Source organism: Ornithorhynchus anatinus, chromosome 9 (genome assembly GCF_004115215.2).
Source record: "Ornithorhynchus anatinus isolate Pmale09 chromosome 9, mOrnAna1.pri.v4, whole genome shotgun sequence".
Lineage (NCBI taxonomy): Eukaryota > Metazoa > Chordata > Mammalia > Monotremata > Ornithorhynchidae > Ornithorhynchus > Ornithorhynchus anatinus.
Window position 1 is genome coordinate 18213523 of NC_041736.1, and position 72089 is coordinate 18285611.

A 72089-nucleotide genomic window follows, 5' to 3' on the forward strand; every position below is an offset into this window, starting at 1 on the left:
TACCTCAACTGCCACTGCAGACAAGTAGCCCTCTGGGTTAACAAAGAGCCCCAAACACCAGGGCTTATTTGGGGCTAGGAAATTCCACAAGAGCTGCTGGTTCTCCTCCTCCGAGATGAAATGATGCCACATCTCCGCAGTCAGCCTGAGGGATGTGCAGGCTCGCTCTTGGATATAGTTGATGCGAACATCCCCGGCCACAAAGGGAGCATCAGCTGCAGGTTCAGTGGCAGTCTCCGGAGCTGCAGGGGTCCCAGGGTCTAAGCTGCTGCACATCCCAGGGCTCAGCCCTCTTCCAGGCTACGGAGAGCAGTGGTCAGACACAAACGTGTGGCTTACAAAACTGGGAAAACCTACCCGCTCGGATCTGCCAGAGCAACCAGTGCCTGCACTGGGAGCAGAAAGCAAGAGATACCACCTGGCAGAGCTTCACTGCACCTTCCACGGCTTCCTATAAAGGGGCAGCAGGTTAGTTAATACCACAGTTTGCTGGCACCGACGCAAGTGGCACAAAGCCCTCTGGACCCCTGGGACTAGAGGCAGCAGCAACCTGAGCCCTTCTGCAGCCTGACACCTTCCCTCAGCACAACCTTAAACGCCTCATTAGGAATCTGATTTATAGGAGCATTTCTGTACTCTAGCACACTTTAGCACCCAGAACCTCCAAGAGACCCCAGCCAAGAGCCAGAGGGGAGCTTCAATTAAGGAGTATGCAAGTCCCCAGTGCCAGTGGAGATGGAAGGTTTGAGCCAAAAGGAAACAACTCCCCCAGTTAATGCTGGAGGCTTATAAAGAGTTTGTGGACTCTGACCCTTCTGACTTTCCATTAGAGTGACTGCCATCACCCTGGCTAACTCCATAATCTCTGCCACTCCCAGTGGCACCTGAGCAAGGTTGTTATTGGGCTTTCTCCCATTCTTTCATTCAATAGTACTTATTGAGCACTTACTATGTGCAGAGCACTGTACTAAGCGCTTGGAATGTACAAATCGGTAACTGATAGAGACAGTCCCTGCCCTTTCACAGGCTTCTCCCACAGTGACCTTCTTTCTCCTGCCCTCTTATCCTTCAGGCAACCACTGATGATGGTATTTGTTATTTACTTACTATGTGCCAGGCACTGCACTCGGCACTGGGATGGATACAAGCAAATTGATTTGGATAGGCCCTGTCACCATGGAGCTCACAGTTTCAAGTCCCATTTTACAGATAACTGAGGCACAGAGTAGTGAAGTGACTTGCCCAAGGTCACACAGCAAATGGCAGAGATGGGATTAGAACCCATGACCTTCAGACTCCCAGGCCTGTGCTCTATCCACTAGGCCAGGTTGCTTCCCCTCCCCAAACCATACTTCATTCAGCTGGCTACGTTTCTAAAAAATTGTTCTGTGCATGTCTCCCCACTCCTCAAAGATAACCATTAGTTGTCCGTCCATCTCCACACAAGCAGAACTTCCTTACCGTTGGCTATTGAGGCCTTTTATCAGCTCCCTCTGCACTATAACATAGCTGCACATTTTGCTCCTGCAATACTTGAGAAGCAGCATGGCTCAGTGGAAAGAGCACGGGCTTGGGAGTCAGGGGTCATGGGTTCGAATTCCTGCTCTGCCACTTGTCAGCTGGGTGACTGTGGGCAAGTCACTTAACTGCTCTCTGCCTCAGTTAGCTCATCTGTAAAATGGGGATTAAGACTGGGAGCCTCACGTGGACAACCTGATTACCCTGAATCTACCCCAGCGCTTAGAACGGTGCACTGCACAAAGTAAATGATTAACAAATACCAACATTATTATTATTACTAACCTATTCACTGTGTCTCACTATTCTCTTTATCACCCCTGATCCCTTGCTCATTTTCAAAGCCCTGCTAAACTCATAGCTCCTCCAGGGACCCTTCCCTCAACTCTCATCTTCCCAACGTATTTCCTTCCCTAAATCAACTTTGGACTTGAGTCCATACTCAATCTGCACACTTAGATCAGTCCCAGGCTCCACCCACAGAGCACTCAATGTAAATATCTTTATATTTGGTTGCTGCTACCTGTAATTTATTTTAATGTCTATCTCCCCCTCCTAGATTTTAAGCTGCTTGAGTGCTGGGGGGATGTCTACATATCCTACAGTGCCACCCCTGACACCAAGCATTTAGCACGGTGCTCTGACAGAGTAAGCACTCAATACCACTGACCGGATGGATTGAGGCCTTCTCCAATTAATTTCTAATTTTCCCAGTTTATATCTCCCGCCTGCCACTTTCATACTACCTACACACTTTAAGGACTCACAGCCCTGTAGGCAGTGAGGCCCAGTGCCAAGAGCATGAGAAAGAGATTCTGAAGACCAAGGTTTTATTCCCACTGGATTGTGTGACCATGGTCACTTACCTTCTCTATGGCTTGGTCTCCTCAGCTCCTAAAATGTGGATATGATACCTGCCCTCCCTACCCCTGGTATTACAAGCCCCATGTGGAACAGGGTATGTAGCCTATTTGATTGCCTTATAGGCAGTTAGCCTAGAGATCAAGATATCAGTAAAATGGTGAAGGAGGGGCACTGAGAAGTGTGGTCAAGCTGGAGACAAGTGTGTGGACTTGAAGTGGAAGGAACATACACATACTCAAAGGATAAGCCTAACCCTATTAGGTGAAAAATGAAAAATGAATAAACAATAGAAAACTTTTCCTGAAACTGTGGTTTTACAGATTCCCCAAATATAAATTCCTTACAACACTTCCAATTCCCCAATTTTTTTAATTCCTGTTAAAAAAATCAAAAATGAAAATCACATTATGAAACCTGAAGAAAAAAACACCCTTAAACATATTATACCATTGCTATATTTAAAGAGCAGGAATACAGCAAACTCAAAAGAAAAAAAATAGTGTTTTATTAACTACCACACTGTTATAATACACTTTGAACGTACAATAAGGTAGCCTTTAAATTTGAGGTGGTTTTAAGAATAACATATGAACAGAATTCCAAATGGTTGTCAATAGGTGAACTGCTGCAGTTATTTTGTACATTTTAGGAAAATGGTAGAGCTCTTACAGATCAGCAATGTTTATTTTGTACATTTTTCTAACTGAAAATATAAACATTAAAAAATAAAAAGAAAATACAGCATAATAAAAAACATATATGTTTTTCAGTTAAGTGTACTGGATACATACAAATTTTAAGGGAAAAAGCAAAAGAGGAAAATGGTTGATATTTAAACGCAGACTGACTACCTAGCCAAAAGAACTTAAAAAAAAAAACACCTTGTAAAATCCCTAGTTTTCTATGACTAATAACCATGTGGTTGGAGTATTGTCACTATGGAAGTGATTTTCTGTTATGTTTGCATATGTTATACTTTTCTGGTAATTTACATGATGGCTTTTAAGGCCCTGGCAGACAGATGGGTTTTGGAAACAAGATTGATAAAAATCACTGCTGAGACACAATACACCTTATTTTTTTGGTCCTCCAATGTTCAAGAAAAGGGATAATTCACTATACATTCTTCTTACCACCCAAATGCCTCAACCTATACACTTGAAACTTTTTTTAAACATTGGTTATATTGCCCAACTTTGTTACTGAAAGAATATTAACAAGACATTTTGGCAAATTAAATCTTAAACATGGCTTTTCAATAGGATTTAAAAGGTGACTATACCTAGAGTTCCATGTTAAAATGTAGTTTTCAAAATCTTACAAGAGTAATGCTTAAAATATTGTACATAGTTAACCTAATTAAAATAATTAGCTTCAAAATGACAAATTGATGAGCTAAGTAAAGCCTACACTATGTAACATTTGCTTGGAAACTTGATTTGTCAGTTATGCATAATAAAAATTCCAGTCATCAAGAAAATTACAAAACTTTTTTTATCATAACATGATTTCTTTCACCCACCAACTTCTTTATCTTACAATAGATAAATACCAACATGTTCTCATTTTTACACTAAACCACACAGGATTGATGCATTTGGTTAGACTACCTTTCCCATGGTTAAATTCATTTTTTTCTTTATATAACTTGGTAAAATTTCATCTCTTCTAGATTCCAAAAGTACCTACAAAACCCATGCAATTTTACCATTTTTATATACTATGGAATATCATACAAAGTAAGGCATTTCAGTGTCATGTATAACCAAGTTACTGTCAATCCAAAAATTTTTGCACATCAATAAAAAGATATCTAAGAACTTAGGAACAATATTCTTCTCACTACTGTATAAAAATAACCACAATGAATAGGTATTTGTGTAATATTTACTCCATTGTCTCATTTCCAGAAACTGTGACAAGTTGTAAAGGTATTTCAGTGTTGGTGAGGATGTCTTGATTGCTGGTGGTGGAAGTATTAACAGTTCCTATCCCTGAAACAGACCCTTGTTGAATATTTGCAAGGATAAGTGTCGTTCCTCCTGCAGTAATCAAAGTATCATCTCGGGAAGCTTCTACGGATGCCAGCACTGTACTGCTAGAGTGAATACCTTTTTTATTCTGATGTGTTTTAATGTGTTTGGCAAGATGGTCACTTCTCATAAAGCGTTTTGAACATTCTGGACAGACAAACTTCTTTTCTCCTGTCAAGAAAAAAAAAGGTAGAAAGCACAGCTTTAAAAGCAGATTCAATCAGGAATCCATTTGCTGCTTACTCTGATTCTTCTACAACTGATCTACCCCCTTTCTATTCTCTAATGCAAAATGCTAAACTGATTACACCAATAGTGTTGATTTCTAGTTAGCGTTTTGGAAAAACTAAAGCTTAAACACTACTGTACCGCATAATCCAAAAAAGGTACAATTTTTTTTCAACTTAGAAAACCACTAGAACTAATAATAGCTTTGCACAGGTTTTTGGTTCTCTGAAGTTCAGGACTGGATCGAGGCAAGTCCATCATCAGGCCAACTCACTTGCCCAAATCCTTCAATCATAGGACTAACAAACTTGGTATTGGTCAAAAGCATTAATAACCTGTATGTGTTCTTCTATGCCGCTGTAACTCATCGCTGCGAGTAAATCTTTTACCACAAAACATCCAAGTACAAACAAAGGGACGTTCTCCTGAATGCCAACGAAGATGTGCCCTTAGATGTGAGGTCTTTCCATAAACTTTACCACATCCTGGTATATGACAAATGTGCTGTTTCTTCTTCCCAAGATTGGCACCTCTAGAAAAAAAAAAAAAGTGCAGCCGTTCATTATTTTAGACTCTCAGAATTTCAAAGTTCTCCCAATAAACACAGTAACATTATTCACTCTTTATATGCAATTTATGTACAAGCTTGATGAGTAACTAGAGAGGGTAAATCCAAAATTCAGTTATTCTTAACAATATATTAGCTATCAAAAAACCTCAAAATGAGTTTTATGCCATCAAAAAATATTTCTTATTTCAAATTAAACAATCGAAACTAGGCTGGTTTAATGTTACAAAACCAAAATTATGGTAACTGCTGAAACCATAAACATTCCACCTAGTGAATAAATTATACAATGCCTCTATTACTCTACAGTATTTACTGGGCATTTACTATATGCAGAGCACTGTACAAAGCATTTAAGAAGGTAAAGGGAGTTAGACGTGATTCTATATTATTAATATGCTTAAAAACTTCAGGCCTTATTATTTACTGACTTTTAAGTTCTTACTATACATCAAGCACTGTTGCACATCTATTAGACTGCACGTATGCTTTCTGTGGTACTTTTCCATATGCACTGCACTGAAGTGGTCAATAAATACTACTACTAATTGGTGCTCCAATCATATATAGTAACCTACCTCTTTTTAGTGGACATAGTTAAAAGTGACTGAGAAATGTTATCACCAGCTAGTATAGGAGAGGAATCATGAAGGTCTCTAAAAAGCAGCATTCAACACACAGGTGTATAAAATCGGGACTTCAACATACTTTTCAAACTGAAAAGCATGAAGGAGTAGTAAACTACTTCTTTGTAATTTAAGCTTTTTGAGAAGGTTCCTTACTGATCTTGATGTGCTTTCTTCCCTGACAGATGCTAGTATTGCCTTCTCATAAAGCAACTTACTATAGGACATATACCCCCACACACAATATTTCATGCTTTTTAGTAAAAACCTCCTCCTTCAAAGCTCATCATTCAAAATAAAGACCTTTTTCCTTTGTAAAGTATGTTTACCTTCATCTCTTTTTAAACTTTACTGAAAATGAGTGGATTCCTTTATCAATAGTATCTACTAAGTACTTATTGTATTTGAACGCTAGTGTATGTGGGGTGTGGATGGGGTAAGATAAGTTAGTAGACATGTTCCCTGTACTCAAGAAGCTACAATATATCATGGTAGAAAGATATAAAGAAAGGGGGACAGAGGAAAGTGAAATGTATATGAATTAGTACTTAATAGTATATAAAATAGTGCTACGACTGAATGTGAATGCACAAGTGTACAACTGGAACAGAAGTGCTGTGGCTGTAGTTGGGGGAAACAACTTGAGGGAGCAGAGAAATTATTCCTGCAAGACTTCTTGAAGGAGATGTGATTTCATAAGGGCTAGGAAGACGGGGAGAGCTAGTGGATATGGAGGTAGGTTGTGTTCACCCTGGTGTCGAAGGATTTGGTGAAGACTAATTTGTGTCTGAAATCTAAATAGCTTTTGATAAGACAATCATGTCATCCACTCAGCCTTCACCTTTTTTTGGGAGTGGGTTTTTTTTGGAGTTTTTTGAGGAGCAGGGTGACAAGTCCTAACGTTTTTGTTCCGGACATATTTTCTTCAGCTTTACATCCCTCCTAAAATGTGGCAGTTTTGAAAGCAGCTTTCAAGGTGAGAGTGTACCATGGTTTAATATGGCTTTTGTTTTTAATTCTCGACTTTAAAAACAGAGCTAGGTAGATGTACATCCTTAACTTCCAGATTTCATAAACTGGGATATAACAGACTGGCTGCATATATTTAGAGCATTCTACTTTTGTGAAACAGTGAGACAAACAAAAACAAAATCAATGTAGTCCCACAGTTATGGCCTTATGAAATAAAGGCTATAAAAGAAAAGCTGCATGGTCTAGTGGACAGAGGATTGGCCTTGGAATCAGAAGGACCTGGGCTCTAATCCCAGGTCTGCCACATGTCCGCTGTGGGACCCTGGGCAAGTCATTTCTCTTCTCTTTGCCTAAATTATCTCATCTGTAAAAGGGGGATAAGTCCTATGTGGGACAGGGACTGTGTCCAACCTGATTAACTTGTATTTATCCAAGCACTTAAACAGTGCTTGGCACATAGTAAGGGTTTAACAAATACCATTATTATTATTAATAATTAAAAAAAGACTTTCCAGTAAGGGATTTTTCCTTGCTGATTGTTTTGAATGCCTGGAGTAACAAGGTTACTTCCAAAAGGCTATATTCATCACCATTTCTACCTCCTCAAAATCCAAACTGCTGTGTTTCTACCTGGGGAGGAGAAGGCAGGGAGGATAATGCTTTTTAGACCCTGGATGGTTAGTTTCAATCTACTGAGAAGAGACTCCTGAGTCACCCTGAATGAGGGACTCCGAAGATCAAGACAAGTTTGCCTGAGGGACACTGCAGGAGTTGGTGAGAGACACTGAGAGCCAGTGATCAGCTGATTGTAAAGGTAATTGTGCCTTTGCACGCTCAATAGGAAACTGAACAGAACACTGGCACCTTGTGATTGGCCCCTGGGACAAAGAGGTCAGAGTGGGAGTTCTCCATCATGTGAACAGACAGTAACAAATACACTGAGACAACCTTATGCGTACTGATTGTCTGCTCAGAGAACCACACCTCTGTTTTCCTAAGTATGATGCTGACAACTAAACCCAGTCGATAAAGGGCTATTCACATCCTGATTCTTTGCCAAGAGACCTCAACTGGATCCCTCCCTGTTTATCGAGAAAAACCGCTGGTTGATATCTGCATGCCAGTCTACAGTCTTGTAGTCTGTAGGCTCCTTGTGGACAGGGATAATGGCTGTTGGTTGTGCTTTCCCAAGTGCTAGGTACAATGCTTTACTCCAGGGAGTGTTCAATAACTACCATTCATTCATTCAATTGTATTTATTGAGCGCTTACTGTGTGCACAGCACTGTACTAAGAGCTTGGGAAATACAATTCAGCAACAGAGAGAGACAATCCCTACCCAACAATGGGCTCATATATCAAAATGGATAGGTGGCCAACAGACCACCAGGTTGAGAGATTCCTAACAGCCTAATTATTACAAAGCTCACTTTTAAATACATAGGAATAGCTAGCCATTTTCTATATGCATACCTCCCACCACCTTCTTTACAGTTGGGACAGGTGCAAGCTACCCGTCGCAGCCTTTTTCCTTCTTGATGTGGTTGGTCCCCTTCTTCATCTACCACCTGTACTCTTAAATGTGTTAGATCATTCGTATTCAATGTAGAATCGCCACTGAGCTGCCAGTCTTCTGGATCAGGCTCCTCCTCTTTAATCCGAATATCTAAAGGAAAGAATAAACAGGTCATAAACAGCCCATTGGATTGGAAAAATAATCTAGAGACATAATATAATGGTCAATCCTATATATTACTATATAGAGTACTATCAATGAAAAGGCAAGCTCAAAGGACACTGCTGCTCTAACTCAATAACCTATTCCTTAGTTCAAGAAGGTTACTGGTCTCTAAATTTCCAAGACAAAATTAGAACCCAAATTACATTTCTGTGTTAAAAACTCAATTAAACATGGCAGTTTTCTTTTGAGCCAGGATGAACAGTGAGGGGCAGGGTGGAAGAGAGTTTGAGCCAAGGAGTTGGGCTACAATTTTGTGAAATTTTAATCGGCTCATCTAATCAAAATGTTAATGCTATGTATGGCCTATCTTCATCTTCCACAAATTCTGCAGATATATGGATAAAGAGGACTACATACAATTTAATGTGAATTTAGCAAAAGACAGCTGGGTTTCTGGATGAAATGCAACAACACTCTTCTGTCACCATAATTTAAATTACACATGTAAATAATTTTTCATAATATCCTTTTTATTTAAAAACCAGTTTTAAAATATACTTGCTCCTTATTACTACTTCCCAAAGAATTTGGTGACTGACTAGATTAAAGATTTGGTTAACAAGAGAAACTGTGTTTTTCCCCCTTATCCCTCCAGCATGTCTCCATAATTTTTTGACCCATAATTCCATTGTCCTCCTAAAACTGTCAAGTTCTATATTTCCCTGCAGCCAAAAATAATAAATTTGTTCAATTTTATCAGAGTAAAGTGAAGAGGTTGCATAGGAAGCCTGAGCAGGAATCAAAGAAGTTGATTAAAGGTCCAACCTATGAGTTTCAACAAGAATGCCCAGCTAGCTCCGACTCCCACTTATCCTAGTAAAGGGAGAACAGGAAGCATATGGGTGGGGGTGTCTGGTTTGTTTCAAAAGTCTAAATGAAACACAAGAGTGAATACAACAGATTATTCAACTTTACAAAATATAAAAATATAAAAAGAATCCAAAAACTATTTAAGAATGTAGAAAGAAAATTAGTTAAGAATAATTTAAATAGTGTAGTTGTTGATAAAACACATATAACTGAACAGTCCTGAATATATACTGATGACTACATTAGATCCTAGAGCTCCAAGATACAATACTTGTTTATTTAAGCAAATCACTAAATACCTGCTAAACTGCAGTATAGTTATAACCTAAAATTAAGATCCGGGTTTATTAACACCAACTCAATATATTTCAGGGTAGACAATATATTTCTTGTACCTTTAAATGTCCACAGTGACAAGATCACAAAATAGGTAATTAAAAACAAAACATCACATACAAGAATGCATTCCCAGAGAGTTCAGTCTGATTTTCTCAGATTGTGGACGCAAATCCTAGAACGAAGGAGTCGACATATTCAGAGTAGAGATTTTCACCTCAGGGAAAGATACAATTTACTATTTCCATTCACGCCAACAGACTAGGAATTGACAGTTCCCCGGAGTAGGGACCTGCATTAGTGCAGGTACTCAAAAGAACAAAAAATGTTTTGGTACTAGACATACAAAATGCAGGAAGGGAATTTTATTAAGTGTCAGTTTTAAAAGGTCATTTGGCCCATACCTTTACTTTTTGCACTATTTCATTGTGACTTAGAGGAAAGGGCACAGGCATGGGAGTCAGCGGACCTAGGTTCTATTCCAAGCTCTGCCATTTACCTGCCATTTAGACATCAGACCTGTTTCCTCCTCTGTAAAATGGAAATGAAATGCCTGTCTCCCCACCCAACCCCTGCGCAACACACATTCACACCTAGATTTGGGCTCTGTCAGACAGGGACTGCATTTGGCTAGATTATCTTTTATCTACACCAGTGCTTAATACAGTGCTTGGCACATTGTAAGTGCATAACAAATACCACAATTATTACTAAGAGGGAATTTTAAAAATAGGAGGAAAGAGCAGGAAGAAAAAATCAAGGAACAGAAGGAAAGTGAAGGAAGACAAAAGTAAACAAAAGGGACAAGGAAGAGCATCCCAGCTCATGCAAATACTAAATCAACAGATGTAGGGAGGAGGGAATTGTGTTAACAGGAATGCAAATAGAATGCCTGCTTCAGATGAGACCAATAAAATAATTTTTTTGTTTATCTTGGCAGGGCCCTATCACTACAATGATCATCAATGTATGTCCTACCTACCCTTTGATACTGGTACTATACAAACAACCCCAGCCAAAAGTATAAGCAGAGCCAAAAGACAATTCTGTGAAAAACTGACTTCCGGGCAACATCGAGGCTCTGGGTTCACTCATGAGGACACCATCAAAACTGGTTTGATTAAAACAATCTATAGATGGTATAAGTCCTCACAGCTAATCTAGAAACCTATCAACATCTTGCATCTCCCTTCACAAGCTTTCCAACTCCATCTACTACACCCTAATCCTCCTTGACCTCTCCAGCTGCCTTTGATATTGTGGTGCTCATCTCGTGGGAACTCTATCTAACCTTGGTTTTACCCACACACTTTATACTAACTCATTTTTGGTTCACCTACCTCTGTAGCTGCTCCTCAATCTTTCTTCCCTTGCCCCCTTAACTGTGTATGTCCCTCAAAGCTTTGATCTCTTCTTCTTACTCCACTGGCAGGCTTATCTACTCATAAGGCCTGAACTATCACCATGTAGACCAAGTAATCAATGATATATATTGAGCAATTACCGTGAGCACGCACTGTACTAATGCTTGAGAGAGGCCAAATGACCTTGCTATTCCCTCTCTCTTCTTTCCAATTTCATATTTCCTCCTGCCTCCAGGACATTTCTATATTAATGTCCTTCTGGAACCTCAGGATAAATGTGTGAAATTTAATTATCTTCCTTCCAAAATCCTTTCCTTCACTTAACTACACCAAGAAGCAGCATGGCTCAGTGGAAAGAGCACGGGCTTGGGAGTCAGAGGTCATGGGTTCAAAGCCCGACTCTGCCACTTGTCAGCTGTGACTGTGGGCAAGTCACTTCACTTCTGTGCCTCAGTTACCTCATCTGTACAATGGGGATTAAGACTGTGAGCCTTACGTGGGACAACCTGATTACCCTGTATCTACCCCAGTGCTTAGAACAGTGCTCTGCACATAGTAAGCTCTTAACAAATACCAACATTATTATCTCTGAAGCTCACAACTATGGCATTATCATCCTCCTCTTATGACACCTCCCTCTAACTCATTCCATATGTTACTAATTCCTGTTTTAGTCTTTCCTAAGATTTACCCCTTCCTCCCCATCAAAATGACCATCTTGCTTGCCCCCCTCACCTCCCACTAGATTGTACAATCCCTGAGAACAATGACAACTGACTCTGCTGTACTCCACCATGTGCTTAGTTAATACTCAGCACAGAGTATGTGCTCAAATACTATTATTAAAAAAAGGTGGGCTACAAGAACCTGATCTATAGGCTGATGAAGCTAAGGGGCATTAATAACCAGAGGTGAATGCCAAGGCTAAAGAGACCCAGACCGAGGTTTTCAGTCACTAAACCAATAGCTCTGATTCATCACTAAAGAAAAAAAATGTAATTGTCCCCATTCACGTTACCACCGTACTACTGAAGAATAAAGATAGCTTCATTCTAATCACAGTCAAGGAAGGAATTCTGTGGAGATGCAGCAGTTCAATAATCTTCTGAACAAACCTTGGATCATTAAGGATAAGGTTCCGTGAAGCAGAAAGAAGGGCCTAAATGTAATAATATGGCCTTAGTGACTTCCTCCAAAGTTGAAACTGAGTTCAAGTCAAGAAAACTGACATTTGATGATATTTCTGCAGGAAATCTACAAGCCTCTTTCCCTTCTCCTACCTCACAACTTCCTGGGAAACCCTCACCCCTCAGCTTCACTATATGGTAGTCCTTCCCTCCTTTCAAGGCCTTCTCTAAAAAGCCACTTCCTCCAGGAGGTTACAACCTCAGCCCTCCACATTTTTATTTGATTTGACTTATTTTTCCAGCTGTGTTTAGATGGCAATTAGACTGTAAACACCACCGTGAATTGTGAACTCAGGAGCACAGTTCATATACTATTTCTGTATTATTCCTAATACAGTGTTCTAGTCATGAGTGCACACATTACTGAAGACAAAAATTAATTTTTCCTTAACATATGGATGTTATGTCACAAGACTTCAAGACACTACCAAATCTTCAACTTTGAAAGGTAAAGAGCTGCAGAAATTATTTGCATCACTTTACCCACTTACAGCAAGATTCCAACCAGTCTTCTGGACAAATTAGTGACCCTGCACTCCTTAAACTTCAATGTGGCCTCACGCCAAAAGGCGGAACAGGCATGATTCTTGCAGCAAGAGATTCCTGAAATAAACACCAAGACGTCAAAATATATGCCTCAACTAATTTTTGCCTCAATTAAGCCTATCCATCCACTGTCACGGGCCTTACCTATCCGCTCTCTTCCCTGCTACAACCCAGCTTGCACTCTTTGCTTCTCCCAAGTAAACAATACCTAACTGTGCCTCACTAGCCAATTCTCCCACTTCCAAACTAGTACTCATACTTTTCCCTTTGTGTAGAGCTCCCTATCCCACCAAATCCATAAAACCCATTCCTATGTGCCAACCAATGTACTAAGCACTGGGTTAAATACAATATAAGTAGATCAGACCAAGTACTTGACCCACATAGGGCTCACAGTCTAAAGGGGAGGGAGAACAGGTACTGAATCCCCATTACAGATGAGAAAACTGAGGCAGAGAAAGGTTATGGGACATTCCCAAGGCCACACTACAGGCAAGTGGTAGAGCCAGGATTAGAACTCAGGTCTCCTGATTCCTAGGCCCATGCTCTTTCCTGAGCTTTGCTGCCTTTAAGAGGGATTCCATGACTGATTTCCCCACCTTTTTGCCTATCACCCTCGTGCTGTAACTCTACTGCTTGTTGTCTATTCATTGCTTACTTTTGTTTCTAATCAATTGACTCTCTGCTCTCTTATACCTATTGTATATTTGGCAAACTATGCTCTTCAGTCTCCCCTGCTAGACTGTGAATTCCTCAAGGCCAGAAACTATGTCCCCTATAGACTTCCTAAGCAAGCAGTAGTGCTCTACACACAATGATGCTCAACAAATGCAACTGTTAATGATTGTGAGGGGCAATCCCAGCCCTTGGCAACTACTAAACAAATTTTGCAGCTCTGAGAAGTTCAAGATTCCAAGGTGACTCCACAATGATATGACACAGTGGGTCAGCATTAAAGAAGCCTCATCTGACCCTCTCCCTATTACCTTTGCAGTAAACCAGGGCTTTGAAATAGATTCAAAACAATTCAACTTATTTTATGCCACCTGCCAGAAGGTGTGAAGTAGGCCCTGGAATTTGTGTCAGAACATGCTTCTGATCCACCATATAATAATTTCCAATTGAGGGTGTCAACTCCAAGGCTTTGGAACATCCTTTCAGGAATGACCACATGCTGATAACTGTGCTCTTGAGGCAAACACATCAAAAAACAATCTTTTGATTAGGAATTACTCTGCAGACTCAACACAATGCTACAGACTGACAATAAGCTATGTAAAAGCCTGTACTGAGAAATGATACAATGAAAGATTTAAAAGTTCAATTGCAATTAAAATTTTGTTTTTTATACAATACAGTGAAGCAGGAAAGGATTCTAAATTAGTGTAATGTCTGAATTATGTAATTTCTAAGTGCACTTTAATTACTGAACATCCCTCTCACTCGTATTAGATAAGTTGCCACCCTCTGCCCTCTAGAAAAGATGTCTCATAGCCAAAAAGGACTTGGTTTAAAATGTTATTTTAGTTTTAATGCTTGATCAATTTACCTAAATACATAGGCCCCGACTAGTTAACTGATAATTCCTAATACTCGTATGGAGATGGAAGACAGTTCACCTAATAGGCTATATCCAACTCTAGGCTGTCATGCTCCGACATTTTCTCCTACTCCTCCCCTTCTTTGTTCTGCTCCCTACCCCACAATTCTTTCCCCTGCCCATTTTTGTGTAGCAAACCCTCTTTCATGAAAATCACTGCAAATTAATCAATGTTTTACTACATATATCACAACTTGCATGACAAATATAATTCTCTTTTAAACGACATGTTAGTCACTAGATTGTAAACTTCTTCAGGTCAGGGATTGTCTTCCAACTCTACTGTAATCCCCCAGGAGTTTACTGTAATAATAATAATGATCTCATTTGTTAAGTGCCTACTTACTATGTGCCAAGCACCATTTTAAGCACAGGGGGAGGGGGGGAGGATGCAAAGTAATCAGGTTGTCCCACGTGGGGCTCACAGTCAATCCCCATTTTACAGGTGAGGTAACTGAGGACCAGATAAATTAAGTGACTTGCCCAAAGTCATACAGCTGACAAGTGGCAGAGTCAGGATTAGAACCTATGACCTATGACTCTCAAGCCTGGGCTCTTTCCACTGAGCCACACTGCTTCTCATAAGCGTAAGTGTAATGCTCTGTACACGGTAAGGTGCAGCATGGTCTAGTGAAAAGGGCACAGGCCTGGGAGCCTGAGGACCTAGGATCTAATCCCAGCTCCACCGTTTGCTGTGTGACCTTGGCAAGTCACTTCAATTTTCTATACCTCGGTTACCTCATCTGTAAAATGGGGATTAAGACTATGAGCCCCATATGGGACAGGGACTATGTCCAACCCTATTATCTTAATATCTACCCAAGTGCTTAATTCATGCCTGGCACACAGTTAGCACTGAACAAATACCATATAAAAACAATAAATGTCACTGATTGATGTTACTCATATCACAAAAAATTCTACTGATGAAAATTAGGCATTATGCCACCCATATCTAGATGCTCAAATAAAGCAAATTTAGTTTACCCTGAGTTGAAATAAGCGGAACCTCAACTCATGTTTAAAAAATTGGAGTATGAAAGGGAAAATGTTCCAGGTCTTCCTATCACTTTTATTGCTGGTTAAATAACTGTCAGAGCTAATACTGTATTTAATAAAAAAACTCTTTCTTGATTTAATCACCACGATTTGTGACCTGCATATTAAGTCTAAATAATTCTTGCTGGATAAATACAGATTATAATGTATTTGATAAAATGAGACATTCTCCTTTTATCAACAGCGGATCATTTAGATTTTGTTGTACTTAAAATCTTTGATTTTCTCTGCTTTCAAGTATTTTTAAAGCATTGATGAGATTACTTCATGATTATAAAAGTTCATTTTATTTACATTTTCTGTTTCACAGGTCTTCACTGCAAACAATCATCTAAAGAGAACTACAAAAGAGGATTTTTAAAACAAGATTTATATTCACCTATCATATTAAAATGATTCTCTGTTAATGATTTTTAAGCTTCCTGTTTATATTTTAAAACCACTCAATTCAACCTTTTCTATTGGCCTTTTAAGAGAGGGACTTATATTTTTGCTGATCCAAGTTAGTTTCTAAGCATCTAAGGAGTAAACTTTCTAAGACTAGGGACTTCTCTGCTCAGTCAACCTAATTAATTACCATCAAAATAAAATGTTCATATTAATTCCATTCATTCTCCCTCCTATCTTGAAAAAGTATCTGCCATGACTAACCTTGTGTCCCTTTATTTGTGCTGACCCTTAATTTTGTTTTCATCTACTGTAGTAAAACTTGGCTTCAGTGCCTGGTCAAAGGTTTAGTTCAGTTTGAGCTCCACTTCTTTGAAGTCCCAGGTGCACCTAGATTTATAGTTCGAGGGCTTGGAACAAGCACAGTGGGAACTTCTAGTGCTTCCAATGCACATACGCTGAGCCACAAACCTGGAAGTGCAGCCATTTGGGGATCATTTAGAAAAAATGGGCAAAGGTCCCCAGATGGGGCCCACAGGAACTCCTGAAGATTATAGCTCACTGACCTATTCCCTGGTTTCCTGGGTCACCCAAGGTATCTATGATCACCATTCCTTTCTTCCATGGCTTCCTCCAGACACTCCCCAGGCCCAGCTCAACACATTTCCCCACTTCCTTTGTTCAAAACTCAGCACTACCTACTCCAGGTAAGTCGACCCTCTGCACTTTCCAACACAGCCCTGTACTTTAACTTTTCAAGCAATATTTGTATAATTGGGTTGGTCAAAGTGCCTTTTAATATTCCTGTATTAATATATGCCAGAGTGCTTAATTGATACAATTCAGCACCCAGCACACACAAAAAAAATTAGGTGCTCAAGATAACATTTTAGTGAACAGATGCTGATGAGACTGTGATGGACAGTGGACATTCTCCAAACAGTTCTAAGGTTCCTAAATCATGCATTTCATGTAATGCTGGATAACAAAAGCATATAAAATAATACTCCCCGGAGCCAAGGAAGAGCATTTCTCTATTTTTTTTCTTCAAAAAATATACCATCAACTAAATTTTACTTTGGACTGGAAGATTCACCATCACAATTCTTATTCATATTCTTTATACCCTCATGACCCAACATGGTTACATGCAGAACTAAATACCCTCCTGAGAATTAGGAAGACAATGGTTGATGACTAACAGTGAGTGAAAGAACTTTGGACTTTGAGATTTAGCCACTTTCAAACTTCATATTATATTAAATAATAAATGTTAATCCGGACTCCAGATCACAGATGAGACCCAAATTATTAATCACCATATGCCCATAAATCTATTACAACTTATCCCACACCACCATTTTCCAGGGCACTCAATGGAACAAATTCCCAATAACCAGTTGCTGCGATATTTTTTACAAATTCATGTTTTTCACTCACATCTAATTTTGAAAGCAATAAAAATGTTTTATCACAGAGAGTTGGAAACCAATTCCCCACACACCTATGCACCTAGAAAACGTCACTAGGTCCATATTTATCAACTTCATAAATTGATCTTTTCTGGTATTATGAGTATAATTATATTTTAAAATTAATACACAATAAGTGTATAGCCAATTTTCCACTGAAAGGAACAGTCGGTACCATTAAAATGTTTTTTGGGGCAATAGTAGAGGTAGGCATCATACTCAGATGACTAGATGATGAATTGTGCAAAAGTAAATTTATTTTGCTCATAGCTGATTATAGTTACTTTAGGAAATATAGTATGCAGGCTAAATATTAATAATGATGGCATTTAAGTGCTTACTATGTGCCAAGCATCGTTCTAAACACTGGAGACAAAAGGTAAAATAATTTTTGATGAAACCTGGCTACCATTGTTATTTGTCCCCAAAGGGTCATACTGCTTTTGACATTGCCTGCTGCTGTTAGTGAATGGGCTTCTAAGACACTGTCATTTCGTTTACATTACTAGGTTCAACTCTAGAGAACCTCCTTAAAACCAAACAGATTAATCCAGATGACTATCATCTTCCTTCATGCCCTATAAATTGTGGCAGACTCAAAATGAACAGAGTAGAGAGCATCACCACCCTCTTCTGTTGTCCTGGGGGTGGGTATCCAATACCTATTTGACCTGCTGATGTTGAGGAGAAATTTTTGGAAAGTTTTCAGTTTCTGGAGAGTTGAATCTGGCCACTCCTGAAATAAAAGATTATCCCATCTATCCATTCATACTAAAGCTAAAAAAGCATGGGGGGGGGGGGGTGCAAAAAACAGAAGTACTTTAATCTTTCTTTTCCCCCATCAGAGCCCCTCACTTCTACATTCAAGGCACTCCAATTCAGTTGTATTAAGTGCTTACTGTGTGCAGATCACTGTATTAAGCGCTCTACAGTCAAAAGTCATACCCATTTTTGTAAATTATTGATGTAGAAGTGGCAATAATCAACCAATAGCTACAGTAGAATTTTATATTCGTGGATTTCACCTATCTGCTATGGATAACTGAGTTTTAAGCGTAATTGTCTAAAGCAGGTACAGGAAAATAAGAAACAGCATTGACTTGTATATTTAAGAAAAAAAAGTTTTCTAAATTGAATCAAGGAAGATTATTTCATCAACATACTAGATCAAAAACAGATGAAAAATTCTAAACTGTAGAACTGTTCTTACTAAGAAGTTATGCTTGAAATAGTGAATTGACAATAAATTAAGACAAATACTCAAAAGTGAAAAAGGGCATATACTGCTACCCTATCAAAATTCATGATATATGGGGTAAATGCAGAAGAGTAGCTAATTCCCTAATTCACTGCAGTAAACCTACCTCATTTATCCAGATTTTGGTGCATTTCATAGTAATGTACTGTTAGTTTGCTCGTTGTTTCCTGAACTGGGATGTGGTCCAAGGTTACTGGAAGTTATCTGCTGCTAGCAACAAGCCATTAGTCTGTGTTGCTCTGAATTTTAAGTAAGCCATTTGCCATTTTAAGAACCCATTTAATTTATCTCCACCGACTACCCAGATTTTCACATACCCATACCATGTCTGGTTCCAATCAATCTTAATAAATGATGTTACAGTACAGATATTAGTTGCAGCAGCCCTACAAATAAGGAATTGCTACTTTTCATAGCCACCCAGCCCTACCTTCCACTTCAACTGTAGCTATCGTTTACATGCTAGTCACAGGCTGATTTTCCAAACTTTGGAAATCCAGAATTTTAACTCTCTCGTTAAACATCCAATATTCCCAACCCACCTCGTTCCTGATGTGCTTGCCTTTGTAGACACAATCGAAACCATCAGGCATGACCTCCCTAGCTCCTACCCATCCCTACGTCTGCTCATCCTCTCTGCCCCCTCCCTTTCATCTACTTGCTTTCAAAATCTACTTCCCACACAAGCTCCCAATCCATGCATTCTCACTTTCTAAACAGCCTTGACTCCCCACACTTCGTTATCAGACTGCTGCCTCCTATAGCTCACTCTGTGGGGTCCTTCGCTCTGCCTTTAAAATCATATCCACAACCCACCTGTCTTTGAAAAAAAAACAAAACAAAAAACCCTCTGGACCCCATTGTACTATCTAGCTACCACCCCACTGCCCTTCAATTAATCAATGGTATTGGAGCACTTTCCATGTGTACAGCACTGTATTAAGTGCTTGGAGGAATGCAACAGTCCTGTCCAAATATGTCAAATAGGCCAATTCCCTCCCTGACCCTCTTCAATCTCGTTCCATCCCCTTCGCCCCATTAAAACTACTCAGTTACAGGTCACCAATGACCTTCTCTGAAATCTCCCATTTCTACCTTCCTCATGGCACCTCTACACTGATGTCACACCAGCACCTCAAGTTCCTCATCTTAACTCCCATATCCTCTCCTCCTCCTTATTTTCCCATCACAATTTATCAACTGTTTATCACCATCTTGACCTTTGAGGCTTGCACCTTTGGTGTTAACCTTGACTCCTCCATCTTTCCACTCATCACTGATTTGAGTCTGCCAAAGGCACTCCACCAGCTCTCTCCCTGACTTTCTGATTCTCTTCTCCCCTACATCCTCAGTGGCACTCTTTGTTCAAACTAACCTACTCACTGTGTCCCGTTCTCATACCTCCAGATTCCAACCCCTTGCTCAAGCTGTCCCCCATAAATTTAGAACTCCCCAGCTCTATCCACAATTAAAGCCTTCCCCAATTATTTTCTAATCTCCCCACCCTTCTGGATCCCCTACTGCCACTTCAGCATTTCCATACCACTTAAGTACTCTCATCCTCCCAGTAGGATTTATCTACTTATCTAATATACTCTAATACTAATATACTCTACTACTTCCTCCTATTTGTAATGTATTTTAGTGTCTGACCCCTAGATTGTAAACATCTTCAGGGCAAGGATCATGTATGTTAATTATCTTGTACTCTGCCCCAAGTAGACACTCAGTATGGCCTAGTGGAAAGAGCACAAGCCCGGGAGTAGGAGGGTCTGGGATCTAATCCCAGCTCTGCTTCATCCGCTGTATGACCTTGGGCAAATCCCTTAAATTCCCTGTGCCTCAATTATTTCATCTATAAAATGGGGATTAAGACTGGGAGCCTCACATGGGACATGGACTGGGTCCAACCTGATTAGTTTGTATCTACCCCAGAACTCAGTACAGTGCCTGGCATTATAATAAGAATTTAACAAATACCATTCTCCAAAAAATAAAAAAAAAAATACAACTGATTGGTTGCTAGAGGCAAAAGTTAAAAAGTGATCACAGTACCTGAATGAAGGCATCTGCAGGGTTCAATTACTAGGTTTCTTCTATTACCTACTGACTACTCTAACCTATTTATCTACTCTCAAAAACCCAAGAAAATATTCCAGGAAACTCTTGCCAAAACCTAAACTGTTGGCAACTATAGGCCAACACTTAGAAAATGAAACAAGATTAGAGGAAAGTGGACAGTAGGTAGGCAGCAGACAATTACCCAGCAACAACTCTTATGAAGGGAACAATTTAAAAGACCTATTGGGTCCCAGGTCCTCTTCACAGCTTATATGTAAACACTGTCCCTAATTCCTCTGACCTTCCAATCTGGCAGAAGGGGGCCTAGAGAGGAGAAAATATGGGAGGAATGAAAGGGGTCCAAGAGAGTATAGAGAGAGAGCAACAGTACTGTGGAAAGAAAAGCTAAAGACACTCCTGCAACAAACTGGGGCTCCCTGCAAGATTTACCTTTCACTAATTTGGGTTAACACTTGAGGATTTACATTTTAGAATAAGACTATAGAAAACATCTAAACAGAAGCAGGTACCATATTTCTCAGACTCCAGACTAAAAAAATTTACTACGGCAGGGATGCAGGACCTATGGCTCAAGAGGCAGAGCTGACTCTTCTTGATACTGGATGTGGCTCTCGCGTCGAGTGGCCCACTCCAAAGGGGTCATCACCTCCACAAATTCGGCACCATGAGGCTGACACACTGTCTTTGCCCTCTGGCAACAGAGAAGCAGTGTGGCTTAGTGGATAGAATATGGGCCTGGGAGTCAGAAAGACCTGGGTTCTAATCCCAGCTCTGCCACGTCTGCTGTTGACCTCGAGCTAGCCACTTAACCTCTCTGGGCCTCAGTAACTTCATTTGTAAAATGGGGACTGAAAGCCCCCATGTGGGGCAGGGACTGTGTCCAACCAGATTAATGTATGCCTACTCCAGCACTTAGAACAGTGTTTGGCACAGAGTAAGCCCTTAACAAGTACCACAATTATTAATTATCATTATTAACCCACCTCCCCAAGATGAAAAGCAGTGAAGAGGGGGTCAAGTTCAACTCCTTGCCTCCTTTCATCAGGATGGAGCCTTCCCTGACCTGGGTTACCATTGGAGTTTACAATATCCTCCCCAGAAAGCAGGAAGAACTGGAGCTGCTCGTAACTGTGGGCAAGTCACTTAACTTCTCTGTGCATGTTACCTCATCTGTAAAATGGGATTAACTGTGAGCCTCACATGGGACAACCCAATTACCCTGTATCGACCCCAGCGTTTACAACAGTGCTCTGCACTTATTAAGTGCTTAACAAATACCAACATTATTATTATTCCATTGGGGCATCCTGTCCTCTTCCTCAACAATCAGCTGCATGTGCCACCCACCTACTAACTCCAGCAGGTAACAGCAGTGATGTTGAAGTGAGGCAGACAAACTGGGCAGGAAAAAGAAAAACACAAACCCCAGAGGTACCAGGGATGGGGGACAAGAACAGTCCTGAGCCAGGTCACCCCCAGGCCCTGGAAAGGAGGGTTTGGCCTCCAACACAGGCCAGGTCCAGAAGTGTTGAGTTAAGCAGCAGGAGGTTGAACGAGAACTGCTTAATTGCTTAATGTACACTAGGCCACCAAGACTGGTTTGACAGAGCAGGTGGTTGTCAGCAGTGGCAAGAATTGAGCAGTCCCTTTCTCTTCTCTGCTAAGGGGAAGGAAGCAATCTACTCCAAGCTCTTACCTCCTTCCTTCCCTCATCCATATCCAATTGGACCTGCTTTGATTTTTTTTAGACCCTGGAAATCTACTCTGCTTGGCCCAGTCCCTGCATGTCTCCTTCCCCAAAGCCCCTCTAATATCTCTTCCCCTTCAGGTGAGTGTCATCAAAGGTGTTATCTCTACAACTTGAATCAAGCCTAACACCACCTTACACATTTTGATAAGTCTATTTAATGTGTAAACATGGTGCTTTGCAACATGGCACCCGACCTTAACCCTTCCTAAAGGGAGAACTGTTTTTCTCTCTTTCTCTTTCCCTTTCCTCTCTTCTTCCCTCCTTACTTCACAATTAGACCTCCACAATGAAGTTATGTTAGAGTCAATTTATTGTGTTTAATTTCTATGACTGACCCTTGGCTTACCAACTTTTTTTTTTTCAGGGGAAACCTGTTCTGCATCAAAAGGATGCACACTTCTGCACTGGTCTTGTAATGAAAAATTAGGAAAAAAATTTTAACGCTTTTACTTCTACCTAAATTTTTTAATTTGAAACCTCAGTATATTACATGCACACGATGCCTAGCTCCCATTCTAAATAAGACTGGGGGAAAGTCAAGTAAAGCAGATCTATGTATTTTACAAGACCTTAAAAAGAAAAAAAAAAGCCTCTTTAGAATCACGAATTAGCAAAGCTGATTAAAATTTAATTCTTCTGATATGTTTTAATGAACTGTTGAAAGGCAGAACAAAGTAGTTATGGTTACAAATGATCCATTATAAGGATCAGTTAGAGTGATTGAGTGCTTACTATGTGCACAATACTGTACTAAGGGCTTGGGAAAGTACACTAAAACAGAGTTGACAGTTGAAAGCCCACAAAAGGCTTTCAGCCTTAAAGACATACCTTAATAGCTAAGTTTAGTTTGTAAGAATAAAGTATGATATGCCTCTGAAAGGGAACCTATCATTACCACACATTAAAAACTAAATCACCTTCAAAGTTTTAAAACAGTCCAATCAACTTTTAAGGTGAGTATACAGTACTGAAAGACTATACATTAAATGGTAACTGCCTCGCTAGTAAAAATATTGCTTTGCACTTTGTTCAAAGCAGTGAAACCCATTACTGATTAGGCATAAAAACCATTCATCCTGTACACATTTTAATTAATACCCACCCATACTGCCACGTGCCACAAAACAAGTGTTGTGTGCACTGCAGTTTCCCCGCATTAATTCTGGTCCTAATGCGCCCCTAAAAGAGGAGGCCAATGGGACCCAGTCCCACAATGTGCGACTTAATAGCCAACCACTATTTCAAAAAAGACTTCTAGAAATTAAAATTAGTCATTTGAAAAATGTAATAGAACCTGGGCAGTACTCAGCACTTAGTACCATGCTCAGCACGTAGTAAGTGCTTAATAAATACCATTATAATAAATTTGGTATTTGGGTTTTTTCATGGAATACTGGATCATAAATTCAGCTATCTCCCCATTTCTAAAGAAGGTGTATCATCAAGCAAAGATCAGTTGGAGAGGCTAGCTTTTTTGGACAAATGTAGCTACCGTTCTCAAAATAAAATACAATGCCCAACCAAAGCAATCCTTTAGAACAGAGGCAGAATTCACCTAAGGTGTCTTCTTGGCATTCACAATCAGTTGCCTTGGGGCATGTTGGTGCATATATGGTAGAAAGATCTTTAGGTTCCCCTAATTTCCAGAGTTTTTTTTCCTAAAACCCCTGTATATTTCCTCCAGTCTAATCCTTACCAAAACCGTAGGCCTTTATTAGGTGGGAGGATAAAAAGCCAAGAATCAACCAGAAGAACAGCAAACAACATATAAGGCAAAGTAACAGGGCTGGATGACTACTTCTCACTAAGGGATGAGGACAGACCCTCACCTTATCTTTGGCCCTACAGCTCTCAAGTACAAGGATTGTTTGCCCCTAGTCACCCCCACTTTTTTTTGGAAGAAAAAGAGTATGCCAAGGCTCAGAGAATTCTCAGGGTGGTTTGGGATCTCTGATTTCGAAGCAGGCAGACGGACACGCCCACTCACCGGGACAAAGCTCACTAGCCAGTCTCCCATTGGGCCCAGGCATGGCTCTGCAGTTATGAAAGACCCAAAACAGGTCATTTGGTGAGTGGCATGTTAACACAGAAGCCTGAATGGTGGTGACCCAGGAGCAAGGAACCAGTCTGATTCCTTCTATTCTCATCCCTTCAGTCTCTCTCGTTTTCTCCCACCTTTGGACACATTTGTCCAACATCAGAGTTATATTTAAATTATATGTTATAAGATATCTATATATATTAATGTCTGTCTCCCCTCTAGACTGTAAACTCGTTATGGACAGGGAGTGTGTCCACCAATTCTATTGTACTGTACTCTCCCCAAGCGCTCAGTACAGTGTTCTACACATAGGTAAGTGCTCAATACCACTGACTGATTGGAAGAGGAAAAGTCACCAGAGACAACAATTGAATGACGACTCTAAAAACAGATGGAAATGAATGCTGCTGAATCCATTAGAGATGGAGGAAACGGATGCCAACAGCCCTTTAAAACCTGCAGATGAACTTCCAGAACAACAGAACTGAAGACGGTTCCAGGAAGTCTTAAAAGTGAAGCACTATATGGAAATACAATTTTGCAGTGGATCATAATCTGATACTTGGCCTGAATACTAATGTTATTACTTTTATGCTATAAATCTCCACACATGAAGCATTTGACAATTCAACGAGACTTTGAGATTTAAGTAAATGCAAATATTGGTCATAATACACAGACTTAGGACTATAATATTAATAATAAACAAACACCTCACCTGTTCAAGGTATCTCAATGATGAGACTTCCAAAGATTAAATTGTATATTAGTCAAAACTTATCTTAATTCCACATTCTACATGAGGCTCACCCAGAAAGCAAAAGCTTCCAATGATCCTTAGAATCAGCGTAGGAAAACATCCTCATTTTTCAATCTGTTCCTCAGCATCCCAAAGGATTTTACTTTCTGCCATACCGTGCTTTTCAGATAATGGAGAGTCCAATGAAACCTGAGAAACTCTAGGATCTGCACCAAAAAACAGCTGCCCAAGTCGTGGCTATGGCTTTGTATAGTAAGCACCCCAACAACTCAGCAGCGGATAGAGAGGTGACAACAGAGACAAGAGCTCAGTTCATTTAGCATTCTAAATCTCTACTTGAGAAAAGAAAGTTCAAGAACCCAGCTGACGGAGCAGGCTCAGTGAGGGGATCAGAGAAAAATCTAAATGGTCCACACTTTTGGAGAACTACTATTACATATCAATTAACTGTGCTGAGATTTTTTTTTTAAGAACGGTAATCCGTGATTTTTTATCAATGATCTTGATAAAAGCAGATATTTATACTTTTCTTCCCTCAAATAAACTCTCATTCTTTCCCCCTAACCCACCAAGGGAATCTTAAAATGATCTTAACCTACATGCTTGGCTAACTCTCTCACACCAAATAATTCTATAACTCCTGAGTTCTGAATGTGGCTTCTAAATAAATCACTTTGGTTGAAATCACCAAATAATTAGAGGAGTTATATTTCAAGACACATGTTATAGCAGAAAGATTAAGCAGAGGAAGCCTACTGGAAAAGATTAAGACGGCAAAGAGAGAACAACCATTAAGCATTAGAGAGGAAAAGAGAAACAAAAAGATAGGTTATGAAATATGAAAGCAGCAGCATGACCTATAAGAGCAGAGGACTGGGAGCCAGAAGTTCCTGGTTCTAGTCCAGTTCAGCCACTTAGCTTGCAGTGTGACCTCACTTTTCTGGGCTTCAGTTTCCTCATTTGTAAAATGAACATAACATGGATCATGAGTCCACAGTGGGGCAGGGGCCTTATCTGTTCAAATAACCTTGAGTCTAGCACAGTACTTAGCTTATGGACGGCACAAAATCAGTATCATTATTATTATGGCGATAGCGTAAGAGCAAAGACAAATAACTTGCCTGGTAGGAAACAAAGAATACCCAACATCAACTTAGTGGTTATATGTTCAAATGGAACCAAGATGCTTGGGCTATATATTCTGTCAAGACTATAAGGAGACTCTTGGACCAGATCTTCAGAGCAGAACAGTTCTTCACGAACCACAGAGATTTTGCACTTTTCCCCTAAAAAAAGCTGGGTCTGGGTCTTCGGGATGACGATCCCAAAGTTAACTGGCTTGCTAATCATATACCATCATTTCAAAAATGTCAGCCTTCAAAGATACAAAATTAGATAAGACAGGAAGAAAAGCACTAGGACCCTTTGGAAGGACAGACACAATTTCTATTATGTAAAACTTGTAGTGGCAATTTTTTAGGTCTACAAGTAAATTTGGATAAATTGCCAAAAGCTCCAAATCTCAGCGAGAATCCATACCAGCACATTTTGAAAGTGGGTAATGGAAATAAGGAATGGGAAAGTTTTCAATATATTAGCCTTTACTTTTTTTTTAATTTTGCCTCAATGACAAATGATGTAAATATTTTTTTTTCAGTTTTCATTTGCGCATGTCTGTCACCTCAAAAGAAATGAATGTACTTCGACTTTCTGAAAGACCGAGTCATTCAAAATCAACTCATTTCTACTTTCCACGTAAAGGGAGAGGTCAAGAGCAAATTACTGAATGGCAACATGAACTTCCACCCTGAAACCTTCAAAACTACTAAATGCATTCAGGAAAGGTCTTTAGCTTAAAAGTTCTATACTGTAAAACTAGAGTACTAATATAAATCCAAGAAAATGTCACTAAAATATAATTTACTATCTAATAAACTCATTTGATTTCATTCAGCAGCATACATTTCAGCAGGCTGCATATTGAAAAATGATCCGGTTACAGAAGTAGATCTTTACACATCTTGCCAGTGAGCAAGATCTAAGTAATCTAAATACTTCTGCCTAGATATAGAGGGTCATTCAATTCAACAGATACAAGGGAGTGAAAATAAAGTAGGTGGGGATGAATCCTCTATGGGCCACAATGTTATAAGGCATTACAAATCAACTGGTTTAAGTAGGGATAGTTATGACAGCATTACGGTACAATTAATTTTGTCTTCAGAGTGCATGAAATTCTTCCCAACTGTAAATATGAGAGTAGTCATTTTACTGAACTTTTTCATCCATCCCATGAACTATATAAACACACCTAAAACAACAATACTTATAAATTAAATATAATGCATCCTATGACAGTTTAAAGTCTACAAAAAATATATTACAGTTCCCTCTGTGAAAAAGTTCGTGAGCCACCCCCGACAAGGCTTCTAATACAGGGGTAGTGACAGTAAAGTCAACCTGAGTGCCAGGAGACACTTGACTTCCTACTCTCAAACGGAAAACTTTTAATCTTTGACCACTGTCAGCTACTAAGTTGGCAGGTGATACCTGTAAGTAGAGCTCAAAAACAGTAACTCCAGTTTCAGGGGGGAAAAAAATTCTAAATATGAGGATTAAGTGAAACACAGTTACGGTATCAATTTTCATTTGCACACATGAAGTTATAATATAGTAGCTTTATAGAGAAAGAGACTTAAAAGAATCAACAGTTTAGCTAAAACTTTTCCAATCTATTCATTGTTCAAACAAATTACAAAGAATGCTTCATATCCGCATACTACAAGATACTCTAAGAGCTTCACAATCCGAAGGACGATAACGACACAAAAGATAGAAAGAAATGTTTTTGCTTTTTTCCCAGAAAGTTAAAGTATAAATACCTGCAGGACTGTCAGCATTTTCTCCTGGGTGTAGCTGTATGCCAGTGGAGTCTATAGAATTTACTGTAACTGTCTGTAGATTTGGCAACTGACCCGTGCTTAGACTAACTGGAGTCGAAGTCAAGGCTCCACCTGCTGCAACTTGCCCAAGGGTGAGAGTCTGAACAGGTGTTAGAGTTATTTGTTGGGCCGAAGTATTCTGAATTTGCAAGTTTTGTAAATTTTGGACTCCTTGCACTTGAAACGTCTGCCAGGTTATCTGTCCAGAAGGGGTCACTGTCTGTGCCTGAATTAAAAAAGTTCCAGGATTCAGCTGCAACTGAAGATTTTGCAAAGCCTGTTGCGATATACTTTGACCACTGGCTTGCACACCATGGATTGTCTGTGGTGCAATACCTTGCACAATTTGGGCTTGACTGGTTGGCTGTTGAGACTCTTGAAGTTGTAGATGCTGTACAATAGGCTGTGCTGTGGAGACCTGAATATTCTGAGCCTGCGTCTCATCAGAGACAGGTGTCTGGATGTAATTTCCCTGAATATCAGAAGAATGCACCTGCCCACCAGAAGTGGTCAAGCTGTTGGTGTTCTGTTGCAATATACCTGTACTATCTATTGTAACAGGCAACTGTGAAGAGGAGGACGTTGGCACAAATAAATCTGTATCAGTGTTAGTTTCATTGATTTCAGGAGAAACTTGCTCACCAGTCCTTTCAGAAGTGTCTGAGCTATCCATGGCTTGTCCGGTGTTTATCAAATGTCCATCTGCATTAATGCCTGCTGTCATGGTCTGAGAACTGCCCGAGAGTCCCAGAGAATCTAGATCCACGCTATTGATTGGTACAAAAGTAATATTTCCTGGCAGACCAAGAGGCACGTTAGCAACTACTTGGGCTTGTCCAGGAAAGGATGAGCCTCCAATTGCAACTCCCTGAACCTGGACTTGACCAGTCTGTGATAAGAGATTCTGAATATTAGCAGGCGGTGTTCCGGAGGTAAGTACGCCTTGATTAGAGCCAGGAAGGATCTGAATTTGACCACTTTCTTGATTTATACCTCCGTTGTCTGAAGAACCTGTGAAGCCAATCTGGACCTGCTGACCATCCGTAGTCTGAATTTGGGGAATTACTTGATATTGGACATTGGACACTGTACCATTGGATGAATCTGATCCTGGTGCAACTGAAAATATTTGCTGATTCTGCAAACTCTGAAGGGGAAGGACATATTGCCCACTTGAAGTGACTGCAGCAGGACCTGGAATCTGAACTATATTACCAGCTTCATCTTTTATAGTGGTGGGTGTTGCGGTCAAAACCTCCCATCTATTTGGCGTTCCTCCTAACTGTACAGAAGCCAAATCACCTGTCTGAACAAAACAAAAACAAAAGTTAAATGACATATTTAAAATAAACATCTATATAATAGTCTAAAATGCTCGAATACTACTTGGAATGAGAAGTTACCAGGATTTAATCACATATGCAACAGTACCCATCTAACCTCTGCTGTTAACTCACCTAACCCCGTAAAGCCTAGCCAAACCAACCCCTCCCATATCCTCCAATAGTCTTTTAGTCCTTGGGTAGGTCTTTTAGTCCTTGGGTAGGTCTGGAGTAACATCACATATTCTTACCATTTGTTGTCTACCAGATTTGTGGCAAACTTTTCTACACGCTTACCCGTTAGTTTGTAAGATCCTCCAGAGCTGGAAACCGCGTCTTCTTTCCTTATAACTACCCAAACCACCTAGTTCAGCACTCTCAAGTGCAGGGTCAATAGAAGTTGATTAATTTACAGAAGTCGTATCAACTACGGTAATTAGGGCAATGTGGTTAAGTTCAGGACCTTAACTGCTGCTTGAATCTATATCAAAACGAAAGATTTGGCACCTCATTCTCAAAGGTGATATAAGCTACGTCTTCATACCTAGGGAGAAGACTTACTAGAATTCTTTTTCAGGGCAAGTTCCCCAGAAACTCACAAACACACTCTTCTTTCATTGGAATTTTGACTAGCATCCCAAGAGGGTTGGATGTCTTGAGCCCGTTTCCATTCCCAATAACTGGCTTAACGAAAGACGAGGCCCATGGAACGATAGTAAGTATCTACTGAGCCGGATCAACCCCCACGCTCAAACTCTGGGGCAGACTGCTGAGGCGATCTCTGAACCCCAGACTGTTCGAAAACAAATCAAAAAAACACGGCAGGAGTACCAGACCCAGCTCCCGCACACCTTCATGGAGCCAACCAGGGCTCCAATTCCTCCCCTGCCCAACTTTGTATGGTCACCTACGTGAATCAGGTGCTACCTGGGCCAGTCAGTATGAAAAACAATGGTCAGAGGGATACCAGGACAGGAACCAAAGCTTTCTGTGGCAGAGATTAAGTAATCAGATGACAGCAGCAGCTCTAAACTGGGAGCCTGAGAAGTGTTGAAGGGGTTTTAAGTGAGTTGAGGGTCAAGTTCTAAGCAATTTAAGGGAGTTCAGTGGAAGAGGAAATGCTTTGAATGTATTGCGCCTTCCTCTTCGTTCTTCTATTAAACACATACATTTGTTAATCCCTCTCCTTGTACCTAAAACCTCTCTCTCCCAAAACAAAGAAAACCCAAGTACCTATCAGTAGTCATTCACTAGTATTTATTATTAAGCACCTATAAGCAGAGCACTAGACTAACCGCTTGAGAGAGTACAATAAAGTAGAAGAGGTGATCCTTGCCCTCAAGGCTCTCCCAATCTCACAGGGGAGACGGACATAGTAGTACCAATTGTGCGGGTGAGTCATTAGGTACAAAAGTGATATGGGCGGCTGTGAGTTCATCAGTACTAAGAAGATATTGATTGTGCCCTGAGAAGAAAACTCATAGGGGAATGTTTCATGGGTGAGGAGGGAATTACAAGACATGAGGAGATCCGAGGTCTGGTATATTTGAAGGGCGAGGGAGTTCCAGAGGGGAGAGCACAGGAGCCAGGGTTCAGAAACGGGACAGTGGAGAACTGAGCACAGTGAGAAGGTGAATGTATGAGGACTAAGCGTGCTCATGGAGGGCTTTAGAGCCAGGAGGCAGGAGTTTCTGCTTGATGCCGAAAGAAACAGTTAGCCACTGGAGGACTGGGGAGTCATAAGGCAAGCACAGAATACTCAACAAATATTGTGGCCTGGCAAATGTTTAGCCAGGAAATCCCACCCCAAAACAGAAAGGCTAGGTTGATTTTACGCCCACTGACTGGTTTTCTTTTAAAATACTTAGATAAGACCAAAGATGCTCTACATCTATTTCAATGATCTGTCTTTTAAACCACACTCATTAACAATTAAACTTAAATAACCAAAAATCAACCTATATCTGACAATCATGGATAGAGGTGCACCCTACTACAACTTGCAGCAGGTAAGGAAATAGCTTGCTCTGCTTACCTTTACCCATTTCTAAAAGCAACAGCAGTTAACGCCTGTTTACATTCCAGGTAAACATTTAGACTAAAGATATTCTTAAAAAGATGCTTGAGTTCAAATCATTAGGCTCCATTCTTTCTTGAGGTTCCAAGGGGCAAGAGCAACTGCAAAATAACATCCAACCTCCCATTCTGTGCCTTGGTCTTGTGAAAAGAGTCTCACACCACTGATTGTACCTGCAGCTTCCTCCCTCCACCTCCATACCCTACCTCCCAGAATTGTCTCTCGGATGCAGATGCAAGGTGTTTTAGAAGCAACAGAACAAAGCCCACTGAATTCCAGCACAACAGCCAGCGAGGTGCACCCACTAGCACCCAATACCCTCACCCCCCAATAATGCTTGCATGCCAGCAGCCAACAACCCTACTTCAGGAGAGGGCCAAGTAGTGTAATTACACAATTCTACTCAGGGACTCTCCTCACAGACCACTGCTCAAGTCAAGGAATTCCCCTGCAGCCACCCACCTCCTTCAAGCTCAAAAGCAGCATCTGAACCCAGGATAAATGGGTTCCACTACAAGCCCATCTGTAAGCCCAACAAAGGGCAGGGCCTTGTCTCTGTTACCGATCTGTACATTCCAAGCACTTAGTACAGTACTCTGCACATAGTAAGTGCTCAATAAATACTACTGAATGAATGAAAAGTACTGTGGGGGCTGGAGGCGGCCACTAGGCCTGAGTGGGGTACTTCCCAAGAAAATGAAATGATTCTTAGACAGGGTAAATTATAGACTAATATTTAATTCTATTCCCTATCCTCAAAAAGCATATATTCAAGCTTTTTTAAAGATTCTTCTCCATGGATTATTTTAGTATCATGAGGAGTCACATGAATTAATATCTTAATACAAAAAAAAAACGAAACACCCTACTGACAAATGCTGAAACAATTAAGACCCAATATTAAAGTTCCCTATAACTTGAAAGTGATCATTCTGTAACTTAGGTTTAAATTAATATCAATATTAATCCCAAAAAGAATTCTTTCAACCCCCCAAAGGAATTATTCATATTGAGGTGCTTCCAGTATTTCAGAGCACTAGAGCAGCTTTGTCTTTGGTTCAGGTACATACTTAAGTATTTTACATTCTCGAAAGAAATCTCAACATTTCTGTGCTCTTATAAGAATCCAAAGGCAGGACAATAAAATCTGGTTAGAAATGTACTGGGAAAAAGCTCTATAGCCATCTTGATTTTCACTCATCTCCTCCAAGAGGCCTCCCTGGCTAAACCCCCCATTTCCTCTTCTCCCACTCCCTTCTGCATCGCCCTGGCACTTGCATCCTTGACTCACACCTCCCTCAGTTCCAGACCACTTATATATACACCTGTAATTTATTTACATTAATGTCTGTTTCCCCCTTTAGACTGTAAGCTCATTGTGGACAGGATATGTGTCTAGCAACTCTGTACTCTCCCAAGTGCTTAATATAGTTATATTGTACTCTCCCAAGGGCTTGGTCCAGTTTTCTGCACAGAGTAAGTGCTCAATGAACACAACTATGTCACCTAAACTGATGTGAATGCACCTCAGAAAATATAAAAGATAGAGATAACGGCAATATAAAGGAATGAAAGACAAAAAACACAATTTGCTTCTCAAGTAGACTTCACTCAGAGTACCTAAATATGTTGCAGTTTCTACTTTGGATAAATGTATATCATCACTCAGAAAAGCACATTTGACTTAACTGACCTGATATAAGCAATAATAAGATGGTTCGATTGCAAAGTTTGGCTCCTACAGGTGCAGAATGGAAAACAAAAACTTGATCACCACCCACAACTTAATTTAGTAACTTCTGATGTATTGAGGTTAATGGTGAAGAATCTCCTTTTACTGTGCACTTGTAAATTGTGTCTTTTGATAAATTCTGTCCATTTTAAAATCAGATCCCTAGTGGAAATAGTTTTTCTTTATTCTCTGTCCCCACAAATATTTCTGCAAAGGGGCTGAAAGCCTGGAAATGACTGGGTAGAAATGTCTTTTCTTGCCCCGCCCCCCCCCACAAAGAATTTCAGGCAAGGGGAGAACAGGACTTGAGAGGACAGGCTGAAGCCAAGAAACAGGTGTGGGGAATGTGAGGGGGTGTGTGTATCAGGGGAGAAATCCTGAACCGAGGAAACTGCCATTTTTACGTCCTTTTCAATGCCCAATGTCGGAAATATCTCTAGTCAGGCTGCACTACACCTGAGGTATCTAGATGTAAAAAACTTACTTTTGGCGGGGGGTGGGGGGAGCTAAATATTAGCTCCAATCACAATCAAAAATCAAAAATCCAATTATGGTCTTCAAAATACCTGCCCACAATTTTACAAAAAGGTACTTACAAGCCAAATATACCAAAAGATAAATCATTTCCCACTTTTTACAATTAACCATAACTATCATTGTTTTTTACATTTCAATTTCTTTAACAAAAAATTAATCTGACCAAGTTTAAATGTCTCTTTAGTACCATTCCATTAAGTTTAAAGTGCACCACATCCTATGAGGAATAAAAGTGACAGCTTGTGCCACTGATAACTGGACCAACTAAAATAAAAATATACTTGTTGGTAAAAAAAAAAAATATTAAGTGAAAGATATATCTTCCCTTCTGATCTCTTAAGTTTTTCACAAAAGGTCATGCACTTGTTCAAAAGCTAGCTACTTTCATTTTCTGTGATGGAGAAACCTGAAGTCCATTTTTGATATGCAAAAGTGTATTTTCTAATACAAACACATACACCAGTTTTCAAAACACTCTCAAAGGATGGCTACCATTTACACGGATCAAACATGTAAACATAAAAACAGCACTTCTCCTCCTGAATCTGGCCTACTTGCTCACTAGGCCAGAAGCTGAGACCACTGGAGATTTGAGAGTTTAGGAAATAGGATGTAGGTTTGGAGCAAACCTAGTGACTCTGCTTCTTTGTTTTAAGATGAAGTGGTCACAGGTAACACCGCAAGCTAACTGTAGGGCTGTTGTTTACATAAAATACACTTCCTCCCTTACCTCCAACACCTTCCATTTGTGAACGTACTAAATATAAAGTTTCACTCCCAAGACTTTGTGGTTGTTTATAATGAATTAAGGGGGGGGGGGGGGGAGGGGCGAGAAAAAAACAGACCTAGGGTCAGTTTCAAGTTACTTTACAACTGTATTTAATTTATGGCAAACAGTGGCTGATTTGCTGTCAGTCGGGAAAAAAATCACTAAAAATTTCCTTGGTTGACACTTAACGACAAAGTCTTTATATTTTAATTTCCTTTACTGTTTTGATATATTTAATCATTTGATCTAGTTTTGAACATCAGAAACATAAGCGTCTCTGTCCTCCAGAAAAAAACCAGGCAATATAAACTATAACGTATTTAAACCGCCTGTTGGGGGTCTTCAGAAAAAACTTAAGAATCTAAGAGGTTAACATGCGCTAAATATAGAAGTGGCAACTCAAATCAAGAGCACCCAAAGTTTCACTACAGCTTTTAAAAACTGTCTTCTAATCAATAGGAATACTTGCAGGTTTTAGAATCAGTCACAGACAAACTTGCTGGCTAATCTGGGCTGGCCGGCCCTTAAAGCTAGTTAAATCCTGTAGTTAAATTTAAGTGTGCTAAATTCACAATTTAACACGCTTTAGAGAACTGTTTTTCCAGCGACCTGCCATAGCACCTCATTTTCCACTTGCCAGCCCCTCCCACAAACACCACCCCTTAAAGAAGCCTGAGAGGCCACCACAAAAGCCCCACCAGAACCTGTCGATCAAACGGGCAGTTCTAAAACTAACCGAAAAGATGAAAAATGAAATCATCGCCTTTCAAACAACAAAAAAAACGGGGCCCCTCTCCCCCTAACCGTAGCAGTAATGAGCCTCCCTATTACCAGATAGAGGAACGGTAAGTGAATTTTCCAAGGTGCCCTACTGGTGAGTGTCTGGGGGTTTTTCCCTCCATTTCTGATTTAAATTTTTTTTTTTTTAATCGGGACAATACAACTCGGGGAGGGACGTTTTCGACCCCACCGCATGCCTGGTGACCGGCCGATCGATGCGAATTTCCAATCGCGCCGGTTTTGGAGGGGCAGCCGGCGGAGTTTTTGAATCCGGCGGCTTCGTTTCGATAAACGGTCAGCGGGAACGATGGCTGCCGGCCCGCCCTCCCCGGGGATGAGCCCGGGCTGCCGTTTCCCCGGGTCCGGCTTCAAAAATAAAAAATGGGGGGGGGGGGGGGAAGGGAGGGGATCCCCTCGACCTCCTTTGAAGGGGGGGAGGGGATTCGACCCGGGGAGATGAGAGGCAGGATATCTGGCTGGGCCGCTGGTTGGGGAGGGAGCGGGAGGACTTCGCAGCGGCGCTAGGAAAGGCTCCAACATCCATTTTAGAGTCCTCCACCGGCCGGGCTTTCATTTTGTGGTGAATTGGGAGCCGGCTGCCGCAGTGACAGTTGAGGGGGAAGAGGCCCGGCCTCCCTCCCATCCCCACCGCCCCCGTCGTCCGGGGCTGGGGAGCGACTCACCGCCCCGGCGGGCTGAGCTCCGGCGGCGGCCGCCTCCTCGGGGTCGTCGGGCGATGGCGGCCCTATCTTGCTGCAGGTGGCGGCCAGCAGGGCGAGCGGTGACGGCTGGGTGTCCTACCGCCGGTGGGCGGGTTCGGGGGAGAGAAAGGGGGGAGGTGGGCGGTGAGAGCCGGGCCGCCCCAAGGCCTCGCACGGAGTGGGCGCCGCTTGGCCCTGGCTCTCTCCCGGGCCAAGCCAAGGGGCCTCCTCCTCGTCCTCCGCTCGGCCCCCCGGAGAGGGTGCGGGCAGAGGGGGAGAGCGGGAAGAGATGGCGGGCGGGGGAGGGAGACGACGACGACGACGACGACGAGGAGGAGGAGGAGGAGGGAGAGGGGAGGGAGCAAGGGGAGGACGGTGGGTGGGGGCCGAGGAGCGCCGGCGCCCCAGGCGGGCCCGCTCCTCCGGGGAGGGGAGGGGGCGGGAGGGGAGGGGAGACCGGCGAAGGGGAGGGGAGACCAGCGAAGGGGAGGAGACCGAGGGGACGAAGGGGACGAAGGGGCTGGCTGCGAACCTCCTTTACCTGGGCCGTCGTCGTCGTCGCCGCCGCAGCCGCCGCGCCGTTTCCGTGCTGCAGATAGTCGCTGTGGCCGCCGCCGCCGCCGCCGGTGTCCACGTCCAAGGCAGCCATTTCCTCTTGTTTCACAGGCTTTTCGGGAGCTGCAGACGCGGCGGGGGAGGGAGGGAAGGACGGCGCGGAAAGGGAGGGGGGGGGAAAGGAATGACCGGGGGGGGTGGGGGGTGACACAGCAGCGGCGGAGAGAGAAATTACTCTAGAAAAAGCAACGAATATTGGCCTTCCCCTCCCCCCTCTCCCTTCCCCCACTCCCTCCTCCTCCCCCCGCCCGCCTCATGTAACCCTCCTCCTCCTCCTCCTCCTCCCCGCGCTGCCCCTGCCCCCTCTCCTCCCCTTTCCCTCCCCGCCGCCACTCACTCGCCGCCTCTCTCCCAGTCCCACACGCACACGGGGGGGATGCGCTCCCGGCGGACTGGGGCCTGGACGGACGAGCCCTTGGGGGAAGGGGCTGCTGCTGCTGTTGCTGAGGGGAAAAGGGCGGGACGGGCCGAGTTGCTCTCTCTCGCTCGCTCTTTCTTTCTTTCCCTCCAGCCACCCACACAGACACACACGGCCGGAGCCGAGGAGGAGGAGGGAGGGGGCGGCGGGCCCGGGCTGTTGTGGTGGCGGGGCTGCTCTCTGCTTTACGTACCGGTCATAGTGTGTTTGGGGCACCTCAGGCGGGGCTCCCCGCCGCCTTACACATGGTGAGGAGCGAAGGCGGCGGCGGCGGGAGAGGATGCGGGAAGCGGCGGCGGACACGGCCGGAGCGGTCCGGGGTTTTTTTTTTTTCCTATTTTGATTGACTGTGCGGGAAACACAAAAGGTGGAGCCTCCAGCCCGAGAGGGGGGAAGAGGGTGACAGCCCGCCCGGAAGTCCCGCCCCTCTTCTCGCCGCCCATTGGCCGCGCCGCCCGCCGCCGGCCGCGCTCATTGGCTCCGGCTGCCGTCGCTCGCTGTCCAAGGACCGGCGCTTCCGGCCTGGCCCCCTCTCTCCCCCCCCCCCCCCCCCCGCCCCCGGCGGGCCGGTCCTAGACAATGAGCGGCCGTTGACGAAGGCCCAGGCGGCGATGGTGGTTCCCGGCCGGGCTCGCCCGTCCTCCCGCTGGGCTCCGCCGCCGCCCGCCCCGAGAGGCGGGGTGCGTCCGCTCCGAGGCCCGTCCGCCATGGGGCTGAGGGAAGGAGTCGCTCCCGCGTCGTGGAGGCGGCGGCGGCGGCGGCTCGTCGTTTTTCCTCGGTGGCGGCGTCCGGCGCCTCTCCTCAGGCCGCCGCCGCCGCCGCTTCCCCTCCCGCCTCCAGCTCTCGCCGCCTCTGCCGAGCCAAGCCGGACCCGCCCCGCCAGCCCGGGGGGAGGGAGCTGGGGTTGGGGGCGACACCCCCTCCGAGCCCGGAGGAGGGTTTCCTCCCAGCCTTCCCTCCTTTCCTCCCCCCCTCGTGTGGCCGCCCCGACCCTGTAGCCGCCAGCTCGCCGTTCGCCTCGGCCCCGAAGCCACCGTGTCAAACGAAACAACATCAATAAAACAACATCAATAAACAAATAAATAAAGCCCCTCCGACCTCTGCTGCCGAAGGACGCGGGTGGGGGCGGAAAGGGCCCTGCGGATGAGGACAGCCCTATAAACTACCCGCACGGGGTTTTTCCCCCCCCAAAAAAATATTTGCTGCCCAAGAAGGTGTCATTCAGTAGTATTTATTGAACGCTTACCATCCAGAGCACTGTACTATGCGCTTGGAAGGGACAATGCGGCAGTCATGACTTTGGGCAAGTCACTTCACTGCTCTGTGCCTCAGTTACTTCATCTGTAAAATGGGGATTAAAACTGTGAGCCCCACGTGGGACAACCCGATCACCTTGTATCCCCCCAGCGCTTAGAACAGTGCTTTGCACATAGTAAGCGCTTAACAAATACCAACATTATTATTATTATAACGATCACAAACTAACCTGGGGGCCCCGAGCTAATTTTGCCTCTCGGGGGGGCAAGTCCTCCGGGCGTCTGAAACGATTTTGAAGCAACTTAAGGCAAAAAGGACTTGCTCGCGAAGGGTTTGGGGCTTAGGCTTTTAGTGAAAAACGGGCACAAGTGTGGGTCTAAAGCAGCCCCTGGAGGGTCAATCTTGCGGCTCCCAAAAGTGAGCGACTTTTTTGCGCGATTGAGAGAAGGGTCAGAGCTCATTCATTCATGCAATAGTATTTATTGAACGCTTACCATGCAGAGCACTGTACTAAGCGCTTGGAAGGGACAATGCGGCAGTCATAACGATCACCTTAAACTAACCTGGGGGCCCGAGCCAATTTTGCCGGGGGGGGGGGGGGGGGGCAAGTCCTCCAGCCGCCTGAAACGATTTTTAAGCAACTTGGGGCAAAAAGAACTTTCTCGCGAAGAAACCCTAACCCTGGCTTAGGCTTCCAAAGAAAAGCCGGGGCACAAGTGTGGGTCTAAAGCAGCCCCTGGAGGGTCAATCTTGCGGCTTCCAAAAGTGAGCAACTTTTTTCTGTGATTGAGAGATGGGTCAGAGCTCATTCAATCAACAGTATTGAGCACTTACTACGTGCAGAGCACTGTACTGAGCGCTTGGGATGTACAGTTCGGCAACAGAGACAATCCCTGCCCAATGACGGGCTCACCGTCTAAACTAGAGTCTAGTTAGTCTAAACTGTCACCTAGTCCTGTCGCAGGCGAAAACGGGACAGAAATGAATAGGACCGAGCAAAAGATCTTCCTAACCTAGGAATTGTCTTTGGCCTTCAAGCCGCTGTGGCCATTATTATTTTATAGTATGAATGACATAACCAGTTCTATCCCTAGGTTAGATTTGTTTGCATTAACTAGCAACCCCTCTTTCCTCCAGGCTCTTGGAAGCAGTCGACCTATAAAATCGTATTTCACTGCTGAGGTACTTTACACGTGAAAACACACAACAAATGTTCTTTCACTCTTTGACTCTTGATTGCACAAAACAATTCCATGGAATCAATCGGTCGTATTTATTGAGTGCTTACACTGTGCAGAGCACTGTGCTTCTGTGCTTTAGGGAGAGTACAATAAACAGAATACATAATTACACTAAAGAATGAATTTGGCAGCTTCCCTTATCCAATAAATGGATAGATTTGTGACCTGTGTAAACAAATGATGATTTTGCTTGCATTCATATTCAACTAATAGATGACGGATGTCTCAAGATTACGATCATGTACACCAGTGTAATTTTAAAAATAAATAAATAAATTGCTGTGGCCTAAACCAACTCCTAGTTTTCTTTTTCTTTTCCTTAACGACTTCAAATAATGGCCTGAAAAGATAAGTACCTCTGAGAGTGAAAAGTCACACTATCATGTAACCAAGAATGATGGTATGGTCTCCTGATTTAGCCTTTGTGTCCCGATTCTTAGAAATCCAGATAATAAAACTGGAAAGTCTGCCTGTCTTAACTGACCAAGAAAGTTGGACAAAGTCTTGGAAAGGTAGTTTCAACTGGAACTCTAAAATTGTGATTACTGCAGTGCACAGAACCGTTGCTATGTGCAATTGCTATTTTACATTTTGTCTCAAGGCATTTGGTAGTATTCAGGTCCCAAACTCTGCCATCTCGACAGTCCGGAGCAGTGTTTCCTAGGAGGAAAGAGCACAGGGCTGGGAGTCGGGAGACCTGGATTCAAGACCCAGCTATGTCACTGGCCAGCTGTGTGACCTTGGGCAAGTCATTTAGCATCTCTGGGGCTCAGTTTCTTCCATTGTAAAACGAGAATAAGATACCTTCTTTCCCTTCAATTTAGAGTAAGATCCCTGTGAGGGACAGGGATTAGGTCCAACCTAGTCGGTCAGTCAATCATCAATTTGTGCCTCACAGCTCTCCTCTCTTTTCTCTTCCCACATTAAAGCAATGATCAGTTTCTGTTGCTGCTTCATTAGAAACAGACATTAGTGAGGGGTTCAATCAAAAACAGGCCCAAAACAGCTGAAGTTGAAGAGATCTAAAAAGAAGGTATTGGAAGTTTCACCCAGGATGGGTGAATTACTACTTCATCTTCAATTTGTTTAGAGGCAGATGTTTTCTTAATCCCAGAGAGCCCCTGTCCACTTTGAGTTTCGGTCAGGATTATTTCAGTCTGTCTGGAGGAGCTGGGCAGGGAGGGTGTCTATCAACTGTACTGCATTGTACTTTCTCAGGCATTTAGTACAGTGCTCTGCTCGCAGTAAGAGTTCAATAAAATATTGATTGACCTGAAAATGTGCTTCTGGATAGATTACACACGTCTCCTCTCTTTCATTAGCTATATTCAACCAAATGCATAATTGGCTGCTTCAAATTCTTAGTAGCAGTAGAAGTAATAGTAGTAACATCAGCATTTATTAGAGAAGCAGCGTGGTTCAGTGGAAAGAGCACAGGCTGGGGAGTTAGAGGCTCTGTCCCTTATCAGCTGTGTGACTTTGGGCAAGTCACTTCACTTCTCTGTACCTCAGTTACCTCAACTGTAAAATGGGGATTAAGACTGTGAGCCCCACATGGGACAACCTGCTCATCTTGTATCCTCCCCAGTGCTTAGAACAATGCTTTGCACATAGTAAGCACTTAAATGCCATCATTATGATTATTATTATTGAGTGCCCAATTGGTGCCATGCACTGTACTAGATATTTGAGAAGTAGGAACAAAAAGTCACATTTCCTTCCTCAGGGGGATTTCACTGTAATGGAAGAGACACACAAAAGCATTTAATATCTAGGATGATTGAAAAAATAAAGTGAGTAGACATATATATATCCACCATATATATATATGTGCTAAGGAGAGTACAAATAAATTATCTCAGATTGAAAGCTTATTCTTTAGAGACCCAGACCTGCCAGTTCATTTTTCTTTCCTTACTCAGAAATCTCTAAGTTCTTGTCCTTCAAGAAATGGTCTGTAGCGTAGGCTATTAGGCTTAGAGTACCCAGTTTCTCCAAACATCTTTGACAAACTTCCCAGTGCTGACATTATCAATCCTAGTGAAGAAGGAAACAGCAAAAAGAGATGAAGAAAAAATAAAACCCCAAATTACAATCAATTACACAAAAAGTGAAAACATACACACACAGTTGTGTCCTGCCTCTTTAGAATGTAAGCTCTTTCAAAACCTCTCTCTGCTATTAGTTACCCTCATTTTGAATCAAACTCTGGGCCTCTAATTAGGAATTCCACTTTTTAATGTTCACATTAGGGAATGAAATTTTCTTCTTTTTCATTTTTAATTTTATTACTGGCACAAAGATATTCCTCCAGGATGCCCAGTGGGCCGGGTCCCTCAGTAGTTTGTCATGTACAAAAATGATGTGAAAGCTACTGTTCAGTCCTATCATTGTCAATTTTATTTTCAAATAATATAATGTAAACCTTAGACATCTCATTAATTTATTTGCTTTTCAGACTCCATTGAGGCTATTCCCATGTTGTATTATGTGGTGGTAACCTTATTATTTTATATTTCTTTATATTGAATGATATACATTCAAATTATATATATTTGAGTCACTTACCTGCTCATACTCCTAGTCATCTCATTGGTAGTGACTGGCCCTTCCACCCAGTTCTGTATCCTGCCCTCTGCTTTTGCTTTCTTCCAGATCATCAATAGATAAAACAAATACAGTGATCTCTGGACCATCTCTAAATCTTCCATCCCCAGATGTTCCCCTCTTTTATCCCTAAATCAGTTTGTAATCCAATCAAGTAATCCATTCCTATCCCATTCTTACAGATTTGTAAATTGGTTATTTGTAGACTTTCTCACTACGGTACTTTATCCCAAAGTCCGAGTGTTTCCGATGTCATCTTTCTGGCCCTTTTTGTTATTAGCCCGAAAGTTATTTCTTGTTACTTAGGTGTGATCTGTTATGAATGTTGACTTTTCTTAACTAAACCTTACTTTTAGGTGAATTCCAAGATCAATACCTGACAAACACCACCTCTATCTTCTTGGAGAAATCAAGCTCACTGAAGTTGAGTCTCTTCTCTAGCAAATGACAGCCCAAATAGCCAAAATGATAAGGCAGCTTTCATTAAAACTTAACTGCTCTGCGTATGTATATTTATCTGGCAGTAACCACCTTGGTATAACAAGTGTGGGCTGTGGCCAGGGCCTTATACTGAGAGGAAACAAAAGCACTGTTGTAATGCACGGCCACGTGATTAACTTTGGGTATGGTTATGCTTCCCTACAAAAAGTATTTGGGGGAAATTTATAAATTAATTCATTCATACAGGGCTGTCCCCATCTTGGGTCAACTGGGGTCATCACCCCCCACCCCCACCCCACGGCAGGTGGAACCGGAAGAATTGGCAGAGTAACAAAGGGCCACAGCTTCAAGACATCAGCACCTCCTTATTTCAGCCTCCCCCTCCCCTACCCCTACCCCCCACCTCAGCAGCAGCAGGTCTGTGGAGGCTACTCACCAGGCCACGAGGGGATAGCCTCTGGACTCCCTCTGGGAGGGGTGGGAGGAAGTGGCCAGCCGCGGTTAGATCTGTTTGGGAGATGGAGGAAAAGATGGAGAGACTGAAGTGGCAGCTCTTTCCCTTTTCCCTCTTCCCCCCTTCCCACTTCCAAGGGAAGGAGAAATGGGTGTATGCACCATCAGTCCAGGAGCAGGGGATGGATTAACCAGCCCACAGGGTGCCTCAGCCCCCATAGAGGTCCCACTTTATATTTGGGACACAACTGTGAAAAAAGTAGATGAAATCATTAGATGGAAAGTGAAATAGAGACCGGGAAGACGGAAAGTGGATGGGAACCAGATCGGGAGGAGTTGATGGGGAATTGATGGAAAAAGGTGTGACCCATGTGAAGAGTGGGTATTTCTGCAAGTTCATATTTCAAATGTGTGCATGTATATCATGCATGCAGAGACACACATATATGAGCAAACTTCCTCACTGTCCCCTTCACTCAACTCTCCCACCCCACAAATCATCACACATACCAAGTTGATCTTGCCAGAATGCCCTTTCTCTTACCAAGCCACATTTGCCCTGTCAAAGCTTTTCTGAAAACTCTCCTTTTTGGGCATGTGTGAGACCTTCCACTGCTCTGGTCACGCCACCCACTCAAGCTACTTCTGCACTTATTAACATCTCTGCAAGCTAATGAGTATATTTCTGCCATCCCATTGCACTTTATCAAATCAAATATGCATTTTTAAAATGTGTGCACATCTCTCCCTTAAGATTATAAACTCCTCAAGAGCACACTTTATGTCTTACTATGATTAGCAGCAACATGGGCTAGTGAAAAGAGCATGGGCTGGGAGTCAGAGGATCTGTTTTTTAATTCCGGCTCTACCACCTGTCTGCTATGTGATCTTGGGCAAGTCACTCCTCTGTGCCTCAGTTTGCTCATCTGTAAAATGAGGATTTAATACCTGTTCTCCCTCCTGCTTAAACTGAGAGACCCATGTGAGACAGGGACTATGTCCAATCTGGTTATCTTGTATCCCAGAGTTTGGTACAGTGCTTGGCACCTAGTATGTGCTTAACAAATACTATAATTATTATTATTATTATTATTATTAGTCCCCTCCACTCCCAGTAGGGTGCTCTGCCCTGCTCTGCTCAATGAATTTTGTTAATGATAGGAACTACTCCATGTGGTATATGACAAAATTATGTCATGACAGGAGTATTGATAGACTTAAACACAAGGGATCTTGTCAAAAGTCTCTTTATTCTCAGACTCCATGGGTCATTCTAGTCCCTTATACTAGTTTACCAGGTTACCATTCTCCCCTCCCCAAACTTTCCCTTCCTCCTTCTCTCCTCTCTGCCCTTGGAGTTCTCCCTTGAAATCCACTGGAATGAGCTCCAGCTGGGAGTAGTTGTTCCTTTCTCCACAGGACAAGGAATCACTTATTTCCCGGCCTATCTCTCCCTATGCTCCCAAATGTTCCTCCTTTTATAGCTGTTGGGATGAGCTTTAGCTAGTAGTAAGTTGTTACCTTTTTTTGATGAGTAAGGGTTCCCTTACAGGCACTGTACAGATTTGCTTTGTGTTCATCCTTCATCATTTTGGGGACCCACTGTGCACAACATCTTGGAAAATCTGAGTTCCTGTTTAATGCTTATATGTTTGTTTTCCCAAGCTGTCTCATACTACATACATTTCAGCCAGGCAGTCCTGTTTGTTGGGCACATAAATATGATTCTTGTTCTTCAATATCACTGCCTCTGTAGGACAGGGTCTTTGAGAAGTACTGTCAATATCAGTTTCACTCTTGAAATGTTTTGTCCACGGTGTAATGGAACTCACCTCCACGATAGGGTTGATGTACCTATTTTCAAACACCTATGAATACCCACTGGAGAGCTTATTCTGCAATAAGAAATGTTACAACCAGGCTTTCTTGGATACCATGAAAATGACTCTTGGCATAGTACCGCAAGCAATTAAAGTCGCACCAGTGAAATCTCCCTCTGTCATCGGAGGAATCTTCATCCCCAATCCTAAAATCTGGTTTTGTTAGCCTAAAACGTATCCATTGGGTTTGATAAAGAGGCACACCCACCCCCTAAACAAAGTCTTGATGGCCATTACCAGGAAAAACTGATACAACAGTGTACATACAATACCTCATCATAGATTCACACTTCTAAGAAGATACCATCGCTTGAAAATAAAAAATTCAGTTTGGTAGGTAAAATCCAGAGCTGGCTGGAGATGAGGAATATTGAGTCACAAATCTGAGCCCCCTGGGCAAAATTCTCCCTCATTAGATCTGAGTCTACACAAGCAAAATTGAGCAATTGTCAAAAAAAAAAAATCAGACCCCCAAATCTGCTACTGAAGAAAAAAGGCTTTGGTGAAAGAGTTGGTGAAAATGGGAAATAGGTCTGAAGCAGTCAGGGCAAGGTAATCAGGTGACTTCTCACTTTATCCTTGTCAATGTAGAATTAGACCAACAAGCAAAGACATTTATAATCTCCTACAATTATTTTTAAGCAGCATCCTGAAGCTTCCATTAAGGATAGAGAAAGAAGGGAATATTTGAATAACTTCAACCAAAATCTAGTTAGCAGTGCAATGAAAGAGATATTGCTTGTGAAATATGAGTAAATGAACATTCGGAAAAGAGACAAGTATAGCATCAGGCACAGTTGAGTGCTTAATAAATATTATTTCACAATGGTGGTAATTTGGACAAAGAGATTTAAGCATTTGAACAAGGGCGATTAAAGTATATTTTTAAAAGGACGGCAAAATTCATGGATAAAGCAAATTATATTAAAATAAATGTGAACTTTTAAAGGTAAACTAATTTATGCTATAAGTGTATGCCTGAAAAAGAGACCAATTTGAATGAACAAGAAGGAGTAAAAAGTAATCACAGATAAGAAGGAGTTATGTGAGTTACAGAGCATCCCTGAAAGGTGATAGGTACGGGGAAGTGATGGAGATAAGTAAGTAATTAGGAATAGGAGAATGTGCGACCAGACAAGACTTAAATCCATAAACATTAAATGTGGAAAAAAAAAACTTGCTAAAACAATACTTCAATAGGGAATTCAAATATGCAGGACTCAGAAAATTCCTAAATTCAAGCTTCCCTAAGAACATTTATGGGCCCAAGACTGTGAGCATGTCATTGGGCAGGGACTGTATCTGTTGCTGAATTGTACATTCCAAGCACTTAGTAGAGTGCTCTGCACATAGTAAGCGCTCAATAAATACTCATGAATGAATGAATGAATGAAATTAGATCTACTGAGATCAACTCACCAATCTAGTACATAATGAGTTAAGTGGATGCATGGGGTGGATTCCGTTACGGTTAGAGCAGAGCCACTAACCAGAAGTACCAGGTCCACGCAAAACTCATCCACAGAGCCCCACACGGAGGTGTGCCTGTGAGCTTCAGCATTTCACGTATTTTCTGAGCACCCACGTACTGGTGGTGTTGGCCCCTTCCTGGAACTGCATAGCAGGGAGTACAGCTTCAGGCAATGTCTGAGTAATGTGCTGGCTAGAGCAGGGAATGGGGAGGGGAGTGGGAGGAGACACTTCTTCCTACAGCTCAGAAAAGCCTAATGCGCTCCACCACCTGGGCCCCAAGGGGGAGAATCGAGCCTGATTCTCCCCTAATTCCAGAGGAATGTCAATTCGGGTTGGGAGGGGCAAAGGACTGAAAACCGAAACAGCGTAGCCATTTTTCAGTGTTTATGATGCAACCTCTTGCCACCCGCCAGCGCTGAACTTACAGGAAAGCATGGAGCTCACTAGCCTTAAAAAAATCCAGTGAGATGAATGAATGAATGACTTCTTCAATTTGACTTCAAATGCAAAATTCAAAATGCCTTTTTTTTTCCTTCAAAGGCTAAAGTTTTCAACCACATGTTGACCATTTAAACATATCGGATTCAATTCAGCTCACATTTGTCCAACTGCATACACACAGACATACTTGGAACGGCTGTCCACACATGGACAGCAGTAGGATCAGAGTGTGCCTGTGTGTCTGGGTGTATGCAGTGTGTATGTGTATGCGGTGTATATGCTACAAAAGGGAAGAAAAGCTTCCCCTTCGACCATTTTATATTACGGCATGAGGTAAGAGGGAGTCCCAGATGCCTAAGAAATCTCCCAGAATCCTACATACCAGTTTAGCTGGTAGGACTCTCCCAGGCTCCTGGGTCCACAGTGAATCTGGTGGCTATCTTCACCAACCTACGAATAGTCCTTCTGTGCCTGGGAATTGTCCTGGATTCCCGAAAGACTCCCTAGGAGCCCTACACCTTCAGACAAAGAGGGAAAAGGGAACCTCTCCAACCCACCCTGTGGACAGTTTAGTCGTGGCTGAACTAAGCAGACAGCATCTCTGTCAGCCGACGGATAACACTGAATACCTGAGAAGTAGTGTGCTCTAGTGAAAAGAGCACAAGCCTGGGAGACAGAAGCCCTGGCTCCTAATCCCGACTCTGTCACTCGCCTGCTATGCGACCTTGTATAAATCACTTCTCTGTGCCTCTGTTCTCTCATCTGTAAAATGGGAATTAGTATCTATTCTCCCTCTTTAGACTGTGAGCCCCATTTAGGACAGGGGCTGTGTCAGATCTGCTTAGCACAGTACTTTGCACAAAATAAGCACTTAACACCTACCATCATTACTATTTTATTAATCATTAGAGTTCTGTGAATGATTAAATGATCAAGCAAAGATCAGGAGACATCTCGTAGTAGTAGTAATGGTATTTATCAAGTTCCTACTTTGGACACTAGACTAGTAATAATAGCAATAATGGTACTTGTTTAGCGCTTACTAAGTGCCAAGCACTCTTCTAAGTGCTGGGGTAGATACAAGGTAATCAGGTTGGACACAGTCCCTGTCCCTCATGGGGCTCACACTCTTATTCCCATTTTACAAATGAGGAAACTGAGGTACAGAGAAGTACCTTGCCCAAGGCCACACAGGAGACATGTGGCAGAGCCAGGATTAGAACCCAGATCCTTCTGACTCCCACGCCCATGCTCTATCCACTAGGCCATGCTGCTTCAAGGCCCATGGACTTGGGAAAGTACAATAGATGCATAAGAGACATTCCCTGCTCACAAGGAGCTTACATTCCAGTGAGGGAGACAGACATAATATTTTACAAGCAGTAGGATCGGGACCCAGAATTTCCCTTAGATACTGGAGAGCCCTTTCACGGACCAGAAAGCTTTTCTGGGGGTCCTGGAGCCCTCCTAAATATGCTGGGGGAGGGACTGGTCAAAGCCCTGGGAGATCTTATTTTCCCAGGATACCTGCAGACACAATGGCTTTAGGAGCAGAGTAGAGCGAATATCTGTATAAAGTGTTTGTGGCCACCACTGAAGACCTGTTTCTATTTCCTGAGTCAGTGGTTTGCCCTGTGCAGAGTTGGGTCAAATTCTCCATGTTGCTGACAAACCCCGTGTGGTTACTCATACTTCTATCATGTAGAATGGCCACAATTATGCTTATGCTGAGAGTCAAAAAATAAAAAAGGCCAAGTTAAGAGCAGAAGAAAAGGAATACAGAAAGCTGTGAGGGATTCTGAAGAGAAGACATGATCAGTAGAGTAGCATAAGGGCCCCTGGCAAATCAGAAAATGGGGAAATTCCACTGGAGTCAAATGCTAACCCAGGGAATCCCCCTCTTCCATAAAGTAAAAGACTGAGGTATATGAAAAAAATTGGAAAAAATTTTGAAGACAATTGTAATTTATTACCCTGAGCCTCTGGGATTGGATGCTTCCGGCTCAAAACCCTGAATTGTTCATCCTCCTTGAGACCAATCCCCTGCACATTCTGCTTATTTAAGGTTGAAGGCCTACAGGAGCACTTTAGGAGTGATGAAGGATGATAGGAGCACTCTGGGAGTGGGATGGGCCTGCAGAAGCACTTTAGGAGTGGTGAAGGACTACAGGAGCACTTTGGAGTGGAAACTCAAAAACTGTCTAAATTCAGAGTCAGTCACCCAACTATTGGGTTTGTGCCAGAGGCTTGTTGGCCTTCACTTGGTGATTGGGAGGTATGCAGAGGCGCAGCCCCAAACACAGGCAAATGCCAGTATCTTTGCCCTGCACGCTGAAAGTGAACAGATATCGCATAGGGTACCGGTGTGTGTGTCGCCCATTGCGTGAGGAGAAATTGAGGAACATTGGGACCATGTCTTGTCCCACAAATTAGTCAGAAATAGAATCTAGCTTTTTTCACACTTTGTCTGGAACTCTGGACACTTGCTAAACTTCCGCTCTCTCTAGCCATATTAACAATGCCTCTTTCTCTTATGCTAGCCATCCCAACTTGCAACTCCTGCTCCCCACATCTGGCTAGTACTGATTTCCTAAGGACCCTGAGCGCCTGGACCAGTGCCTGGCTCCATGGCTCCAATAGATCATGAGCGTCACATAAACTAATTCCTTCTCCAACACCTCCAGGAGGGCAGTGTTATTATCTCGCTTTTATAGTTAAAGGTGAATAAATGGCTTGTACAAGACCCCCCAGCAAGCCCCAACGAGATTCCCTGATTCTAAGTTGTGGGCTCCTACCACTTGATGAAATTGTTATCGATGTTCGCCTCACTCAATCGTTACTTAAAGTTTGAAGATGACTAAATGCACTACATAAGTTATCTCTGAGTTGGCGTGTACACAGTCATCACGGATACTCATCGGTGCCACCTGGAGCAGGAGAAATGCCTTCAGTTTGGCAATTGGGAACAGTTTTCAGATGGTGCCTAGAGTGCAATAAGCCCAGTTCTGAATCACGTGTGTTTCTGTTCAAAGCAATCAATGCGTGCCTCTGCCGCATTCACTCGTGAAGCGTTTCCACCATCCTCTGAATCCATTTCTTCTCTCAATGTAGAAATGCCCCAGGGTTCAAACAGCCTCAATTTTTAGGAGATAAAAAAGAAACAAAGCAAATTCAAAAGCTAAATGGAAGCCATTCTGTCCTGAAGGCTGCCAAATTCAGGCTGCCGGGGTCCTCCAAGGAAATAAATTCCAAGGATAGAAACAACCCTCAGCTGAGAACCTGTGAAATCATTTTGCCTTTCTTTTACCCTGACTTGAAGATGAATACTACATTCTCCAAATCCTATTTTTTCTTCTTTTAGAGATAAAAGTACTTAATAATAAGGTAATGTGGCTTAGTGAAAAGAATATGAGACTCAGACTCAGGAGATACAGGTCTTAATCCCACCACTACTCCTTGCCTGCTGAGTGACGTTGGGCAACTTACTTAATGTCTGTGTGCCTCAGTTTCCTCATTTGTAAAATAGGGATAAAATAGCTGTTCTCTCTCCTTCTTAAACTGTAAACCCCATGGGGACAAGGATAAGCCCATCGGATTATCTTTTAGAAACTCCACCTCTTAGTACAGTGCTTGGCACATGATATGAGTTTATAAATACCATTATTATTATTATTCAATGACTACTGAGAAAAATCTATCTTCTTCACTCAAGAGAGGCCAGTATCTAAAAGCAGCTTATCAGGATGCCACAAGTGGAAGAAAGTATCCCCACACACTGTTTGAGTGAACCACGGAGCTCAAGTCAATTCAGTAAATGACTGCAATGTGTGTGATTTGGCAGCGGTAGCAGCAAGGGGGAAGGAGTGATCCCAAGGAACAGGCTACTAGGTTTCTCGGACAGAGCTAAACAAGCGTCTCCTCAGAGGAGGTCATGGTCAGCGTGTCTGTCTCCTCACACTCTTCTTCCTCCTCTAGCCCTCTCAGGGAAAAAAAAAAAAATCAATCATATTTATTGAGTGCTTTCTGTGTGTAGAGTACTGTGCTGAGTGCTTGTCAGAGTACAATACAGCAGAGTAGGTAGATTCATTCCCTGCCCACAACAAACAGAAGATTACTTCAGTGAAAAATCCAAATGGTCAAAGCCAGAGAGGCAACTGGAAATTTCCCTATCACAAGGAAGGAGACTAGGAAAGTGATTAGCAGGAGGAAAACTAAGACTGCCGGTCCCTTGTGGGACAAGGACTGTCTCTAACCTAATTATCTTGTATCTACCCCAGCACTTAGTACACTGCCTGGCACGTAGTAGGCACTTAAATACTATTTTTTTAAAAAAAGAAAGAAACCAAAGGAAAGCTGGGAAACCAGCTTTAAGGATCTAGAGCACAGGCTGGGAGTCAGCAGGAACTAGGTTCTAATCCTAGCTCTGCCACTTGTCGGCTATTTGACCTTGGACAAATCACGTCACTTCTTGTGCCTTAGTTACCTCATCTGTAAAATGGAGATTAAGACTGTGAGCCCCATGTGGAACAGAGACTGTGTCCAACCTGATTTGTTTATATCCACCAAGTACTTAGTCCAGTGCCTACCACAAAGTAAGTGCTTAACAAATACCACAATTATTATTTTCAACTGGTCTCTGGTTCAATCCATAAAACTCCCTAAGTCTCCTCCCTGTACTGATGTCTATAGCTCCCAGCAATGTCCTTGATTCTCCATACTTTGAAGCTTGTGAAAGGCCATTGTTAAGCTTTTGCAAATCCTGCAAAATCACCTCAATTCTAGGCACTCAATGAATAGGACTGCTTGATTGATAAATTGATTCTAGCTTATGACCACCTCACAGCCCCTTACACCTGAACTTACCCACCCTTCAAAAAAGAGGAAGAGCAAACCCTTAGATTCTCAGTATACTAAACCCCCAGCTGGGCCTCCTGAGAACTGAAATTGCCATTATCTATGAGGCCTCCAGATGCAAATGGAGTTGGTTTGGGGCTTGGAGAGGCTTCTCCTGCCACTCTCTTAGACAGGCCAAAGTGCCTGCATGTGGGGGACCTGTTATGGGCTGAAGCGACTGTGCCATCAAAACCCAGCAGGAGGTTGCCTTGGTAGCCATTTTGGTCTTCGCCATCCACATTAAGTCTATGTTCTAATCCCAGCTCCTCCTCTTTTCTGCTGGGTGACCTTGGGCAAGTCACTTAACTTCTCTGAGCCTCAGTTACCTCATCTGTAAAACAGGGATTAAGACTGTGAGCCCATATCTACCTCAGAACTTAGTATACCGTGCCAAGCACATTATAAGTGCTTAACAAATATGATTTAAAAAAAAAAATCTCAGGAAGTTTTTCAGTCAGAAACCTGCACCACAATGGCATAGGCCCAGCAGGACTAGAACCCAGGTTTTCTGCCTGCCCCGGCTCTTTCCACTGCATCAGCAGGGGAGTTTAGCAACCCTTTTGAAGGAACAGTGTGGCTTAATTGAAAGATCACAGTCCTGGGAGGCCAAGTACCTTGATTCTAGTCACAGCTCTGCCACTTCCCTCCTGAAGACCTCAGGCAGGCCACTTAACTTCTGTGTGCTTCAGTTTCCTCATCTGTACAATGGAGATTTAATTTGTGTTCTCCCTTCTATTTAGACTGTGAGCCTCCTGCAGAACAAGAGTTGTGTTCCAACTGATTAGCTTGTATCTACCCTAGTGCTTAGAATAGTACTTGACATACAGTAAGTACCTAACAAATACCACGATTTTTTACTTCCTACATAGTAGTAGTAAGGCTATTTATCAGATGCTTACTACCTTCGTGGCTTCTGGGGTAAATTCTAGATTATTAGATCAGACACAGGCTCTGTGTCAAAGGCTCACAATCAAAGTGAGGGAAGACAGATCCAGAGCTCATTGGGAGTAAAGTTCAAGAACCACAATAAGTTACAAATTGAGCAAACCAAGATAACAAAACTAGAGTGAGTAAATAACAGTCCTTGGGATCCTAGGCCTCCTCCCTCCTCCAGGAAACATCAGGACCTTCCAGCTTTTAAATTATATCAAAGCAGCTTCAGGTCAGGACAGGTGGGTTCCTGCACTTTCTGCATCCCCCTTTACCCCCCAACCCCGCCGCTCCCCTACTCCTTCAGGGGATAAACTTTGGTTGCTTTGGTCTGCCCCGACAGGGTACGGTTTGGCTGACCCCGACTTGGGGTAGGTCTACTGGCCTCCCAGTCAACCTCTGTAAATGATACGTTCCATATTTCTGCTGTCTTTGATCCTGTCTATCTTTTCTGGTGTTTGTCTGGTCTCTGCTATCAGATTGAAGCATTTTTTGCATCAACTCTGGCTAACCTCTCATCTCCCCACCTTATTTTCCCTCCCTTCTGCGTCACCTATGCAGTTAAATCCATTCTCCCTAAGCATTTTAATGCTCACCCCAGTCCCCACCCTGAGAGCTCTTATGTACATACACAGCCTTGCACCCTGTTGCTTCCCCTACCTGTACTCTATTTTAATGTCTTTCATCCCCACTAGGTTGCAAACTCCCTGTGGGCAAGGATGGTATTTACTTACTTTTTGTACTCTCCCCAGTACTTAGTAGAGAGTTCTGCACTCCATAGGTGCTAAATAAAGACAACTGACTGATAGACTTTTATGGTATCTGTTAAGCACTTACTGTGTGCCTGGCACTTCACTAAGCACTGGGGTAGATACAAGCTAGTTAGGTCAAACACAGTCTCTGTCCCACGAGGGGCTCACAGTCTTAATCCCCATTTTACAGATGAGATAACTGAGGCTCAGAGAAGTGAAGAGACATGCCCGAGGTCCCATAGCAGACAAATGTGGAGCGAGATTTAGAACCCAGGTTCTCTGACTCCCAGGCCCATGTTCTTTCCACTAGGCCACACTGCTTTCTTGATTGGAGAGGACGTTGTCTTTTCTTTCAGTCAATCAATCAATCACTTATTGAGCACTTATTGAGCAGAGCACTGTACTAAGCACTTGGGAGAGTACAATGCAACAGAATTAGCAGACCCATGTCACTGCTTCTAACATCCCGCCTCTGCCACTAGTCTGCTGTGTGACCCTGTGCAAGTCCTTACCTTGTGCAAGTCACTTAGGTTCTCTGGGCCTCAGTTACCTCATCATTATGAGTCTCATGAGGGACAGGGACTTTGTCCAACCTTATGACCTTGTATTTACCCCAGTGCTTAGAACAGTGCTTGGCCCAAAGTAAGCACTTAAAAAATACCATTATTATTATTATCATTAATATTGTGCCAGAGATCTGTACACAATAGACCCCATTTCCCTATTGACTGATCGATTGCCTGAAACCCCTTGTCCACAGGGAGGGCAGGGAATAGTCATTATTTCAGCCTGGCCAGAAGTGTCTTGCTCCGAGCCTCCAAAAGAGAAAAAGTTGATCTAAAGAGGGAGTCCTGGAAACCTTTGCTCTTGGCCCTGCTCTGGCAGGAACTGGAAGATACAAAGGCAAAACATTCTTGTTTCAGGGAACTAGAAGCTTGGGGGAGACCTCTAGACTCCTGCAACCAGAAGCAACTTGGTATTTTCAACTTCTCAGCCCAACCTGTTCGAATTTTTAAAAAAAAACTCTGTGTTCTGGCCTCCCTGCAGAGAGCAAACCCTACCCATTTAAACACACAATCACTCCTCTTATTCCACTTCCCATGGGCTGTGCTTCTCCACTGCTCTATGCAACCCCCACAGTCACGTGACCAGAGACAACAGCAGGCTCTGCAGGAAATGAGCCAACCCCACCTACCTGGCAGGCCTCCTGCCTCTGGCTGGGGTCCCCAAAGTTTCGTCCTGCTGGCTCACCCCCAGGAAAGAGGAAGACCCAGAAGGCAAGGGGAATAGCCACGAGAGCCTTGGTGTCCAGGATACCAGAGAGACACAGTGGCCTCTCCCCAAATTGAGGGAGGTCTGCGCTTCCTACCTTCAGCCGGGCAGTGGTCCGGCTAGGGATTATAAGGATCAGAGTCACTCGGCCGCCAAGTTCAGGACATGATGAATCTCTACTCCTCGATTTTCCCTGCCACCCAAAAATGGCCTGAGGGTCAGAAGGCCCATTCTCTGAAGGATTCTTTAAAACCAGGCCTGGTTCTGGGGATGTTTCTGTCAGAGAAAATATACTGGGCTCGAACTGACCCAATAAGGGCCTGATTACAGTCTTAGCATGTGGGGGTTGTTTAGGCTTCAAGATGGCACCCTTGTGCATGTTTCTTGAATGGGCTAGGAGTTCATCTGATTGACAGCTGCTGCTGCTCAGGAAGGCTGGTGCTCCATCCTGTTTCCCACATCCTATGGCCAGTCTGTCTGGATTCTGAGATTCCCTTGGAACTTCAGGGTGACAGGCTAGGGCCAAAGACTTTAACAACACCTTGAATTTGTTGTGTCTCTTTTAATAGCAGCAAAGTGTTTTCACATCAATTAGCTCATTTTGCCCCCACAACATCCATTTGACACAGGGCAGGGACTATTGTTCTACCCATTTTACAGAAAAGGAAGCAGGTCCAGAGAGGTTAAGTGACCTGCCCATGGATACACTGCAGGCCAGTGGCAGATCTGAGAGTAGAACTCGAGTCTTCTGACGCTCAGCCCCAAACTCATTCTACCTAGGCCACAAAAGCCTGAAATGCCAGGCTTCATCACAGTTTCCGGCGTGGGTTCTGCAACAGGGCTCATAGCACATGGCTCTGAAAACTTTATCTTGAATTCCCTGAACTTTCTCTGCTAATATTTGAATGGTGCTGAGGTTGAGATTTCCAGGGGGAAAAGCACTTTCAAAAATAAATCTGATCCATCCAGACACGACAATTATGAGCAAAGCTTTGCAGCTGGTTTCTGGATAACCAGTGGTCCGATTTCCGAGTAAACCTTCACCACAGATTACCTATACCTTCGATCAAGAGTTAAGTGGCTAAGCAAGGCAAATATTAACAGAGCTGCCATTAGGTAGGTTTGGATCATAGCACAAATTCTTTGAATACATTCAGAGGTTAACCTGGTAGAAATACAAAACTGTCCACAAAGCACATCTATTCAGGTTTCTGCAATACATATTCCATCGGTGATCTACAGAATGGAAAAGTCCTCATTTTGAAAATACTTTTATGTTGATATTGTAATAAACGAAACAAATAAATGTTCATTGGAAAGGGTTTTTTTCAGTCACTGTTCTATTTCACTAACCTTGTCAACCAAACTCGTGTCTCCCGGCTTCCAGAAAACATGCAAACCTTACCTGTTTTCAAGGATATGCATGCCTAATAAAAAGGGCTGGACCGTGGTTGGAAGTTGTGAAGAGAAAAACATGAGAGGAGATGTTAGATTTTGGGGGGTTGTTTTTGTTAGACACACTTTCAAATATGTATTTATATAAAGGTTTAGATTCACTTTTTTAATGAGCATCATCAGCAACATGGATTAGCACCCATTGTGTCCTTGGGTAGATCACTTAACTTCTCTGTGCCTCAGTTTCTTCAACAACAAAATGGGGATTCAATATCTGTTCTCCCTCCTGCTTAGACTGTCAGCCCCATGTGGAACAGGAGCTGTTCTGGTCTGATAAATTTTATCTAACCCAGCATTTACAATAATGCTTGAGAGGTAGTAAGCACTTTATACCATTAAAAAAAACCATAGAAAATAAGTAAGTGTCCTCAAGGAACTTGCAGTCTTGAAAATTGTGGTGGTGAATACTCTGTATCAACATCTTCTCTGAGCTGAGTTAAATGGCCTGGCAAATGTCAGCTTAGTAAATCAATTATCAATAATGAGGAGAAGCAGCATGGCTTAGTGAAGAAAGCATGGGCACACAAGTCAGAGGACCTGAGTTCCAGTCCTACTTTGCCAGTTGCTTTTTTGTGACCTTGGTCAAGTCACTTCTTTGTGCCTCAGTTTCTTCAACAGTGAAATGGGGATTTAAAACCTGTTCTCCCTCCTACTTAGTCTACGAGCCCCATGTGGGACAGGGACTATGTCTGACGTGATTAACTTGTATCTACCCCAGTGCTTAGAACAGTACTTGATACATAGTAAGTGCTTGCCAAATACCATAAAAAATAGTAGGGTATTATATCACCTAATATCACCTAACAGATTCTTCTGGAAATTTAAAAGTGATTATTGAGGCCCAGGACCAGAATTCGGGGGAGAGGAGTATGGAAAAATTATTAACAGGTCCTCTGTATCATTAATAATAATAATAATAATGTTGGTATTTGTTAAGCGCTTACTATGTGCCGAGCACTGTTCTAAGCGCTGGGGTAGACATAGGGGAATCAGGTTGTCCCACGTGGGGCTCACAGTCTTAATCCCCATTTTACAGATGAGGGAACTGAGGCCCAGAGAAGTTAAGTGACTTGCCCACAGTCACACAGCCGACAAGTGGCAGAGCTGGGATTCGAACTCATGAGCCCTGACTCCAAAGCCCGTGTTCTTTCCACATTAGATGCTCATCCCCTTGTTAGGAGGCAGGAGAAGGGAGGCATAGTGGATAAAGCTTGGGCCTGGGAGTCTGAAGGTCATGGCTTCTAATCCAGGCTCTGCCACTTGTCTGCTGTGTGGCCTTGGGCAAATCACTTAACTTCTCTGGCCCTCAGTTCCCTCATCTGTAAAATGGGGATTAAGACTGTGAGCCCTATATGGGGCAGGGACTCTGTCCAACCCAATTATCTTGTAACTACCAGCGCTTAGAACAGTGCCTGGCACATAGTGAGCACTTAACAAATACCATGATTATAATAATAATAATTATTAGGAGACATGGCATGTGACTCTTCCCTCCCCCTCCTCCTCACTTCTTGACTTCTGAGGACTTGGCCAAACTGAATGTGAAAGCCAGCCAGGTCATTATGGTGTCTGAGCTGATCCCAGGAGAGTCAGAGAGCACAAGGTTGCCCTTGTGCCGAGAAGATGCAGGAACCTCTCTTGAGCCTTAAATTCCTTTGCTAGTTAACAAAGTTAAACTTGGAAACAGGAGGAACTACTATAAAGGCATAGTAGCTGCCATGAAATCCTCATTAGGAATGAGTTTGTCTCCTGTGAAAATGTCCATTGGAGTTGGAGAAAATCCTTCCTTTACTCCCTGCCACCAAAACCATTTGTGGATTCCAAGAGTGATGATGTGAGGCATTCCTAGTCTGGTGTGCTCAAATCCCCCCTGTGAGGGGTTCAGAGCTGAGTAGGCCCCAGGTCAAACTGAGTCTGGCCTTGGGGGAACCACCGGTTTCCTTGGAAACAATCGGACTCCTCTTGCTGACTCAGTTTCTCTAAGAGGAGGACTTCTGAGAGGTTATTAGGCTAATTTTTTTTTATGGTATTTGCTAAGCACTTACTAGTGTCAGGTACTGTATTAAGCTAATCAGATTGGACACAGTCCTTGTCCCACATGGGGCTCACAGCCTTAATCCCCATTTTACAGATGAGGTAACTGAGGCATAGAGAAGTAAAGTGACTTGCCTAAGGTCACACAGCAGAGAAGTGGCAGAGCTGGGATTAGAACCCAAGTCCTCCTGACTTGCAGGTCTGTGCTCCTTCTACTAGACCACGCTGCTTCTCTGTTGGGGATAGATCCCAGCCCTCTGAGCACTAAGCAGGCCTTGTTCAATCTCTCCATCCTACCAGATCCTCATGTTCCCTGTGACTCTCCCTCTTTCTGTCTCAGGGTCACTCCGCCTAGTCCTGTTCACTCAGTCCCTGAGCACCAGCCAACCAAGAGTTCTCTCCCTTCCTACTCCAGAGCAGCTATGGGTTCCTCCAGTTCAAATGTACCCAGACCTGCTTTCATTCAGACAAAAGGAGATGGAAAACTGTTTGGAATGGTAATAATTCAGAGTCAGTTTGAGATCAGGCTAACAACACAGACCAACCTCAGGGGAGAGTGGGATTTTGGACTGCGTCATTGGTTTGTTGGGAGTAACTCCTGATTGGCTGGGAGGTTGCCTAATTAACGTGACATCTGTCTCTTCCAGTCCCGCATTTCCCCTCTGGGAAAAGAAGTGAAGCACAACTTGTAACCAAGCAACGAGACCTGCGCATCAGAAATATTAGAGCCACGCTAACCAGAAACATTGTCCCGATTGGCCTGCTCTGCTGGAAGACTAAATCTCCTGGCCTTGCTTTACTGTTGGGTGCTGGGAGAGCAGGATCCTCAACTTCCTGCTTTCAGCAAGCTCCGTTTACATGAAGGGAGAAGCCAGTCACATGGGGGAAAAATGGAATTGGAGCAAGGCGTAGTGGATAGAACTCAAGTCTGGGAGTCAGAAGGTCATGGTTCTAATCCCAGCTCCACCACTTGTCTCCTGTGTGACCTTGGGCAAATCATTTTACTTCTCTGGGCTTCAGGTACCTCATCTCTAAAATGGGAATTGAGACCGTGAGCCCCATGTGGGACAGGGAATATGTCCAACCTGATTTGCCTAGTATCCACTCAGTGCTTAGCACAGTGGCTGGCACATAATAAGCACTTAACAAATACCACAATTGCTATTAACTGGAGGGAATATTGACTAACTTCTGAAATGTAGCTTATTCTCCATCTGAAAGGCAATGTTTTTCAGTGGCAGGGACCAAGTAGATTTAGTCCATAATCCCAAACCATAGTTGCAGGAAGTGAGAACTCTTATGAAAAAGGTCTGTGGTGCTGGTGAAGAGGTGCTACTAGGTGCTGTCACACATTCCCATTCTGAAGGGTTAACACTCCCATCTCTTCTTTCCCTCCTCTTTTCTTCTTTGGTCCAATTCCTCTCTCCTCTCTTGTGTCCCAGGAATAGAACAGAGAAGAAAGGTCCAAGAACACACTCTCAACCCATCTCCCAGCCAACCCAGCAGGAATGGGAACAAGACAGAGCAAAACACTGGCCATAAATACAATAAGCCCGATGTGTCACCAGGCAGCCACGTTGATGTCATGCAGCCCAGGGCCAGCTCCGGGGCGGAGCTTGTGGTTCATCATGGCTTCTGATGCATCTACCCTGTCTGCCTTGGCTCTTGATTTGAGATTTGTCCCAGGCTGTGGAAGAGTGTAGGAAAAATCATTCTCCAAAAAACTGCTTCACTCCATATGCTTGCCCTGGGTGGACATGGTGTCAGTGTCAGTGAAGGACTTGTGAAATTCTCTTCTTTCTGGATGTTACGGTGTCCTTTTCTGTCTTGCAAGAGAGGAGGAGACCTCAAGGGATCATCTGGTCCAGCTTCCTGCCTCCAGGCTGGCAAGATTAAATTCCTCGAATATGTCACTGGGCTGGGCACAGTCCAAACTAAGCGAGGAGAAGCAGTTTGGCTTAATGGAAAGGGCATGGGCCTGGAAATCAGAAGGACTTGTTCTAATGGTATTTTTAAGTGCTTACTATGAGCTAGACACTGTACTAAGTGCTGGCGTAGATACAAGCTAATCAGATTGGACACAGTCCCTGTCCCATTTAGGATTCACAATCTTAATCTCCATTTTACAGATGAGGTGACTGAGACACACAGAAGTTAAATAACCTGCCCAAAATCATACAGCAGACATGTGGCCGAACTGAGATTAAAACACCATCCTTCATGTCTCACAAGCCCCTAACCTTGGCATTATCCTTGACTCCTCTTTCTCATTCAACCTACATATTCAAGCCATCACTAAATCCTGTCAGTTCTACCTTCACAACATCCCTAAAATCCACCCCTTCCTCTCCATCCAAACTGCTACCACATTAATCTCAGCACTTATCCTATCCCACCTTGATTATTTTATCAACCTCCTTGCTGTCCTCCCTGCCCCTAGTCTCTCCCCAATTCAGTCCATACTATACTCTGCTGCCCGGATCATTTTCCTTCAAAAATATTCAGACCTTGTTTCCCTATTCCTCAAGAAATTCCAGTGGTTGCCCATCCACCTCCGCATCAAACAAAAACTCCTCACCATTGGCTTCAAAGCACTCAATCACCTTGCCCCCTTCTACCTCACCTCACTACTCTCCTACCTCACCTCACTACTCTTCTACCTGACCTCGTTATTCTCCTACTACAACCCAGCCCACACACTTTGTTCTTCTAATGCTAACTTTCTCACTGTACCTCAATTTCATCTATCTTGCTGCTGACCCCTCGCCCACTTCCTACTTCTAGGGTAGAGCACCCTCCCTCCTCATATCAAACAGGTAATTGCTCTCCCCCACTTCAAAGCCTTATTGAAGGCACATCTCCTCCAAGAGACCTTCCCTGACTAAGCCTTCCTCTCCTCTTCTCCTACTCCTTTCTGTGTAGCCCTGACCTCCTCCTTTCACTCATCCACCCTCCCATCCCTATAGTATATATGTATATATCTGTAATGTATTTATTTGTTTATTTATATTAATATCTGTTTCCCCCTCTGGACTGTGAATTCGTTGTGGGCAGGTAACATGTCCGCTTGTTGTTGTATTGTATGCTCCCAAGCACTTAGTACAGTGCTTTGCACACAGTAAGTGCTCAATAAATATGATTGAATGAATGAATGAATGAGCCCACATCCTCTGGCCTACTGTGTGACCTTGGCAAGTCACTTAATTTCTTTGTGCCTCAGTGACCTCATCAGTAAAATGGGGGTTAAGGCTGTGAGCAACTGCTAAGACTGTGTCCAACCTGATTAATTTATATCTAACCTAGTGCTTAGTACAGTGCCTGGCACAGAGTTAGAGCTTAACAAATACCATAACCACAGATGGAGCATACTGTGCAGTATGACGGAGTCTTCCTAATCTTGGGCATAAGGTGCTCTGGAACGAAACAGATTTGGAGCAGAAGATCTTGGTTCCTCCCTGTACCAGGAGCTGCCGGGAAGGTGGTCGTGGCCAAGGAGACGCTATTTCACATGCTCAGGGGCCCCCTTTCCAAATGGGTTCACCCTCAGTGGTCATGAGAAAGGCAACCCTGGCAAAGATGTCTCTTTGTGGGCAGGGAATGTGTCTACTAACTCAGTTTGTACTCTCCCAAGTACTTAGTAAGTGCACTGCACAGAGTAAGTGCTCTGATTTCTCTGCACACAGTAGGTACTCAATAAACATGATTGATTGATTGAGAGCAGTTAGGTCTGGGAGGGAGTTCTAATCACACAACCCGTCCTGGGTTCCTCCTGACTCCCCATTTCTTGGGTGCTAATTCTCTTCCTTGTGTTTTGGGAGAAGAATGAAGTAATACGAGATGTTACACTTTTTAGTAGGGACTGGTGAGGTGTGTTACCCTTTCGAAGGCAAAACAGGACAGAATCAGTTTGTAAAACTTAAGCCAGACCTGCTTAATGCCACTGCCTCTACCGCTGCCGCTGCTGCAAAGTCTCTTTTCTCCTCCTAATTTGTCCTCACCTCAGAGTCATTGGCAACCTCTGAAGGGCATCTTTCCAGAGATATCCCATTCCCTGCACAGCCAATTGGAAACTGCGAGGGGGTGTTGCTGGAAATAACTTCAAAGGCCACAGTCTAATACTTTAAGTCCAAACTAGGAAGGTTTAGTATAAAAGAAAGTGGGGGAGAAAGCACACTTTTAAAAAACCTGATCTGAACAGAATTTTTTTCTTTTACTTTTCAATTAAAATTGCTTTTCATCTGAAAGCAGAAATCTTCCCAAAGCAGGACAATGGCGGTGTGTGCGGAGAGGGGAACCGTATTGTGGAGCTGGGTAGAACCACGCAGAGACTTGCCTAGATATTTCCGAACCCCTGCCGGACTGGAGCGTGAGCCGTCCGCTGGCCCCCGTCGTTCCCTCTGACCCAACCCCGGCCCCCACTCCCACATGCTTATTTTAAAAGGCTCCTCCTCTCCTCTTCCAGAGCACATGCTGGCTGTGGGGCCTGGGACCGTTTCCACCTGGGCCTTCCCCACCGCTTGAGTCTAGGGTCATGAACTGCTGAGGGAAGTGCTAAAACAGAAGGGGAGGGTGGCAGGGACAGAGTACAAATCAGGTTTACTGGTTTGAAAACTGAACAAAGGGGCTCACTGTTGTGTTTTCATTTGGAGAACAATAATAATAATAATAATGATGATAGTGGTATTTGTCAAATGCTTACTATGTGCCAGGCACCGTACTAAGTACTGGAAAGAATGGCTATGTCTGTAGGTGGGATCAGATACATAAGGCTTTTTCCCACCTCGCCTGTCATTAGTAGGGTCGTGGGAAAGGAATCTCTGGAGGTCTTTGTCAGCCGGGATCATTGGTGGTGTGCCTGGAAAATAGAGTTCTTCAGGATGTTAGGTCTTTTCTCACTCCTCCATTTTCTCAGCCTCTCCTGGCGTTTTGCCTTTTCTACCTGAAGGATTCTGTCAGAGAAGGCTCCACTGATATCATTAAAGGACCCAGGGGTACCAGATTAGGCAGGATGGTCAAGGAATGTGAAGTCCCATCCCATCACCTATAAGGCTTTCAACTGGCAAGGCAAGAGAGGATGCAATGACTGCAACGGAGAAGGAGGGAAGGGGAGGGTGCCCTACCTCTTCCTTTTCTTTTTTCTCAGCAACTGCAGCACTGAAGTTATTATTCAGACCATTTCCTGCAGGTTTCTATCTCTGCCACTCCTCCCAGAACCCTCCAGGACATAGACTGTGACAGCCGGTGAAATCAACTCCCACAGCCACAGGGGGAACGACGTCAAGACCTGTGGTTTCAGCATGAGCTGCTGCAGAGGCCGCAGAAGAGACAGCGATGGCAGCTGAGCAACTGTCTGTCTGCCTGCCTGTCTCCCCTATCTCCTCTCTGCTCTGCTTCCCCTTTCTGTTTACTCCTCTCTCATTCTCAAGTCTTCTCTCTCTGCTCTCTGTCTCTGTTTCTCTCTCTCGTTCCCTACTTGTCCATTTCTCACTTTCTGCCTTGCTGTCTTCCACTAATATCATTTCAGCTCCACCCCTTGCCCCCGTTCTCCTTTGAGCTCCTAAACATTCGGTCATCTTCGGCTGAGGTCTGCCAGGGGCTTCCTGCTTCATTGACCTCACTGACCTTACCTTTCTCGAAAGAGTGAAGGCCTTCAGGGAGTGCCTAGAAAACAAGACCGACTTCGAGAGCAGGTAAACCACTGGTGGTTGTGACTCTAGAGTGCATGTGACACTAGGCTCCAAAATGTGGGTCAAGAGTGAACTACAATTGAAGCGCATTTCAGTGGATAGACATAAATCCACTCCAGGCAGCAGAGCCCAAGTGGGCTGCCACAGCCAGGGAAAGAGAGCTGGGAAAAAATGACAAGGAAGCCACAGAGGATTATGGGAGCCAAGGGAAATGCTGAATGGCGTGTCTGAATTTTAATTGAATTTAAAAAGTGTGCATCTGATCGTTCTTTTCCCTGGCACATTTGCAGGAGATAGAAAAGGTAACAGAAATGGAAGCAGATGAAAGAAACACACGAACGGATGTGTAATTTGGGCAGAGCGAAAGCATGGGAAAATGGCAGCTACCTCACGTTCAAGGGCTTATTTTCTCCTAAGAGAACAGTGGAGGGTTTAATGAGGTGATACCAGGGGATGTGAACACCCAGTAAAGATTTGTCAGAGACAAAGAGTGGCCTGAAGCTTTTGGAAGACTGTTATCCTTGTCTTTTTTAAAGTTATTTATGTGTGTGTTCGTATGCCCCATTACAGAAACTTTTGGGAACTCTCACCAAATTGAAAACATCACCCACTCTCAGCACCTTCACTTTGGACAATTTTCATTCATCAGTCAGTTCAACCTAAAGGTCCCTGCCTTCCTGAGTAATTCACTCTTCGCTTCAATGAAAAGATGAACCCTGAAACCCGGCTTCAGGACATCATACATTAAAGCTGGTTAAATCACAATCTAAAGAGAATAAACTGAATGCAAGTGTGTGCACCTGCTTTTGAGCAGTGTTTTCAAAGGCAGAGGCAAAAAAGGGGTCCGTCTAGATAGAATTTATCTGGTCTCTGTCAAGTGGGAAAATTAGAGAAGCAGCATAGCATACTGGAAAGATCTCAGGCCTGGGAGTCAGAGGACCTGGGTTCTAATCCTATCACTTGTTTTTAAAATGTATATACTAAGCCCTTATTATGTATCAGGCATTGTACTAAGCACAGGGGTAGAGGCAAGGTTATGAAGTTGAACATGATCCCTGTTCATTTTATATATGAGAAACCTGAGGCCCAAAGGAGCTAAGTGACTTGCCCAAAGTATAAGTGACTTGCCCAAAGTCACACAGTAGGCCTGTTGCAGAACTGATACTCGAACTCAGATCTTCTGACTCCCAGCTCCATGTTCTTTCCTCCAGTCCACAGATCATAAAGGGAATTATTATTAATAATGATAATAAGCACCTATTCTACTTTGCATCATTAAAGTGCTTTAGAACCAGTAGTTTTCAACTCCGTAAATTACCCTGCAAGCTATGTTTCCTACCAGAATGGCTTCTCTCATTTTCTGTAATGGAAATCATGTTATAGGATGTCCAAACCTTAGATCAGAATCATCTAATTGAAATATTGCATGCACAGTCACTCATGGACACTTTCTCTCTGCCTCTGTCTGTCTCTCCCTGTTTCTCCCTCTCTGTCTCTGTCTTTTGCTCCGTTTCACTCTCAATTTGCTTCTGGAAGGCTCTTCCCCTTCCCCTCTTCAAACCTAAGCTGCTTTTTTACTTTTTAAATGAAATATTTTTGAAGATTGTCCCTTGTCTTCCATCTCATTTTCTTAGGCTTTATGGTGAGTTACACATCTCCTTCTCTTCTTCTCGCCCTGGAAGATATTGATAGTCCCAGGAGTAGAAGAATTCTCCTCCCTACTGAGACCGTGAGCCCCATATAGGAGACGGACTGTAACCAGTCTGATTATTTTGTATCTAACCCAGTGCTTAGAAGAGTGCTTGACACATAGTAACTGCTTAACAAATACCATAATGGTTAAGAGTAAGAAGAGCCTTCTTCTTCTGGCTTTTTCTCTTGGGGCCTTTGGCCAGGCCTAGTTCTAAAATTGCTACACAGAAAACACTCATTTCTCAACCTTTACTACTGGACATTCAAATGCTGCCACCAGGCTAGAAAGAAGCAGCAGACTAGAAAACAGTCATAATAACGTGGCATTTATTAAGTGCTTATTATGTGCTGAGCACTGTGGTAAATACAGGTTAATTAGGTCTCACATGAGGCTCAAATTCTACATAGGAGGGAAGACAGGAATTGAATCCCCAACTTGCAGATGAGCAAACTAAGGCCCAGAGTAGTTAAGTGACTTGTCCGAGTTCACACAGCAGGCAAGTGGCAGAACAGGGATTAGAACCCAGGTCCTCTGACTCCCAAGCCTTTGCTCTCTCCACTGTGTCATGCTGTTTTTCTTAAATGAATATAGAAGTGTATAAGAAGTTACAGTAAGAACCTGGGGAGCAACTGAACTTTTAGTTGTTTATCTGAGACAAACATTCTGGGGCCTCTTTCCCCAGAGGCTCCCAGAGCAATATTTGCTGCTTTGTTTGTTTTTCTGGTATCTTCCTATTTCTCTGGTTCTGTCTCCAACTTCTCTTGCTGTTTTCACTCCCTTTTCTTTCCTCTGTTTCTGCCCCTTCCCTGCTGTGGACCGTATCTTAAACAAAAGCAAAACAAACACCAAATGCAATCTTCTTGAGCTTGATTTCATTTTTGTGGAACTTTCCTTCCTCTACCTCCACGGTGGCTGCCTCCCCTGTCTCTCCCCACAGCCCCAGGCCTGCCTTTCCTCTGCTCAGGATCACTCTCTGCCCAATTCGCTGTCTGTCTCCATCCAGACCTGGCCCACGGCCCAGAAGGCCGTGCTGGTAGGAGGAAGGGAGGAAGACTTTGCAAAGTCTTCTCGGCTCTTCTTCCCCTTGCTCCCATCCCAACCTTGACCACAGCCCCGAAGGAGTAGTCTTCTAAATGAGCAGCTTAGATCAGCTCCTCCTTCCCAACCCCACCAGGAAGAGTCTGTGGGCCCTGGAGTCAGGGAATGATGATGAGAGGAGCCTGAGGGAGTGGGGTCAAGAGACTGGGGGCAGGAGCCCAGTGGAGGAGAGACCTAGGTTCTCCGTCAACAGATTTACCCCTCCCTAACAGAAAGCCCTTTTCCAAGTCCCCACCCCGACTCCCTCGGCAGCCCCTGTTCCGCCCTTCCCCTATGATGAGGGTGAGGGGTGGAGCAGGGGGAGGGCGGATTCTCCAACCCAGGCTGGATGACTCATTGCAAAACTTGTACTGCTGGGGCCTGCTGCCCTGAGCTCTCCATCCCCAGCCCCCATTTCCTGCAGCTGAACTCTGGGCACAGAGCCGGCAATAGAGTTGGTGTTTATTTAGCCCTTGGACGCAAAATCTGAGACAGCCGGAGCAAGCCTGGATGCAATGGCACTCTCCAGATGCACTGCTTAGCTATGGGGGTGCACCTCACTGGTCCATCCAATTTTGAGCCCCCTCCGGGGAGGGGAGCAGCTAGCCAGAGAACAAGGAGCACCGAAGCAAGGTCCAGCAGACTCTTTTCCAATCAGAGAATACTCCTTCTTTCTCTCCACCATGTCCTGCTCCGGGATTCTGGCTGGAGGCTTTCCTTGAACACAGTCATGACTCTGGCTCTTTTCGGTTTCCTCAGCAACCACACACACATATTGACATGTCCTTTCCCCTTGCTCCTTTCCCCCCAATCCCTCCCCCTTCCTGCCCCCCTTAGTCCCCATCCCCCAGCCCACTTCCTCCCCTTCATTTGGAATTTGTTTAGAGAGCGTTTCAAGATCCTGTTTTTCTCAGGCCCCCAAAGTGGGCCAAGTTCTGCATCTGGAGAGTTGGTATGACTGCAGGAAGGGGCGTGATTTCATCGCCCTCACTTAGGGCAACCAAAGGGGCCTGGATTTCCCCCAGTGCCAGCAGAGTTCCTTTAAACCCTAAAGCTTTGGAAGGAGTAGCAGCAGCAGCAGCAACAAAGAGTTAATGCAGAAGTGCAGCATGGCCAAGTCCAGGGGCCAGGAAGTCAGAGAGGGGAAGAACACCTTCAAATTTCCTGGTGCCATTAAAAATCAGGCCATCCCGGTAGCCCTGGTAGTTCTGTTCGAGTGGAGTTCCATTACCTGGTGTATGGGCTTTAGAAGGAACTGCAACAGAGCAGAAACCTGTGTAAACGATCGCACGTTCAGATAAACAGGCCAGGGCCTCTTGCCAGCACTGTGCTTCTCTGTCGCCAGGCACGCGGTTGCCAGCCCACGCTGATCGCGCCTTCCCATGAACACTTCGCTGCCTCCAGCCACTTCAGCACGTCTCCTGGGCCCGAGGGCAGCGCCGGCAGGGCCATCCTGTGCTCTGAGGAAAATGCCAGGGCTCCTGGCGCAGAAGGACAGGTTGCATCAAATTTTGCATAAATTTGCATATCGGACGCACCCGACCCTATCTCCAAGGATGTAAAATAAAATTAATTAATTAGGAGAGATGTTTGGAGTAGTTTCCGGGGCATGCTATGCATGAATTCCGTAACAGGTTTTCAATTTAGTCGGTTTGTGATCCTAATCCTGGCCCAGAACAAGAAGACCAGTGGAGAGGTTGCTCCCCAGGCCCAGCTGGAGGGGCTGGAGGGATGGGGGTCACTACTCCAGGGCTTTTCGCAACCCTGCTGAAGGGAGGGAGCTCTTAGACTGATATGATACTAAAAGAATTTTCCCTCCCCTCCTCCCCCGAAGAGTCATGGTTCCCAAAGACTGTCCTGGTTTAACCAGTCATAGTTTGTCCCTTGCCATGTGGCTTCCAGGGATTAGGGAACGGGTGGGCCAATTCGGAGCCCATCTCTTCTCATAACGTTTATGCTACTCCCCACCACCTTCTCTTCTCCTGAAATTAGTGTGGCCCAGTGAAAAGAGCACAGGACTGGAAGTTAGAGAATCTGGATACCTTAATTCTGACTCTGCCACTGATTTATTATGTGATCTTGGGCAAGTCACTTCACTTCTCTGGGCCTCAGTCAGCCACTCAGTCAGTCATTTTCCAGGAGCCCTGGCAGTTCCGAGTTGGGAGAGAGGATTGCTGTTTGCATGTGGAGAGCTCTACACTCACCTGAGAATGTGCCTCCACCAGCTGCTGTTTGCTTTGTTCCCATAGGTTCCTGCCTCCAAATGTCCACTGTCTTCCAGGCTTCCATTTCTCCATTTCCCAGGCCTACTTTCCCTTCTTCCCTGACCCTATTGTTCCCCCTCCTCCACCTCTCCTCCTCCATTGCTGCTGCTGCTGCTGCTGCTGCAGGATAAGCGGGCCATTTCAGGGAAGTTTCCCACACAACTTCTCTGATACACTTCTGGCTGCTCTGCTCATTCAAGAAGCCATGCGGGAAACTTTCCAGAAATGGCCTGCTTATGTCACGGCAGTCTGGGGAACTGAAACCCCAGGGGTCTGGGGAGGCCTGCAGAATGGAGAAAATGATGGCAGATGTACTCTCAAAGTCAAAAATGTCTCTTTGAAGAATGGCGCTACTTGCTCACACACCCCCCCGCTCACACTCCCTATTCCAGTTTTTCTCCCTCCTCCTCCTCCTCCTCTCTGACACCTTTCCTGCTTCCGTGTCTCCTCTCTGATCCTTCCCACCACCTCTATCGGCTCCATCATTCCCCATCCTTCCCTTCCCTCCTTGCTCAGATTCTTTTCCACTTTAAAATCTAATTGTAAAACACAAGTAGGCATTGCTGCTCCCAAATTCCAATTTCAATGATAGGAGCTGCATGTCAAGCTGTGTTTTCAAAGTTGGAAGCCTCCCCCACTCCCTTCCCCCATCCTACTGATCCACATCTCCCAAATGGCCTGCCAGTAATAATGCCAATCCTGTTCCTAGGAAATATCCATCGCTTATAAATCCGCTTTTTCCTTCACCCAGATTTATTTATGGAAGTATGAAATGAAATGAAACAGAATTATCATCTAGAGTTTCCTTATCCCTCATTTGTGCAGGACTCTAGGTAGGGTGCATACTGAAGAGTAGCAATCTTTGAACATATTGACAGGGGATTAATACCAATACTCCCTACTGGTTGATAGAAACAGGGGCCTGGAAGCTGCTTTGGCTCCAAGAAAGCTACTGGCCCAGCCAGGGACAGAGAACAGGGCCCTGACTTTCTTCCTTTCCCACTCTTCCTCTCCTGGCCCAGAATTGGTGAGATTCACTTAGGACAATTCCATTCCACTAAAGAGAGAGTCTTGGAGTTGTGCCCAGTTCCCCCTCCCTGTCAGCAGCTGGCACAAATGAGCACTGAGGTGCTACAGTCTTTTCCAATAATAATAATAATGATGGTATTTGTAAGTGCTTGCTATGTGTCGAGCACTTTTCTAAGTGTTGGGATAGACAGAAGTTAATCAGGTTGGACAAAGTCCAGGTCCCACATGGGGCTCACAGTCTTAATTCCCATTTTACAGATGAGATATGAGGCACAGAGAAGTGAAGTGACCTTCCCCAGGCCACACAGCAGACAAGTGATGGAGCCAGGATTAGAACCCAGGTTCTTCTGACTTCCAGGCCCACGTTCTATCCACTAGGTCATGCTGTGTCACGGTCCTTGGTCTTCAAAGGAGACACTATCGAGGGCTGGGACCTCTCGGTCCTGGGGCTCAAGCCTTGGGACACAGGAAGGTTGGGCCTTTAGGGTTTTTATCGCTTTCCACCAATGAAATGGGATTCGACTGTGGCGTTAAATGGAGAAGAAAATTTGCTGCCGTTTATATGAACTTGAAATTTCAAATCTCCGTTCAACAGCAAACCCACAGTCCCGGTAACAATAAAGCATCAGGATAAACCTAGCAGAGGGATTTACTACAGAAAATTAGAAACTTGTTCTCCATTAGCATGAGGGTAGCCAGACAAGGTAAAAAAAAAAAAATACCAGCTTAATTTTCAGAAGCACTAGGTGTTGAAATGCCATCCTAAGAATCCCCTTGGTGTAACAAAGCTCTCCTTGTTAAAATTCTGGACATGCCCGCCTCTCTCCTCTCCTCTCTTTCAGGTATCATTCTTTCTGTGTACACCACAATAACAACGGCTCTTCTACCAAGATTGAGAGCAATAACCAGAATTTTGTAGAGGATAATTAACAGCCTACGGTAAGACTTAGCAATTTATTCAACGAGTATGAATGAGTTATGAAAATTCCCTTTGCTGAGGAAATAATACACTATCGCACTGCTACCACATCATGGTTTACTCACTTGAATGTGTATTTATGATTTTTCTGATGCAAAAGTGATCAGCAAGTTAAGAATTTGAGGCATTTGATATGTGCACGTGTTTACTGTCGAAATGACAACCTCTCTTACCTATCTGTAAACTATTGTAGTAATTATTCCTTTGGTAATTTTCATTTTCTCCGGGATCTTAGAAAATGACTTTCCAGGTTTCATCTTGGATAAGATCGGTTCCAGCAAAGTTCACGATGATCATTTTCAGGATCCCTGTTCTTCAGTGGAAAATAAAGGCAGCCTAATGAGCCCATAATGGTTGCAAAATTATAATACCCAGTCTTTGTTTCAGTTATCTGGATCCTTATTAGTGGTTACCACTACAAAATGGTAGTGGAGGCTCTGAGGCCTCCAGTACAAAATCTATGCCCCCAACAAGTCTGCTCTGAATTCTTTCTCCTATTCTGTTCGTTTTCATTTTCCCTCCATCTTCCCATCTCCCTTCTCATAGGCTGATTATTTAGCTCTGCTCGGCCCCAGTGCATCCTTGCATTCTTCATTTGAGTCCCTCATGTCAGAGAAATTCTCCCTTCCACTTGGACTATGAGTCTCATGTGAAACAGGTATTGTGTCTGACCTGATTATCTTATCTCTATTCCGTGTTGAGTACAGTGTTTGGTACATAGTGAGCACTTAGCAATTATTATTGTCATTGTTTTTGTTGTTGTTATTACTGCCTCTAGACTGAAAGCTTCTTGGGGTTAGAGAAGGAGTCTACCAACTCTGTTGTATTCTCCCAAGCCACTAAGTACAGTGCTTGACCCACAAAGTAAGTACTCAGTAAATACCATTTATAATTTATTAACATTATTACTATTACTATTATTCCAACTTGGGGTTGTGGGATTGCATTTGAATGACCCAGAGAATGGAGATGTACTTCTGCTTTAGGGTTATTTCCTGAAAAATGCTCAATTTCCTTTCCTTCTATTAGCAATTCTACATGTACTAAGAAATAAAGCAAATAATTGATTTTTGACTGAATATTCTCAAGATGCAAAAGTCAGCCGGGCCCTGGTTCCAGAGCGTGTGACTGAAAATC

At 43.5% G+C, this 72089-nt stretch overlaps 1 protein-coding gene and 2 long non-coding RNA genes across 4 annotated transcripts in view; all 3 read right to left on the reverse strand.

Annotated features, from left to right (window-relative positions):
* Window positions 1-2864: 2864 nt before the first annotated feature.
* On the reverse strand, window positions 2865-37445 carry SP3 (Sp3 transcription factor). 2 transcript variants are annotated; one of them, XM_039913029.1, is made up of 8 exons: window positions 37288-37445; window positions 37014-37119; window positions 36603-36739; window positions 36044-36157; window positions 28084-29449; window positions 8282-8474; window positions 4979-5175; window positions 2865-4586 (listed from the first exon to the last, which is right to left on the reverse strand). In XM_039913029.1, the coding sequence occupies exons 3-8, from the start codon at window positions 36708-36710 to the stop codon at window positions 4270-4272; spliced, it is 2295 nt and encodes a 764-aa protein (XP_039768963.1). In that variant the 5' UTR covers window positions 36711-36739; window positions 37014-37119; window positions 37288-37445; the 3' UTR covers window positions 2865-4269. The 2 variants fall into 2 exon arrangements, with proteins under 2 accessions (XP_039768963.1, XP_028927822.1); XM_029071989.1 differs by lacking the exon at window positions 37014-37119.
* A 3955-nt stretch (window positions 37446-41400) lies between these two features.
* On the reverse strand, window positions 41401-43154 carry LOC120638591. Its single transcript, XR_005660318.1, has 2 exons — window positions 43077-43154; window positions 41401-41629 (listed from the first exon to the last, which is right to left on the reverse strand). It is a non-coding gene; the product is annotated as an uncharacterized LOC120638591 (long non-coding RNA).
* A 27930-nt stretch (window positions 43155-71084) lies between these two features.
* The window catches only part of LOC120638622, a 1773-nt gene continuing 768 nt past the window's right edge, over window positions 71085-72089 (reverse strand). The window contains exon 2 of the long non-coding RNA XR_005660372.1: window positions 71085-71265. This is a non-coding gene — a long non-coding RNA (uncharacterized LOC120638622). The remainder of the gene's footprint in view (window positions 71266-72089) is intronic.

Excerpts from the sequence above, each read along its gene's own strand:
- SP3 (XM_029071989.1), bottom strand. Across the intron at positions 36,158-36,602 it reads CGACGACGACGACGGCCCAG|GACACCCAGCCGTCACCGCT; the intron begins GTAAAGGAGGTT and ends CACCGGCGGTAG. Across the intron at positions 8,475-28,083 it reads AAATGCTGACAGTCCTGCAG|ATATTCGGATTAAAGAGGAG; the intron begins GTATTTATACTT and ends TCTTTCCTTTAG.